Source organism: Arachis hypogaea, chromosome 15 (assembly GCF_003086295.3).
Source record: "Arachis hypogaea cultivar Tifrunner chromosome 15, arahy.Tifrunner.gnm2.J5K5, whole genome shotgun sequence".
Classification (NCBI taxonomy): domain Eukaryota; kingdom Viridiplantae; phylum Streptophyta; class Magnoliopsida; order Fabales; family Fabaceae; genus Arachis; species Arachis hypogaea.
This window is the reverse complement of record NC_092050.1, coordinates 27,263,015-27,323,909: the sequence shown is the minus strand read 5'-3', so window position 1 is coordinate 27,323,909 and position 60,895 is coordinate 27,263,015. Positions and strand designations below refer to the sequence as shown.

The window sequence follows — 60,895 nt, the reverse complement described above, 5'->3', positions numbered from 1 at the left end:
CTTTGTTTTCCAGTATTACCACCGGATACATAAATGCCACAAACACATAACTGGGTGAACCTTTTCAGATTGTGACTCAGCTTTGCTAAAGTTCCCAATTAGAGGTATCCAGGGTTCTTAAGCACACTCTTCTTTTGCTTTGGACCTTGACTTTAACCGCTCAGTCTCAAGTTTTCACTTGACACCTTCACGCCACAAGTACATGGTTAGGGACAGCTTGGTTTAGCCGCTTAGGCCAGGATTTTATTCCTTTAGGCCCTCCTATCCACTGATGCTCAAAGCCTTGGGATCCTTTTTATTACCCTTGCCTTTTGATTTTAAGGGCTATTGGTTTTTTTCTCTTGCCTTTTGGTTTTAAGAGCTTTTGGCTTTTTCTGCTTGCTTTTTCTTTTTCTTTCTATTTTTATTTTATTTTTTTTTGCCATTTTTCTTCTTTTTTTTTTTTCCATTTTTCTTCTTTTTTTTCTGCAAGTTTTTTGTATTCACTGCTTTTTCTTGCTTCAAGAATCATTTTTATGATTTTTCAGATTATCAAATAACATTTCTCCTTATCATAATTCTTTCAAGAGCCAACATATTTAACATTCTTAAACATCAACTTCAAAAGACATATGCACTATTCAAGCATTCATTCAGAAAACAAAAAGTATTGTCACCACATCAAAATAATTAAACTAGTTTCAAGGATGAATTTGAAATCCTGTACTTCTTGTTCTTTTGTTTTTAAAACATTTTTCATTTAAGAGAGGTGATGGATTCATATTCACTACTTTAAGGCATAGACACTTAGACACTAATGATCATGTAATAAAGACACAAACATAGATAAACATTTAACATAAGAAAAATGAAAAATAGAAAATTTAAGAACAAGGAATGAGTCCACCTTAGCTTAGTGATGGTGGCGTTTTCTCCTTGAGGAACCAATGATGTCCTTGAGCTCTTCTATGTCTCTTCCTTGTCTTTGTTGCTCCTCCCTCATTGCTCTTTGATCTTCTCTAATTTCATGAAGGATGATGGAGTGCTCTTGATGTTCCACCCTTAGTTGCTCCCAATAATTGTGTGGAGGAAAATGTATCTCCTGAGGTATCTCAGGGATCTCTTGATTTGCAGTCAAATGTTCTACCACTGAGCTATAGACCCTTGAGATGAATCTCTCCATCTCCTATGACTTGGAGGTGGAAGCTTTTGTTTTCCCTTTCCTCTTTCTAGAGGTTTCTCTGGCCTTAGGTGCCATCAATGGTTATGGAAAAACAAAAAAAGCTATGCTTTTACCACACCAAACTTAGAATGTTGCTCGCCCTCGAGCAAAAGAAGAAAGAATAGTAGAAGAAGAAGAAGATATGGAGGAGATGGAGGGATGTGTGTATTCGGCTATATGGGTGGGCTTGGGTGGGAAAGAGATTTTGAATTTTGAAGGTAGGTGGGGTGTATGGATGTGAGTGGTGAATGGAAAACAGAAGGAATGACTGTGAATGGAGAGAGAGAGGGTGATATAGGATTATGAGGAGGGAAGGTGAGTGGAGGTATGTGGAGATCCTGTGGGGTCCACAGATCCTGAGGTGTCAAGGATTTACATCCCTGTACCAATTAGGCATGTAAAATGTCTTTGCATGCATTTCTGGCGTTTAGACGCCGAAGTGATGCTTGTTCTGGGCGTTCAACGCCCATATGCAGCATATTTCTGGCGTTGAACGCCAGCTTCATGCTTGTTTCTGGCGTTCAGTGCCAGCTCCATGCTCTGTTCTGGCGTTGAACGCCAGCCAGATGCTTCTTACTGGCGTTTAAACGCCAGTAAGTCCTTCCTCCAGGGTGTGATTTTTCTTCTGCTGTTTTTGATTCTGTTTTAAATTTTTGGATTTATTTTGTGACTCCACATGATCATGAACCTAATAAAACATGAAAGAACAATAAAAATAAAAATAAAATTAGATAAATAAAAATTGAGTTGCCTCCCAACAAGCGCTTCTTTAATGTCAATAGCTTGACAGTGGGCTCTCATGGAGCCACACAGGTGATCAGGTCAATTTTATAGATTCCCAACACCAAACTTAGAGTTTGGATATGGGAGTTCAACACCAAACTTAGAGTTTGGCTGAGTCCTCCCAACACCAAACTTAGAGTTTGATTGTGGGGGCTTTGTTTGACTCTGTACTGAGAAAAGCTTTTCATGCTTCCTCTCCATAAGTGCAGAAGGAGATCCTTGAGTTTTAAACAAAAGGTTATCCTCATTCAGTTGAAGGATCAATTCTCCTCTGTCCACATCAATCACAGCTCTTGCTGTGGCTAGGAAGGGTCTTCCAAGGATGATAGATTCATCCTCCTCCTTCCTAGTATCCAGGATTATGAAATCAGCAGGGATGTAAAGGCCTTCAACCTTTACTAACACGTCCTCTACTTGTCCAGAAGCCTGTTTTCTTGAGTTGTCTGCCATCTCTAGTGAGATTCTGACAGCTTACACCTCAAAGATTCCCAGTTTCTCCATTACAGAGAGGGGCATGAGGTTTATCCCTGACCTAAGGTCACATAGAGCCTTCTCAAAGGTCATGGTGCCTATGGTACAAGGTATTAAGAACTTTCCAGGATCTTGTTTCTTCTGAGGCAATGTCAGTTGATCCAGATCACTCAGTTCATTGATGAGCAAGGGAGGTTCATCTTCCCAAGTCTCATTACCAAATAATTTGGCATTCAGCTTCATGATTGCACCAAGGTACTTGGCAACTTGCTCTTTAGTAACATCCTCATTCTCTTCAGAAGAAGAATATTCACCAGAGCTCATGAATGGCATAAGGAGGTTTAATGGAATCTCTATGGTCTCTAGTTGAGCCTCAGGATCCCTTGATTCCTCAGAGAGAAACTCCTTATTGATCACTGGTCGTCCCAGGAGGTCTTCCTCACTGGGATTTACGTCCTCCTCCTCTCTTGTGGGTTCGGCCATGATGGCTAAATCAATGGCCTTGCACTCTCCTTTTGGATTTTCTTCTGTATTGCTTGGGAGAGTACTAGGAGGGGTTTCAATGACTCTTTTACTCAGCTAGCCCACTTGTGCTTCCAAATTTCTAATGGAAGACCTTGTTTCATTCATGAAACTCACAGTGGCCTTAGATAGATCAGAGACTAAATTTGCTAAGCTAGATGGATTCTGCTCAGAATTCTCTGTCTGTTGCTGAGTGGATGATGGAAAAGGTTTACTATTGTTAAACCTGTTTCTTCCACCATTATTAAAGCCTTGTTGAGGCTTTTGTTGATCCTTCCATGAGAGATTTGGGTGATTTCTCCATGAGGGATTATAGGTGTTTCCATATGGTTCACCCATGTAATTCACCTCTGCTATTGCAGGGTTCTCAGGATCATAGGCTTCTTCCTCAAAAGATGCCTCTTGAGTACTGTTGGATGCAGCTTGCATTCCATTCAGACTCTGAAAAATCATATTGACTTGCTGAGTCAATATTTTATTCTGAGCCAATATAGCATTCAGAGTATCAATTTCAAGAACTCCCTTCTTCATAGGCGTCCCATTATTCACAGGATTCCTTTCAGAAGTGTACATGAACTGGTTATTAGCAACCATGTCAATGAGTTCTTGAGTTTCTGCAGGCATTTTCTTTAGGTGAATGGATCCACCTGTAGAATGGTCCAGTGACATCTTTGATAACTCAGACAGACCATCATAGAATATATCCAGAATGGTCCATTATGAAAGCATGTCAGAAGGACACTTTTTGGTCAGTTGCTTGTACCTCTCCCAAGCTTCATAGAGGGATTCTCCTTCTTTCTGTCTGAAGGTTTGAACATCCACTCTAAGCTTACTAAGCTTTTGAGGAGGGAAGAACTTGGCTAAAAAAGCCGTGACCAGTTTATCCCAAGAGTTCAGGCTATCCTTAAGTTGAGAGTCCAACCATACTCTAGCTCCGTCTCTTACAGCAAATGGAAAAAGCATAAGCCTGTAGACCTCGGGATCAACCCCATTGGTCTTAACAGTATCACAGATCTGCAAGAATTCAGTTAAAAACTGAAAAGAATCTTCAGATGGAAGTCCATAAAACTTGCAGTTCTGCTGCATCAGAGAAACTAATTGAGGTTTCAGCTCAAAATTGTTTGCTCCAATGGCAGGAATGGAGATGCTTCTTCCATGTAAATTGGAATTAGGTGCAGTAAAGTCACCAAGCATCCTCCTTGCATTATTATTATTTTCGGCTGCCATCTCCTCTTCCTGTTTGAAAATTCCTGTAAGGTTGTCTCTGGATTATTGTATTTTAACTTCTCTTAGTTTCCTTTTCAGAGTCCTTTCAGGTTCAGGATCAGCTTCAACAAGAATGTTCTTGTCCTTGCTCCTGCTCATAGGAAAAAGAAGGAAACAGAAAATAATAGGGATCCTCTTTGTCTCAGTAGAGAAAGGTTCCTTTGTGTGAGTAGAAGAAGAAAAGAATGTAATGTAAGGAAGAGAAGAGGGAAAACTCGAACACAGAGATGGAGGTGGTGTTCGAATTTTTGGATGGGAGAGAAGTGTTAGTAGATGAATAAATAAATAGAAGGAGATGAGAGAGAGAATTTCGAAATTTAATTAAAATAAAAATGAAAATTAAAAGTTAGATTTTGAAAATTAAAGTTGAAATTAAATTAAAATTAAAACAATTAGTTAATTAAAAAGGAATTTTAAAAAAGAAGAGAGGGAATTTTCGAAATTAAGAGAGAGAGGATTAGTTAGGTAGTTTTGAAAAAGATATGATTGAAACAAAAGATAAGATTGACTGAAAAAGTTTTGGAATTTGTTTTTTGTTTTTTGTTTTTTTTTTTTGAAAAAGATATGATTGAAATTTAAAAAGATATGATTGAAACAAAAAGATAAGATTTGAAAATCAATTTTAAAAAGATAAGAAGTTAGAAAAGATTTTGAAATTGAATTTGAAAAAGATATGATTGAAATTAGTTTTGAAAAAGATTTGAATTTTAAAATCAAAATTAATGACTTGACTCACAAGTAATCACAAGATATGATTCTAGAACTTAAAGTTTGAATCTTTCTTAACAAGAAAGTAACAAAGTTGAAATTTTTGAATCAAAACATTAATTGTTGATAATATTTTCGAAAATTATGAGATAAAATTAAGAAAAAGATTTTTGAAAAATATTTTTAAAATTTTTGAAAATAAATAAGAAAAATGAAAAAGATTTGATTTTTTTGAAAAATATTTTGAAAAGATAAGATTTTTAAATTGAAAATTTGATTTGACTTATAAGAAACAATCTGGATTTTAAAAATTTTTGAAAAAGTCAGCTCAAATTTTCGAAAATTTATGATAGAAAAAGGGAAAGATATTTTTTTGATTTTTGAATTTTTAATGATAAAAGAGAAAAACACAAAATTGACTCACTGCATGAAAATTTTGGATCAAAACATGTGATGCATGCAAGAACACTTTGAATGTCAAGATGAACATCAAGAACACTTTGAATGTCAAGATGAACACCAAGAACTTATTTTTGAAAATTTTTATATGCAAAGAAAACATGCAAGACACCAAACTTAGAAATCTTTCATGTTTAGATACTATGGATGCAAGAATGCATATGAAAAACACCTTACAACATAAAACAATATAATATGAAGATCAAACAAGAAAGTTCATCAAGAACAACTTGAAGATCATGATGAATGCAATGCATGGGTGCAATTTTCGAAAAATGCAAGATGAGTATGCAATTGACACCAAACTTAAAATTTGACTCAAGACTCAAACAAGAAACATAAAATTATTTTTGATTTTTTGATTTTATGAATTTTTTTTGGTATTTTCCGAAAATTATTTGAAAAAGAAAAATAAGGATTCCAAGATTTTTAATATGAATTCCAGGAATCTTGCACTCTTAGTCTAAAGCTTCAGTCCAGGAATTAGACATGGCTCACTAGCCAGCCAAGCTTTCAGTGAAAGCTCCGGTCCAAAATACTAGACATGGCCAATGGCCAGCCAAGCTTTAGAATACAAATCAGTCATACAACAGCAAATTTGATTAGCAACAACTAGCTTGCTCTTGTGATGATGGTTTGGAAGCCTCAGTCCAAATGAATTTAGACATGGCTTTACAGCCAGCCAGGCTTCAACATGCTTCATGAAACTCTAGAATTCATTCTTAAAAATTTTGAAGAACATAAATTAAAATTTTTTTTTCGAAAAAAAGAAATAAAAAAAAACTTAAAATTAAAATAAAATTACCTAATCTGAGCAACAAGATGAACCGTCAGTTGTCCAAACTCGAACAATCCCCGGCAATGGCGCCAAAAACTTGGTGTGTGAAATCGTGATCATTCCATTCCTTGGTAACGGCGCTAAAAACTTAATACGCACGTTCATGATCTTATATCTGTTTCACAACTTCGTACAACTAACCAGCAAGTGCACTGGGTCGTCCAAGTAATAAACCTTACGTGAGTAAGGGTCGATCCCACGGAGATTGTCGGCTTGAAGCAAGCTATGGTCACCTTGTAAATCTCAGTCAGGCGGATTCAGATGTATTAAGAGATTATAGTGGATGAAAATTAAATATAATATAAAATAGGATAGTGGTACTTATGTAATTCATTGGTGAGAATTTCAGATAAGCATATAGAGATGCTTTCGTTCCTCTGAACCTCTGCTTTCCTGCTGTCTTCATCCAATCAATCCTACTCCTTTCCATGGCAAGCTTTATGTAGGGCATCACCGTTGTCAATGGCTACATCCCATCCTCCTGTGAAAATGGTCCAATGCGCTGTCACTGCATGGCTAATCATCTGTCGGTTCTCAATCATACTAGAATAGGATTTACTATCCTTTTGCGTCTGTCACTACGCCCAGCACTCGCGAGTTTGAAGCTCGTCACAGCCATCCCTTCCCAGATCTTACTCGGAATACCACAGACAAGGTTTAGACTTTTTGGATCTCAGGAATGGCCATCCATGGGTTCTAACTTATACCACGAAGACACTAATAACTCAGACTCGGTCCCCTGTATTAGATATCCAAGAGATATCCATTCAATCTAAGGTAGAACGGAAGTGGTTATCAGGCACGCGTTCATAAGTTGAGAATGATGATGACTATCACGATCATCACATCAACCATATTGAAGTACGAATGAATATCTTAAAAGCAGAATAAGTTGAATTGAATAGAAAAACAGTAGTACTTTGCATTAATCTTTGAGGAACAGCAGAGCTCCACACCTTAATCTATGGTGTGTAGAAACTCTACCGTTGAAAAATACATAAGTGAAAGGTTCAGGCATGGCCGAATGGCCAGCCCCCATGATCTAAGAACTAATCGTCCCAAGATGTCTAATACAATAGTAAAATGTCCTATTTATACTAAACTAGTTACTAGGGTTTACAGAATTGAGTAAATGATGTAGAAATCCACTTCCGGGGCCCACTTGGTGTGTGCTTGGGCTGAGCTTGAAGTTTACACATGGAGAGGTCATTTTTGGAGTTGAACGCCAGTTTGTAACGTATTTCTGGCGTTGAACTCCACTTTGCAACTTGTTTCTGGCGCTGAACGCCAGACTGCAACATGGAACTGGCGTTCAATGCCAGTTTGTGTCATCTAAACTCGGGCAAAGTATGGACTATTATATATTGCTGGAAAGCCCTGGATGTCTACTTTCCAAGGCAATTGGAAGCGCTCCATTTGGAGTTCTGTAGCTTCAGAAAATCTACTTTGAGTGCAGGGAGGTCAGAATCCAACAGCATCTGCAGTCCTTCTTCAACCTCTGAATCTGATTTTTGCTCAGGTCCCTCAATTTCAGCCAGAAAATACCTGAAATCACAGAAAAACACACAAACTCATAGTGAAGTCTAGAAATATGATTTTTAATTAAAAAATAATAAAAATATACTAAAAACTAACTAAATCATACTGATAACTATGTAAAAATAATGCCAAAAAGCGTATAAATTATCCGCTCATCAGATACTTGGGACAAGGTTGTTACTGAGTTTCTTACTAAATTTTTCCCACCAAAGAAGCTGACTAAGCTTAGGCTGGAGGTTCAGACCTTTAGGCAGAAGGATGGTGAAACTCTTTATGAACCTTGGAAGAGATACAAGCTACTGACTAGGCAATGCCCTCCGGACATGTTCTCCAAATGGACCTAACTAGATATCTTTTATGAAGGTTTGGGTGAAATGTCCAAGATGTGCTTAGATAATTCCACAGGTGGTTCATTGCACAAGAAGAAGACACCGGAGGAGACTATTGAGCATATTTATACTCATCTAACAGGAATCTTGTAAACTCTGAGGCTCCTCAGAAGAAGGGTGTTATGGAAGTAGAAGCTCTTAATGCTATTCTTGCTCAGAACAAGCTTATGTCTCAGCAAATAAATCTACTTACTCAGCAGATGGGTGGCATGCAAGTCTCAGCTATCAACACCCAAAATCCACCTCAAGAAGTCCCTTATGACATGACAAGTAACTTATACAAAATGAGAATTATGATTATGCTCAATCTTCTTCTGAACAGGTAAATTACATGGGAAATAGTCCTAAAAATCCCAATAATGATCCGTACTCTAAGACATACAATCAGGAATGGAGAAATCATCCAAATTTTGCTTGGAGGGACCAACCTCAAGACCTCAGAATTTCAACAATAATTCTCAGGGCGACTTCCAACAGAACAATCACAATAACCGCCAATTTCAATCTCATCAACAACAACCACCTCCGCAGGCAAATTCTAAATCCCAAGAAAATTCTAATTGGGAGATGATGAGGAGTTTTATGTAGGAAACCAGAGCCTCTATTAGAAATTTAGAGGTGTAAATGGGCCAACTGAGCAAACAAATACCTGAGAAGTCTGCAAGTACTTTTTCAGGTGATACAATGGTGAACCCAAGAGAAGATTGCAAGGTTTATTCAATTGAGAAGTGGTAAAGTAGCTGGCTCTGAGACCAAGATTAATGCAGAGTTAGTTGAAAAAGAAGCTCCAGAGGAGAAGAAGGAAGAAGTAGAATATGCCCCTCCAAAGCGTGCAAACAACCCGTTCCCTGACTCCCTTGACACTTATCCTACATTGCCAAAGGCTCCCGAATACAAGCCAAAAATGTCATATCCTCAGAGACTTCAGAAGACTTCCAAAGAAAAGCAATTTTCTAAATTTTTAGATGTATTCAAGAAGCTACAGATCAACATTCTTTTTGCAGAGGCTCTTGAGCAAATGCCTCTTTATGCAAAATTTATGAAAGAATTGTTGACCCACAATAGGAATTGGAAGGAACAAGAAACAGTGGTGTTAACCAAGGAATGTAGTGCCATTATTCAACACAACCTTCCTGAGAAGATGCCAGATCCAGGGAGCTTCGTAATTCCTTGCACCATTGGAGATGTCACCATTCAGAGAGCTTTATGTGATCTTGGTGCTAGCATCAAGCTCATGCCACTTTCAGTGATGAAAAAGCTTCAAATTGAGGAGGTAAAATCCACTCGTATTTCTCTTCAACTTGCTGATCTTTCTATTAAATTATCTGTGGGTGTTGTTGAGGATTTACTTGTTAAAGTAGGACCATTTATTTTTCCTGTTGATTTTGTTATATTAGACAAGGAAGAGGAGGTAAAATCATCTATTATACTTGGTAGACCCTTTTTAGCTACAGGTAGAGCTCTGATTGATGTGCAAAAGGGTGAATTAACCCTGAGGGTCAATGAAGAACAGGTGGTCCTCAATGTTTTTGAATCTCTCAAGCACCCTAATGATTTTGAAGGGTGTATGAAAATAGATGTTATTGAATCACTTGTTCAAGAGGTACTGAAAGCTGAGGTACTTGATGACATTTTGGATCCTATTTCTGAGTATGAATTAGTGAAAGTTGATGATTCACCACCCCAGAAGACTATGGTTCACATGCCTAAAGCAGAGGAGGAAGCCCCCAAATTTGAGCTCAAACATTTACCTCCTTCTCTGAAATATGTGTTCTTGGGTGAAAATGATTCATATCTGGTGATTATTAGCTCTTCCCTGAAGCCTGAAGAGGAAGAGGCGCTTATTTCAGTGCTCAGGATCCATAAAACAGCTCTTGGGTGGACCATTAGTGACTTGAAGGGGATTAGTCCAACCAAGTGTATGCACAAGATCCTCCTTGAAGATGATGCTAAACCAGTTGTGCAACCACAAAGGAGACTCAATCCAACTATGAAAGAGGTGGTCCAAAAAGAGGTAATAAAATTATGGGAAGCATGTATTATTTACCCTATTTCTGACAGTCCTTGGGTAAGTCCTGTGCAGGTAGTTCCCAAGAAAGGAGGGATGACAGTGATCAAGAATGAAAAGAATGAGCTTATTTCTACAAGAACAGTCACAGGTTGGAGAATGTGTATAGACTACAGGAGGCTCAACATTACTACAAGGAAGGATCACTTCCCCCTGCCTTTCATTGATCAAATACTTGAGAGGTTAGCTGGTCATGCTTTTTATTATTTTCTAGATGGATATTCTGGATATAATCAAATTGCAGTGGACCCTCAAGATCAAGAGAAGACAGCATTCACATGCCCCTTTGGAGTATTTGTTTACAGGAGAATGCTATTTGGACTTTGTAATGCTCCAACAACTTTTCAGAGGTGTATGCTTTCAATTTTTTCTGATATGGTTGAAAAGTTCATTGAGGTATTTATGGATGATTTTTCTGTTTTTAGTAATTCTTTTGAATCCTACCTTAAGCATTTATCTCTTGTCTTGAAACGGTGTCAAGAATCAAACCTTGTTTTAAATTGGGAAAAATGCCATTTTATGGTTACAGAAGGCATTGTTCTTGGACACCAGATTTCAAGTAAGGAGATTGAGGTTGACAAAGCAAAGGTTGAGGTAATTGAAAAATTACCACCACCAGCTAATGTTAAGGCAGTCAGGAGTTTCTTGGGTCATGCAGGATTTTATAAAAGATTTATAAAGGATTTTTCTAAAATTGCTAAACCATTAAGTAACCTGTTGGTTGTTGATGTTCTCTTTGTTTTTAATGCTGAATGTCTGCATGCTTTCGAAACTCTGAAAGCAAACCTTACTTCTGCCCCCATCATAGCTCCCCCTGACTGGGATTTACCATTTGAATTAATGTGTGATGCTAGTGACTTTGCTATAGGAGCTGTTTTAGGACAGAGGCATGGAAATCTTATACATGTCATTTACTATGCTAGCCGTGTGTTAAATGATGCCCAAAAGAATTACACAACTACAAAAAAAGAATTATTAGCTATTGTGTATGCTGTTGATAAGTTTAGGTCCTATTTAATTGGTTCTAAGGTTATTGTTTATACTGATCATGCTATTTTGAAGTACCTTCTAACCAAACAGGATTCTAAACCAAGATTAATCAGATGGGTGTTACTCCTTCAAGAGTTTGATATTGAGATAAAAGACAGGAAAGGGTCAGAAAATCAAGTAGCTGACTATCTCTCCAGAATTGAACCTAAAGCAGGAGTACAACCACCCACAGTTGTGACTGAGACATTCCCGGATGAGCAATTGTTCCTTATTCAGCAGGCTCCATAGTTTGCAGACATTGCGAATTACAAAGCCATGAATTTTATTCCAAAGGAGTACAGTAGGCAACAAGTAAAGAAGCTATTGACGGATGCAAAGTACTACATTTGGGAGGAACCGTACCTTTTTAAAAGGTGTTCAGATGGTCTAATTCGGAGATGTGTCCCAGATGAGAAAAAATAGCAGATTCTTTGGCACTGTCATGGTTCTGATTATGGAGGCCACTTTGGTGGTGAAAGGACAGCTACAAAGGTCCTTCAGAACGGGTTCTACTGGCCGACCCTCTTCAAGGACTCAAGAGAATTTGTGAAGCACTGTGAAAGATATGAAAAGGCCATGAATCTCCCTGCCAACCATGAAATGCCACAACAGGGGATTCTTGAGGTTGAGTTGTTTGATGTATGGGGTATTAATTTCATGGGACCCTTCCCTCTCTCACATTCAAACAACTACATTCTAGTGGCAGTTGATTATGTGTCCAAGTGGGTGGAAGCTGTGGCTCTACCCACCAATGATGCCAAAGTAGTGTTTAGCTTTCTTCAGAGATATATTTTAGCCGGTTTGGCATCCCAAGGACGCTCATTAGTGATGGTGGAAGTCACTTCTGTAATAGACAGATGGACTCACTTCTGCAGAGATATGGAGTTCTTCATAAAGTGGCAACCCCCTATCACCCTCAGACAAGCAGATAGGTTGAAGTTTCCAACAGGGAACTTAAGAGGATTCTAGAGTAGACCGTAAGTGTTTCAAGAAAGGACTGGTCTAGGAAGCTTGATGATGCTCTCTGGGCATACCGGACAGCTTACAAGACTCTTATTGGCATATCCCCTTATCAGTTGGTCTATGGCAAAGCCTGTCACTTGCCAGTTGAGCTGGAGCATAAAGCTTACTGGATAATTAGGTATCTGAATCTTGATTCAGAAGCTATAGGAATTAACGAATGCTTCAGTTGAATGAGCTTGATGAATTCAGATGTTCAGCCTATGAGAATGCCAAGCTCTATAAGGAGAGGACCAAGTTATTGCATGACAAGAAGATTTCCATCAGAGTCTTTGAGCTGGGACAGAGAGTGCTTCTATATAATTCAAGGCTCAAACTCTTTCCCAGGAAGCTGAAATCCTGGTGGTCAGGACCATTTGTGGTTACTAGAATTTCACCATATGGTCATGTGGAATTACAGGAAGAGAATTCTGACAGAAAATTTACAGTAAATGGCCAGAGGTTGAAGCACTATCTTGGAGGCGAGATTGATCGCCAGAGGTCCACTCACCTGCTGAATTAGCAGAACTGACCGTCAAGCTAGTGACGTTAAAGAAGCGCTTGTCGGGAGGCAATCCGATGATTTCGTATCCTTAGTTATTTTTCCATTAAGTTGATTATATTATTTGTTTGATTTTTATTGAGTTTTTACTATTTTTCTTTTTTTTTAAAGTATGTTTGGATCATGCAGAATTTTTGAAACAGAACAGGTTCTGAAACAGAAGTTACGGACGTGTAGAAGACAATTTCATTCGGGAGGGCCTGCGCCTAACTTGAGAATCTTCAAGTTAGGCACCGATGGATACGCCTCAAGAACAATTTCATTCGGGAAGGTCTGCGCCTAACTTGACATTTTCCAAGTTAGGCGCAAGGTTGAAGGCAAAAGATTCTTGGAGCCTCGGGTGGGTCCAAGTAAGGCGCAGCCTTAGTCCAAGTTAGGCGTAGCCATGAGGACAATGCCTTGAGTAAGGCGCAAGGGAGGAAGGCCAGGTCCAAGTGAGGCGCAGCCTCAGTCCAAGTTAGGCGCAGCCATGAGGACAATGCCTTGAGTAAGGCGCAAGGCCTTGTTCCCAGGCCCAAGTAAGGCGCCAATTTAGGCGCAAGGCCTTTTCCTTGATCCAAGTAAGGCGTGGTTCCCAGGTCCAAGTAAGGCGTAGCCTTACTTCCAAGATCCCCTCCCCACCTTATCACTCCTACCCCCAATCATATCTTATTTGGCCCCCCTTATATATATTACTATATATAATCCCCTCATCCCCGTATATTCCCTTGACCTTCCAAACCAAGCCCGTGCCTGACTCCCTGCCCCTGCTGCATTCCCAAGCCCTTGCTCCCTTGACTGCGGCACCCCCCTCCCAACACTAACCCGTGACACCCCTCTCCCCATTCCCACAACATTCCCCTTCCCCATATACTCTTCCCAAGCCCCTGCCACATTGACCAACCCGTGAGCCCCTTCCCCAGCCTCTTCCCCATATATTCCCCTGTCCACCCTCTCCTTCCCATCATATTCTCCCCCTTTCCTAACACTACACACCCTGAACACTAGCCCTTCCCTCCAACCAACCCCTTCTCACCCCCCTATAAAACCCCCACTCCTTCAAGCCTTTCTCACAACAATCAGCCAACACCACCTCCCTCTTTTCATCTCTCGTCCCCCTACCCTAACCTCCTCTGCCTCCCTACTTCAACCCCCCTAAACCCTCACCAAGAAGTCCCTTGACCGTGCATCCTACTCCCTCCCACCACCAGTCCCCCAACCCCAACCCCCTCTATTTAGGCCTCCACTCCTTCACGCCTTCCACACCAAAAACCCTATCATACACCACCTTCCCAGCATTCTCTCTTCATTCCCTCTACCCCCTCGTCCCCTCTTCTTTTTCTGTTTTAGCTTTTTTCTGAAAAAATAAAAATAAAAACTTTTATCATTGGCTCTTTTTATCTTCTGTTCTTTTACTTTTTGGTTCACATTCTATTTTTTCTTTCTTCTTTCCCTTTGTATTTCTTTAGTTTTCTCGGGGACGAGCAAAATTTTTAAGTTTGGTGTTATGTTGCTTTGCTTTCTGTTTTTCTGTTGTAATGGCACCCAAGACTACCACATCTTCAAAGAAAAGAAAAGGAAAAGAGCCGGCCACTAGTTCTCATGACACGCACAGATTCAGGTCCAAGCTTCATGAAGAACATTTTTATGAGTATACTATAAAGAGGCATGTGGTTCTGGAGGTAAAATTTGCACTGAAACCGGATGACTATCCAGAAATCCAGTCTCAAATAGACAGCAGAGGGTGGAATTTCATGTGCAACCCGCACACGGAGGTCGGGCAATTAATGGTACAAGAGTTTTATGGAAATCTCTGGATCACATACAAGGGCGTTGAGGGAGTAAATGAGAAGACTTATGAGAGTTATGTAAGAGGCAAGGTCATTAGATTTAGCCCATCATGCGTCAGAGAAGCTCTCCACCGGCTGTATCCACCTTAGCTAGCCCCCAGTTACAGTAGGCGAATGGATACATGAGCTAAATCTGGTTATTGAAAAATTATGTATTCTGGGTTCTCAGTGGAGGCTAGGTGCTGAGGAAAAGCCGAATCACTTGAAGAGCGCTGATCTAGTCCCTTTAGCTAAAGGATGGTTGGATTTCATCCGAATGTCCATCATGCCTATTAGCAACCGGTCCGAATGCACTGTGGACCGGGCTGTCATGATTTACAGCATCATACAGGGAGAAGTGGTGGAGGTGGAGGATATTATCCCAGAGCAGATATACAAGATTGCCTCCAGTCCCTATAAGAAAGCTAGTCTCGGGTTCCCACATTTGATTTACCGCCTGTGTGAAGCAGCAGGGGTAAGAATGGAGAATGATATCCCCATCTCTGTTGAGAAACCAATTACAAAGAAGAAAATAGAGACTCACAGAGAACAGCACAGAGTCCGCATGGATGAGCAGGTTGAGGAGGAAGCTCAGCAGGATCAGCCACCACCTCAGGGACAGCATGACCTTCCTCAGAAATATTGGCAGCAGCTCACCACCTCCATTGAGCAGATGAGAGTCGCGAACGACAGCCGCTGGCAACAGCACATTGCGTATGTGGAGGAGATGAGAGCGGTACATGACAGCCGTTGGACACACCTCTGCACCACCCTTGATGAGATGCAAGCTGCTCAGGAATTTCAGCGGCAGGAGATTCATCAGCTGCGACAGGACTACAGCCACCTGAGAGGACCTTACGGAGCACATCCTGAGGAGAGAAATCCCCACGAGGGAGATTGAGGTGGTCTAGTTCTTTTCACCTTCTATCATAGTTTGCCATTACTTGAATATATTCCTGTTTTTTGTTATTTTGCTTTGGTTATTGTATGATCCTTTATTATTTAGATTTCTAGGTTCTAGTTTAGTTCTGTTATTTTCAAAATTTATGTTAGTTACTTTAATTCTGAAAGGTGTCTCATGTATTGCCCACTGAGCTTGAAATCAAAAAGAAAGAAGAAAAAGGGGATGTAATTCATGAGAAATTGAGTTTATTTTTTTCTTAAGAGTAGTCTCATTTAATCAAATGGGGTGGTGTTCTCTGTGATTTTGAATGCATGACATAAACCGTGTATGTTTGAATTTGAATCAAGGAATGTTGACGTATAAGGAAAAGGAATTTAGAAAAGTATTATGAATTTTCTGAAATTAGTGACAATTAATCCTTGAAGCAAAAGAAACATAAAAAAAAAGGGATCTAAAAGCAAGGTCCAAGGCTCTGAGCATCAATGACTAGGGAGGTCAGACATGATTAAAAACTCAAAGAGTTGTTTCCTTAGTTATATGCTTGTGGTGTTCTTGTGTCAAGTAATCTTTAAGACAGAATATTTAGAGTTGAGATCAATTGCAATTAGTAGAGTATGCCAAAGTCTTTGACACCATTGTCTGGGAGTAGCTGAAAGAAAAATCAGAACTTCAAAAGAGTTTTCCAGTTAAGTGTTTGTGGTGTTCTTGTGTCAATTAACCCTTGAGACAGAATATTTAAAGTCACGGCTAGGCTCAAGGTGCAAAGCACCAGTTAATTGAGAATTAAGGAATATCTGCTATGTTCAAGGATTTAACTGAGGTATAAAGATCAGAGAACTCATAATATGATCCGAATTCTAATTCCGCATGACATTGACATTCCTCTGATTCAAAGGAGAGTGAGATGCCAAAACTGTTCAGAATTGTAATAGATAAATCCCACTTTAAGAAGAGACACAAGCATAACTAAACTCTTGTTTCTCATGCAAATTCTCATCTTAATATTGTATTAGTTTTGGTTGCTTGAGGACAAGCAACAATTCAAGTTTGGTGTTGTGATGCATGAGCATCTTTCTTATTTTTTCCTGGTGAATTTGCATTTAATTTGTTGAGTTTAATCAAGAATTAATTATCTTTTAGCCACTATGGATGTTACTTTAATTCGTGTGAAATTCTGTTTATTTTAGGTAGCAATTGGCTGGATTTGATGGAGTTTCTGCAAAAAAAAGAGAAGAAGGTGAATGATGTTGTCAACCCTGACCTCTCTGCACTCAAACCTAAATATCTCGAGCTATAGAGGTTGAATGAACGTGATTCTAGTGGCGTTGGAAAGCTAACTTCTAGAGCTTTCTAACGATGTATAATAGTCCATACTTCTTCTCTACCAGCGCAGCCAAGGTTGTGCCTAACTTGAGATTTCTCAAGTTAGGCGCAAGGATGAAAGAAGAACGCCCAAGAAGCTCTGCCTAGGCTGCGCCTAACTTGAGAAATCTCAAGTTAGGCGCAGTGCACATCAACAACATGCAACAATGAGCGTGACTTCAACTAAGGCGCACTAAAGCTTGAGTTAGGCGCAAGACACATCAAAAGCACGCAATATTGGAGAAGGCACTCCAAGTTAGGCGCACCTTTCATTCAAGTGATGCGCAAGCTATGAGCATCAAGTGCCCCTCCTCACTGTGCCACTCAAGTAAAGCGCAACCACGCCAAGTTAGGCATGGATTATTAAGGAAGCAAGTGGTCCCCATTCATCAATTGAACACGCGCGGATTGCTTTAATTAATTCTGATTTAAATTTTATTTTTATTTTAAAATAGGAAAAGATATTATTTTAGTTTTAGAAAATAGATTTTAAATTAATTAGGATTAGATATAAAAGAAAAAAAGAAACTTCTCTTCTGGGGAGGATTCCACCTCATTCGAAATTTACAGTTTACCAGAATCCTAGTTTTCACTCTTTTTCATGAGCAACTAAACCTCCACTATTAAGGTTAGGAGCTCTGTCTATTGTATGGATTGATTCTATTATTTTTGTATTTTAATTCATGTTTTGATTCATTTAATTCAAGAACTGTTTTCGTTCTTTATTTTATGAAATTGGGTGGAACGGAAGTATGACCCTCTTTCTAATTGAGTTCTTGTATAACTTGGAAAAGCTCTTTACTTGAACAACAGCTTGAAAACATATTCTCCTAAATTTCTAATTATCTGGATTTAACGGGATACGTGACATATAATCCTCTTATATTTGGATAATTAGGATTTTTGTGGTATAATAACCAGAATTAAACTTCACCCTCTAATTGGAATAAATTGACCAAGGAATTGGCAGTTGATGAGAGTTAGAGGAGACTAAAAAGGTCTAAGGAATTAGGTTTTAGTCACATATAGTTTGTCAGGAATTAAATCTTACATGATTAAAATAAATTAATAAGAAAAGTCAATTCGGAAAATAGATAACTCTGAAGCCTTAACTGCTTTCTCCATATTTTATTCCCAACTTATTTATTTCCTGTCTTCTGATCTTCTGAGTTTCCTGTTTAATACTTTTTGAACTCTCAACACCATTTTCTGTTTGTTTAACTAAGTAAATCACTTAACCATTGTTGCTTAGTCCATCAATCCTCGTGGGATCGACCCTCATTCACTTGAGGTATTACTTGGTACGACCCGGTGCACTTGCCGGTTAGTTTGTGGTTATAAAATTTGCACCAGCCTCTAGTTCACATCGTATGACTTCTTTCCAGCAAGGGTGAACAACAGCTTGCTCATAGTCACTAGGAACAATATTTGAAAAAATGGCCAAAGAGAACGCTCGATGTTTTGTATTAAGTGCATCATAAGAGATGACCTGTGACATAGGATGCCTGCAAATAGAATTGGTAGCAGTGGTATTTATTTGGCATTGATAGTCATTGAGATAATTTGGCACTTTTCTAATTCTGGCAGATCTTCTAACAATACTGGAGTTAAAATTAGGTGCAGGTGATTCATAATGAATGCTAGATGCAGGTGATGCATGAGGATTGGTGGAATGTGATGTGGCTTGTGAAGCAGTGGCAGGTGTAGAGCTGTATTGTGATGAATTTTGTTGTATTGATATGTGATCTGTAATAGATGCATTATGATGCATATGATGAGATGAATTGGATGTGTTGTGTGATAAATGCATGAAAGAGTTGTCTGTGTGGTATGTGTCATCGGTAAAAGGATCGTCAAAATTATGTCGAAAAAGCTGTGATTTTTGTGATTGTTGGATAAGTTCAGCATTTGATGTTTTTGGGTTATTGGTTGAATCAGATTCTGAAGTTGATTATGGAAAGTAGTTTTCATAGAAAATAATATTTCTAGATGTAAATATATTTTTGGATTGCAAATCTATGAGAATGAATCCCTTTGTCCCTTCCTTGAAGCCCAAAAAAGCACATTTCTTGGCTCTCGGATCCAATTTTGTTCTACCATTAGTAAGGGTTGATGCATATGCTAAACATCCAAATACTTTTAAATTGGTTAAATCTGGTATTTTATTAAAAATGATGTTGAAAGGAGAGTTATTTTTGAGAAATTCACTTAGCTGGATATTGATTAGATGCACAACATGTTTGACAGAAAAACTCCAAAAACATTTTGGCATGGATGAATGAAATAGCATAGCTCTTGCCATCTCTAAAATGTGTTGGTGTTTTCGCTCCACAATACCATTTTGCTGGGGGATTTCAACACAAGATGTGTGATGCAAGATGCCATGAGATGCATAGAATGATTTTAAGAGAAATTCAGGGTCATTATCAGTTCGCACGCATTTTACAGTTTTGTTAAACTGGGTTTTAACCATTGCAATGAAATTCTTAACAAGGTCAGACGCTTCAGACTTGGCTTTCATGCAATGTATCCAAGTGTATCAACTCTTGTCATCCACAATGGTTAAAAAGTACTTGTGTCCATGAATGGAAGGTGTTGATGTGGAACCCCAAATGTCAATATGCAACAAATCAAAACAGCTAAAAGATTCAGAAGTATTGTACGAAAATGGTAATCGTTTTTGCTTTGCTAAATGACAAGATTTACATGGATTTATTTGTTCATTACAATTGATGAAGGGATGAGTTTTATGCATGATTTGCAGTCTATGATGTAGAATGTGACCTAGTCTAGTATGCCATAAGGCATTTATGATATGTGTGTAAGCTGTAGAATTGTCATCAGTAGTGACAGTTGCTGTAAATGTAAGTGATGGGTGCCTGGAAGTGTGTGTGAAATCAATTTTGTGAGCTGCAGAACAAAAAAATTGCTTATCCAATGTATAGAGACCATCAGCACATTTAGCTACTCCAATCCTCTTCAAAGTAACTTGGTCCTGTATCTCACATAAGTTGTCATCTATAAGCATTTTGCACTTTAACTTGCTGGTTAATTTTGACACAGAAATTAATTTGAAATCAAAGTTTGGAATGAAAAGTACATTTGAAAGGTATAATTGATTAGAAAACCTTATGGTGCCAATGATGCTACTAGTCGTATGGCTACCATCAGGCATTCTAACAATCATGGGACTGATTTCTTGATATGATTGAAAATCGTCCAATTAAAAGTGACATGATTAGTTGCCCTTGTGTCTATTACCCAGAGGTGAGATTTAGCAGTAATAAAGGATGAAATGTTGCTACTGTATTTTAAAATGACAATTATATTTTTATATTTTTTTAATTGAATTTTTATACTGATTTTAGTTTTATAATTATATTATTTCTGTGTTAAAAACAAAATTAATAATGCTAAGAAAATAATATTTAAAGTTATTTTATATAACATCCATAATTATATATTTATTACATCTAAAATTACACAATTATTTTAGCGATAATTAATAAATAATAAATAAAATAATTTTTTTATGTGTGAGTTGATTTTTTATTGTCTCTTAAATATTATTGTAAAAGAATATTCTTTTTAAAAAATATGCGATTAAAAATTTAACTAGACTTTTAACTGTAGATACTTTTAATTTGTGAAAAAATATTTCGTTAATTCTAATATTTTTTATATTGGTAAGGATCTAACTACAAAACTAAAAATAGTAGAGGAATCAAATTAAAAAAAAAAGTATATAAAACATAATTATAAATTTAATTAAACTATATTTAATAAAATAATTAAACCTACATTAAATTTTGCGAATCAGCATAATCAATTTATCAATTAGACGGTGAAATAAAAAATAAATTGGATTAATGAGATATTTATTGCTAAAATATATATAATTGAAGGCAATTTAAATTAAGAATTTAGTTAACATGTGTTTTAACTTTTAAAGACACATGATAAATTTATTATTAATGTAAAATTTTAAATATTTTTATTTAAAAACACATAATAGATAAACTCTTAAATTAAAACCTCACAGAAAAAGAAAATATGCTTTGTGTTATATTTTTGTAAGAAAAATTATTATTATTATTATCACCATCAATATTGTTGTTTTAATGTCTGTTATTGGTATTATTATGAATTATGATAATTATAATTATAATTAGGAAAATAATAATGCATGCCACTTCAAAACTGATAACACCATTTCTTTTTAATTATGCTTGTTTATCTTCTTTTAAAACTATTCTCAATCCTTATTTTCTTATCCATCCTTATTTCTTTTTTAATTATGTTTTTTTTTTTTTTTGTTATTAGCAAAATTCATTGATGAAAGATCATTACAAGTTCAATCAGCACCACAATGCAACTTTTATAGTTAATGGCATTGGACATGGCTATGCACCCACTCACCCGGACAACAATTTCCGCTGCCATTAATTGTGCAGCGTTCTTGGTATTAAATCATTCTTTTACTTTAATCCATAATAATAATAAAAAATTTTATACTAATTTATAAATTCAGTCTAATAAAATTAATTTAATTATAATTTTAGTTTATATATTTAGTTTTATTTTTATAATTTTTTTAATAAAAAATATATAACACAACCTTTTTTATTTTTATGTACTTTTTGCATATTCTTTAAGTTGTATTATGGTATCATAACTTAATTTTGAGCTTTGTTTACATCCGATCTATGGATAAACTAACCAATTCATATTCTAAAACTCTTTCAACCCCTCTCCCATCATGAATAATCTTTTTTCCATTAACGTTGTTGTCGTTCCCTTACCTCCCTATTCTGTCATCTTAGGTCAAGAAAAAATGACACACCAACAATTTCAAACAACTTCATCAGCACTCTTTTAAGCTCTTGTCAGCCTAGCACTCTTCTCTCATAACATTTTTAAAAAAGCTGAAGCTCGTTCTCCTGATTGCAAAACCAAAATCAACTACTCTTTCAATAAAAAAATTTGTCCTTCAAACCAACTTAGGCATTTGCCAAATTCAACTACTCATTATCTTTATTCTTTCAATACTTTTTCTATTGTTAATAATTTTCAAATTGAAATTTATTTTTGAACACTTAGATCATTGATTCTGGTACCACAGATCACATTGCATCAAATTTGTCTTGATTCATTTCTTACACAAAATTTTTTTCTATTATTACTCATTTACCTAATGGCTCTCAAATTAGTATTTCTTATAAAGACATTGTTTAATTTCTAGTTCTTCATGATGTTCTTTATTTACCTCATTTTAATTTTAATATTATCTCCATATCAAAAATTACTTCTGCACTCAAATGTGTACTCACTTTTTTATCTTCTTGTTGCACTCTACAAGCCAACAATTTGGAGACGATTGATTTAGGTAGAATGAGAGAGGGATTATATTTTTTCTCAAATAAATATAGTTGGTCATTTTAATATATATTTCAACAATTACAATTTTAAATATATTATTTCTCAAATTACATATTGTGTAAATATATATAGTTAGTCGTATTATAATATATAACTATCTGTTATTTCTAACTCCGAAAAAATTCAAGTTTTAAACCCTATGTCACCTTAGAGAGCTATACCTTATATTAATTTGTTCAACATCAAAAGTCCTGATAATGATTCTTTACATGCTAATAAGTCAAAGAATGATTTTCAATGATTTTTAAAAATCGTTTATTATTCTGTTTTAAATTCATAAGTTTATAAAAATGTAGATTTTCTGGAATTTGAACTAAAACACAAAAATTGGATATCTATTATGAATTCCGCTAGGGAGCCAATGGGGTATCTGTAAAATGTGTACAATTGGCTGTTTATTTGGTCCAATATGAGTTAAAAATGAAAATTACCCACATTTATCCTAATTCCAAAAGTATTGTTCATTTTTGTGTTAACCACCACCACATAATTCCTAATTCAAATTTTCTTCCATTCCCCTTTTTGCACCGACGGTAACCCTACCCCCAAAACCCTCCATGGTCGCCACTAAACCTCCCACCGCTGCACCGCTGCACCGCCGCGTGACCTGGAACCTGCATCAGCGCCGATCAGAACTGCAGTGTCCAGCCTCCTTCGCACGCGTCTTCCCTCGATGGCAGCAACTGCTTCGCACCGTCGCTACTGAACATCCAATCGCTGCGTCGCCGCATGACCTGGAGCCTCCATCAGCGCCGACCTGAACTGCAGTGCGCAACCTCCTTTGCGTGCGTCGTCCCTGGCTGGTAGCAGCTACTTCGCTCGGCCCCGGGTTAGGTGATGACTACAGGTTTAGTTGATAACTAGATGTTTATTCAATGAACTTTGATGCGTTACTTGATTGTTCTGCTTCTATACATCAAAGTTGGATTGTGAAAAATTAGACTCTATTGAACAGATTGTTATTGTTGCCGGTTTACTTGGTTTTTCTATTTGAACATTTAAAATTTTGTCAAATTTTGGCCTAGTTAGTACAATAATGATTCAGTATGGATGATTACTTTACTACGTATCCGGATGGTTGGTTTTCATTCTAGCGATTCCTTTTTTTTTTTTTTTTGCTAAGTAATTGATTTTTTTGCATCATATGCTCTATGAATTGTGAGTTTGTTGAACACTTGAGCACATATTTAGTTGCGCACAGATTACTGATTGTTTTTTAAAATTATTTAGATTGGTGATTGGAAATTTTATACTTGATGACTAAAGGTTTAGCTAATAACTAGATGTTCATGCAATGAATTTGGCTGAGTTACTTGATTGCTATGCTTGTGTGCAGAATCATTGGATTTCTAAATATTATACTTATGTTAAAAGATTGTGGATGTGGTTGGTTTCTTTTCTTTTTGTATTATAGCCTTTAAAATTTTAAATATCGGTTTAGTTATTACCATAATATAGATGATTAGTATCATAATATGAAATTTTGTTGTATATAACCCAGTCACTAATGCTTTTTTGGCCCGGGGATATATAACAAATTCACATGGTGCAGTGAAGTGCAATATGGGTGATATAATTATAGAAAAAACAAAGGGTGATAAAGCACTTGTAGGATTACAATTATCACTACGTTTTATACTAGAGGAAGCAAAAATTAGCAAAGAAGAGATAAGTGTGATTGTTGATAATAAGAATGTTGTTGAATGGCTTAATGGAAAGAAGGAAACATGTTGGGGGTTGAGGTTATTGAGAAATAAGGCTAATAGCATGAATCAGGGGTTCATAAACATCGACATTAGCTTCAAAGGAGAAGGAATTTAAATTAAGAAATTAATGGGAGCAACAGGTGATGATGAGTGAAGAAAACAAATCTGTTCAATGGGTGTGAAAGAGGCTTAATGTGATCAAAGGTGCTGCTTTATGGGGTCTTGATGACAACCAATAACCAAAATTTTGTTGGATTGAATGTAGGGGATGGCTTGCAGAATAGAAGCATTGAAAATAAAGCTGTGATTGTTAGTGAAGGGGAGAAGAATGTTTGGCCAACAATTATAGAAGGAAAGGTAAAGTCTGTCGTGCACAAATACTTCCCTCTCTCTAAGGTAGCGGGGCACACTGCATCATAGAAAGCAGCCAACATATTGAGAAGATATTGCTTTCTTCATGAATTTTTTTTATTCTGTAATACTGAACAATGTAAATGACAACATAATATAGATTTTCTGACTTTGTTAATCTTTATGTTATATATATGAACTCAAGAACCTATAAAGCTGTGATTTACAATAAAGAAAAACGTGTTCTTATTTGTGTACAATGGGTTGGCAAAAAGCACAAAGAATTTAATGTTTGAAAAGATTTAAAAAAGAAGACAAGAAAAAGAGCATTAGATTGGACTACGTCTGTTGTGGCAAAAAATTGAAATAAAACAGTACTAAACTACTAATCATAGTGAGACCGAAGCCAATATCCAACTTAGTATTGCCATCAATTAATATACGTCAAACTGGTTAGAGACACGGAGCTACACTTTCTAATGTAATGTGGTTGCATGCATAAGGATACTGCTATTTTCTTCAATGTGTGGATAGGTGGCTATGGACCAAAAATAAAAATGCTAGAGAAATTAAAGAGCAGAATCAATTTTCTTTAATCACACGCGTTTATGAATACAGTTACAACTTCTTTATTAATTTATTTTTTCCTCTGAAAGAAACATAATAATAAATAGAACATTCAAATTACAATAAAAATAACCATCGTCCTACCTAGTAAAATAAATATCCGGCCTATTTTAGTTTCTCTTTTAAATTTTTGTTTACATCAACACAATAGGGTCATAAATTATACTACAAATGGTATACCCAAAGTAAACATCCACTTTAGAATGAAAAGAACCATCCGCAATCATACTAAAATGAACATCTGCCTTAGTTTAAATGGCTTAAAGTATAGTACATGATTTATCTCAATCATTGATGCGAAAAAAAATTCAATGAATAAGAGCAATATAAACAGCAAGAATTCTTATTGTATTAATCAATTACAATAAGAATTCTTGCTATTAGACACAACGATTAATTTTTTCATTTATTGGACACTTGATCTAATAGTGACATATTTTATAATTTATTAGTTTAAATTTTAAGAAAATAACTAACTTAAACAAAATTAAGCGTGTTAGTAAAATTTCAAATTAAAGGCATGAATCAGAAGGCATGAACCAGCAATAGAAGAAAAACTAGAAGAAGCTTGGGCCCTGATTGATCTAGGCTTAGCAGAAGAGCGAAAAATTCTTGCTGCAAAACCCCTTCTTGCAGTGCTGAGATCAAAGAACATCTGAACCCTAGGTGTCACACAAACATATCTCCCGAAGCTATGGACGACGGGGGCTACTGTGGGTGGCGGCACAGCACGGTGAGAGAGGATGAGACTGGGGGAGAAGCAATTCCGTACACACCAAGGAGAGGAAGGCAGTTATATTGCGCGACGGTGTTGCTCCCCTTTCGCGGTGCGCACAGCGGTGTCTCCCGAGGCTATGCGCGATGGCGGCTGAGGCGGGTTGCGGGGCGGCACCGTTGAGAGAAGATGAGAATGTCCGAGAAGTAAATTCGTGCAAATGGAGAAAAGGGTTGGCAGTTTTCAGTTTTGCATTGTTCACGGTATAGAATCTTTATTTGGGTTGAATTTAAAATTGGAAATAAATAATAATTAACTAATTTAATTATCATTTGATTTTAATTACAAAAATATCCTTATTGTACACATTGTATACTAATTACATTGGCTCTCCATACTTTTCCGTCTATTATTATTTGTTTTGATTTTTTTTATATTTTATTTGAATCCAAATGGAAGGTATTTTTTTATTGACTTTATGTTTTAAAGTTAATATAAAATAAATAAATAATTAACTCAAAAGTAGTAAATGTTAATAATCTGTACCAGTACTAAATCGAATTAAGCTGATTTAATTTACTATATATAGGCTATTCAGTAGCATTTACTCAGTTTCCTTATAAATCAAATTAGGTCAATTCGATTTATTAGTATCCATTATGTTTCATGTAAATCAAATTAGGTCAATTTAGTCACACAAAAAAATTAGGTCAATTGAATTTACTACTAAAAAGACTAATTCGAATGAGATTAATTCAATTTATATAAATATGTGTATAAGATTTTGATGTAATAATTTTTGTTTTGGGGCATTCACAAAATATTGAAGATGGTTTGATTTAACTATGTATTTTATTCATATTTATTAGTTATTTTTATCCTATTTTTAAATAATTAAATAGTTATTTTGTTGATAACATCTTTTAAAAAATTTTTGTCAACGATCAAATTTTTTAGATACCAAATTAATAGCTAACGTAAATTTTAGAACTTGATGATATTTATCTATAGTGGAAAATTGATAACAGATCATTCAGCAAGGAGTTAGAAAATCATCAACAAAAACAATGGGGAAAAAAAAAATACAAATTGATCCTTCGACTTTCTCTTAGTAAAAAAAGTAAAACATAGATCTTAGAAGTTCTCAAGATATTTTCTCCGCCTAAAAAAGCTCCTAAATTTCCTGTAACTTCATGAATTTGACTATAGTTTTTTTCCATAATGTTTTCTGGACAGGGACTATAGATGCTGTAGAACTGAAAATTTGAAATCATTCAGAAAACATTATTATTATTCGTCAGCTATTGAATTCCATTAAGATATTTCTAGCTGAAAAATAATTCAATCCAATCAAGCCCAAACTAACATCAACCCAATTCAAGCAGAAAAAAAAAACACTATACTTGTTTTTATTTACGCATAAACCATGACACTTATAAATTATAAAATTTTTGGAGTAATTGCATGGCATCTATTATCATTTTATGTTTCCGAAGCAAAAATTACTTATATATTGATCATATTGAAATGAAAAATAAAATCACAAATTGCAGTTAATTTGACAATGTAGAAGATATTTATTTTAGCTAATATATCTTTTTTGTTTGTATATGTGTGGAATTCTCTTTTTCATAGAATCAAATGATAATGGTTAATATTGTCTACACTGCCATATTTCTTTCAAAACAACCAACTTATTTATATTTAAAAGATTTAGACAAAATATAATTAGGAGTCTCCAAATTAATTAAGATATTTAATTTCTAATTTCATAAACAAAGTCAAGACTCATTACATTAATATTTGATTTCTTAAGTAAGTTTGACTGAAGTTACAAATTTATAGATCCCAATATAACAAATGTTATATACCAACTTATTATATTTGCTTACATTTAGTTAGCAATGTGCTATTTTTAGCAATATCTTTTTGACAGTAACGTATATGTTATATGTATATTAAAATTAGTAACTAAAATTAGTTATCAATATAAAATTTATATTAAAATATAAATATACATTAAAAATAAATTAAATTTTACATATATTTATACACAAATATATTAATAACTAATTTTAGTATATAAATAATATTTTTAATTAACCATAGTTGTCTTTAGGTCCATTATTATTTTTCTTCTGGACAGTTTGGGTGATCCAATTTCACGTCTAATTTTGTGTGGTCTGGCTTGAATGTTTATGTATCCATATCCATAAATGAATGATATGATGTCACCCTATTAATTATTAATTATTAATGATTATATTGTAAGGTGTTTGTCATGAAAGAGAGGAGCATTTTGGCACGTTGATTGCAACCTCTCTTCATCAATTATCATGCATTTCTCTTCTGTGGCCTTTCCCCACCACATTACACCATAAAAATTAGGGGTGTTTGCGGTGTAATTTGGTTCGGTTTTAACAGAAAAAGTCATCTAATCCGAACATTTAATTTGTGTGTGGTGCAGTTTGGATTGGATGAAATTTTTTTGAAAATCCGATCCGATCCGATCCGATTACAAGCGGTTTGGATTTATGGTTTTTTAAATAAAAAAATTAAATACATATAACAAGTCTCAACATCAAATTTTAAATAATTAATAATGACATAACAAGTCTTAACAATATCTTAAAAAACTAACGATAACATAACAATAGAAATAAAATTATAGGTTAGTTAAAATAAATAAATAAATAACATTTTTAACATAAAATATTTATTAAATAATAATAATACATGAATAATAGAAAAATGTATAATAAATTGAACATGTTATAAGTATAATTGTAAATATAATAATAAAATAATAATATTATAGCACATTATGCGGTTTGGATTGGATTGAATTGGATCGTTATGAAAAGTAGATTCAAAATCCGATCCAACCCAGCGGTTTGTAAAAAATAGAATCCAATCAAATCCGAATTAGTACGGTTTTAATCGATTTTCGATTTGAATCGAATTAAATGAGCGGTTTAATTTAAATCGGTTTGAATTTGAACACCCCTAATAAAAACCTACCACGATTATAACTGGACCAATCAAGCTGAAGCTGCACAACATCATAAAAAATGTCGTTAATCTAATAAACACACTAAAACGTAGTAGAAAATATTTACATTTACCTACATTGGAGAAATACTTTAATATAATTAGATTTTATTTAGATACATTCATTATTTAATATAACTAAAAGAAAGTGCAAATTACTATTCTTAAGAAAGAGTACTATAAAACGACAAACGTTAATGTGTTCTGAAAGAAATAAAAAGTGTAATGTTCCTTGTATCTTCGTGAGATAATGAACTTTTTTCTTTGTTTTTTATTTGATATTCTTGTATCTCGATCATAACATTGTCAAAAATTCGATGCAGAATTTCGGTCAGCTCCTCAGACTCTAATGCAAATTCGCAAATGTTGTGGACCGAAACACTAAATCGTCGAATCTCTTGTTTTTCAGCTTCAGTAGAAGCTTGTCTTGTCTACTCTTGATGTGTTTGTGCTTCCTCAGCGTTCCAGTATGTATTTTGGTACCACTTTAGCTACTCGCTCGAAACTTAAGACGCTCAGGAAATGGCAGCAAAGTATGCCCCTTGACTCGAACAGCAGGCACTGACACTTTACTTCTCGTGATACTGCGTCGTAGGTGACGAAAAACTTGTTGAATGTAGTTAGAAACCTGCTCTACGACTTCGTATGTTGTAAAACCTAGGGTGGAATGCATTGATTTTGTGATGCAGTTCACCTTTTCTCTGAATTGTGCTTGAACTTCCCTGAACTTTTCGTGAGTATACAAGTGTTGAAATTGAGCCTCTATTGCTGATTTTGTTGCGCATGGTATCACGGTGTGAAAATCTTCAGCATCAAATTCTCTCTCTCTCTTTGCTCTCTGCTTGCTAGGCAATTATCATATTGCTTCACAAATTGAATCAAGGAGCTGTTCCGTGACATGAACTTGTTGAAAAATGCGTGCATGCTCTCGCTCCTTTGTGTGCTTATCATCCCGACCCAAAAGTGGTGATCCAGGTAAACTGGAATCCATAAATGGTGATCTTCATATAGCTTTGTAGAACCGAAAACATGAGCTCGGATAAACCAAAAGCTATGCACGTTTTAACAAAAAAAAAGTAACAGCATCAAAATAATTTGAATTAAAAACGTCGGTTAACTGAGAGCCACTTATTGCTTCTGACGCCAAACTTTATGACGAACCAGTTTCTGTCGATTACGTCTTTTGTTAACGAGTTCTAAACAACGTGGATCATCTCTTGTTCGATTTCTTCGTGTCGCTTGTAGTTGTTTAGTTTGTTTGGGATCTTCTTCATGATGTACCAGATGCACCACCGGTGAATTGTTGTTGGCATGCACATCTCGATGGCCCTTTGCATCGATGCGCATTGGTCGGTAAGAATGCCTTTTGGTGTCTTCCCTCCCATGAAACGGAGCCAACACTCAAATAGCCATTTGAATTATTGGATGTCCTCATTTTTCATTAGAGCGCATCCGAGAAGTGTTGACTGATCGTGGTGATTGACACCCACAAAAGAACCAAAAACCATATTGTACTTGTAAAAATGGACACTGGAAAAAGTTATGAATCGAAATGTGTTGCCTGTGTGAACCTAAGACTTAATTTCGTAAACCGAATAGCTGTTTGTGTTGTAAGTAGTGTCGAATGAAACAACGTCTTCAAAATACTCGAATGCAGCCCCTACATCTTACATCGGCCCAAAATACGTTTTTGATGGAGTGATTGCCTTCGAGGTTGAGCTCGAAAGAGAAATTTTAATTCTTTTTTTTTTCATTTTTAATAGGTACTTCCCAAATTCTTTGGCATAATCTTGTTCGGAAATATTTCGTACTTTCCTTGTGATGTAATTCCTCAAGTCTTTTTATATAAAATTTAGTTTCCGATGACTGTCTGTTGCTGCTACAAATGATTGGTATGTTTCGCTTGGTCTGACTCCGGCTTCCTCATTGTTTTCGATGGTGCGACACACAAATATGCTTACCTCCCTATGTTGTCTGAGCATCTCTACTCGGTCTGGACAGCAGAGGTGTGAATGATTCAGAACAACTTTGGAAATTGTCCAAAGACCGACGTTCTTCAATATGGGTACGTAAATCCTAGCTGGACAGTTTATGCTGGGTGAGGGGTTTATCTTCAGAGTTGGAGATATCTTGGATTTTCACCTCCCCTCTCTACTGCATACGATTAGTTCTTAATCTTTTCTCTCTTTCGAGTCGTGTTTCTTATTTTGGTAGAAAAACCAGCAAGTTTGGAATAATTTTGGTAGAACTTTTCAACTTCTTCTAGTGTCTTGAAAGTCATCCCAACATTTCGGATAAATTGTTCATCTACAACACACCTAGACTGCATATTGAACCGAACATATTATTAAAGCGAAACCATTATATAGTACTAAATGAACGGAACATTGTCTATTATATAAATTCAAATTCAAACAACTGTCTACATAATGAACCAAAAATATTATTAAAGCGAAACCATTGTATAGTACTAAATGAACGGAACATTGTCCATTATATAAATTCAAATTCGAATAACTGCTTGCATAATGAACCAAAAATATAAATCAAAGCCAAAATAATGTACATTGCTAAATGAACCGAACATTGTATATATAAAATCAAATTCGAAACACATGTGTCTACAATTTAGGGATTATCAATTCAATTCAATTCAGTTGGGTCCATTCAATTCAATTCAATTTAGCAATTGCATTCCATTCAATTCTATTCAAAATTGAATAATCCAAACCTCGTCCGCTTGATAGGATTCAAAAGAATAATCCAAATTGCTCTCATTCAACTGAGTTGAAGTTGAATCATTCATTGTTTTGATAGCCTATTGAAGTCTGAAAATGAAGAAGATAAATCCGTAGATCGAAGAAGAATAGGAAGAAGAACGACGAGCAGCAGAGAAGAAAAAGAAGAAGAACGACGAATAACAGAGAAGAACAACGAGAACAGATCCAAAAATTTCAATGCAGATCGTTAACGTTGAAGAATGTTTATGCTAAAGAAGAAGTTTTATATAATTCTGTTACGTTAATAGGAAGGGTAAGGGGGAACGCGTGTATTTCACATAACTTGGGGGATGCGCGTTTAAAAAAAAAATATTTTGATGAGTTGGTTAGGTTTTTTTGCATAAATGTAAAGCAATATTGTTATTATATTTGCTTATATTTAGTTAGCAATGCGCTATCTTTAGCAATATCTTGGCAATAACGTATCTTAATTATTGACTATATTATGTGTATATTAAAATCAGCAATAAAAAATTAGCTACTAATATAAAATACATACTAAAATATAAATATACATTAAAAATAAATTAAATTTCATATATATTTATACATAAATATATTAATAACTAATTTTAGTGTACAAATAACCCTTTTTTTTTTTTTAACCGTGTCTTAAGTCCATTATTATTTTTCTTCTAGAGAGATTGGGTGATCCAATTTCACGTCTAATTTTGTGTGGTCTGCCTTGAATGTTTATGCATCCATATCCATAAATGAATGATATGATGTCACCCTATTAATTATTAATTATTAATGATTATATTGTAAGGTGTTTGTCATGTAAGAGAGGAGCATTTTGGCACGTTGATTGCAACCTCTCTTCATCAATTATCATGCATTTCTCTTCTGTGGCCTTTCCCCACATTACACCATAAAAACCTACCACGATTATAACTGCACCAATCAAGCTGCACAACATTCACATAAAAAAATGTCGTTAATCTAATACACACACTAAAAGGTAGTAGAAAATATTTACATTTACCTACATTGGAGAAATACTTTAATATAGTTAGATTTTATTTAGGTACATTCATTATTTAATATAACTAAAAAAAAGTGAAAATTACTATTCTTAAGAAAGAGTACTATAAAACGACAAACGTTAATGTGTTCTGAAAGAAATAAAAAGTGTAATGTTCCTTGTATAGTAGATAAATTTTTTTTTTACATATTTATATGGTAAATTAATATTTAAGTTTTAATATGTGATATTATATAAATTTTTATTATCATAATATTTATATTATAGAATATTTGATCAATTAAAATAAGAAATTGTCCTCATAAATCTAAATAATCTGTATAAAAAGTAATAAATATATGGTCAAAATTTGTCAATATAATAAGAAGTGCAACACACTTGACTATATAATAATAAGTTAATAGAGAATGTTTAAGTAACAGCCTTATAAAATATGTAACTAGACTATCACTATTATAGATTAAAATGATCTATTATTCGTATTTTTAATAAAATGTTACTCCATAATTAAATTCAAAGCATAATTTAAACATATAGGCAAATTTGTCTCTTACTAGCTAGGTAGTTAAATTTGTGTTTAAAGAGGGAATTAGTTTTAAATTTTTGAATTATAGTTACCTTCCAAGGTAAAAGTCATCTCCAAGGAACAGAGCACCCATGATAACAGTGAAGATGATTGAAATAGGTTTGAACATAGAACAAAAAAATGGTCCAGCTTTTTGGACGCTCCAAGTGCATAACAGGTACCGTAATGTTGTTGCAGCTATTGCCTTTTTTATTGTGTAATAAATAATAATAATAAACATTAGAATAAGATATCTAGATAGATGGTAAATAAAAAAATACTACCTGAATGCATAAAAAAAACAGTTATTAAATTAATTATTATATATGTAGGTATAAACACATATTGTTTAATTCATTATCAACGTATATTTTATATTTTAATATATATTTTATATTAATAACTGATTTAATAGTTAATTTTTTTGTGTATATTCAAATGACAAATATTGAAGGTATAGTGAGAGTAGCAAGAGAATATGCAGGTTTAAAGAAAAACAGAGAAGAGAAAGATGGAAATGTAACTTGAATTAGAGAATGATAAAACTCATAACTGTGAGGCATAACAAGCCTTATATACAAGCATAGATACAATGAATTAAGTTCAACACATTTGTTCGGTTCACGCACACACTATATTATCATACGCACGCATAGCAGTTGATAGTGCTCTACTCTAACTACTTTGTGATAAATATCTCCACTAGCTAACTAATTCAGCTATTTAGTAACTACATGGTTAGTTTATTAGTCTCTCAACTCATATGTCAGGTAACACATTCCCTCAAGTTAGGAGTAAAAATGTCTAGTAGTCCTAACTTGCCGTAGAAAGTGGAGAAGGTTTTCGATGCAAGTGGCTTGGTCAATAGGTCTGCTATTTGTTCATGAGTCGAGATAGGAAGTAGGTGGATGAGTTTTTCCGTCACCTTGTCTCTTACCACATGGCAATCAACCTCAATATGTTTCGTTCGTTCGTGAAAAACTGGATTGTGAGCAATGTGGATGGCTACTTGGCTATCACAGTATAGACTTCTAGGTTTCTCCAGCTCAAAACCCAAGTCACTTAGGACTTTCTTTAACCAAATTGCTTCTCTAGTAGCTGAGGCCAACGTTCGATATTCTGCTTCAGCAGAAGATGATGCCACAGTCGTTTGTTTCTTGCTTTTCCATGAAACAATTGAATTCCCAATGTAAAAACAGTAGGCAGATATAGATCTTCGTGAATCAAGGCATGCCGCCCAATCAGAGTCATTAAATCCTGACACTAGCAGGTCAGACTTGGACGGTTAGAACAACCCAGTTGCAGGTGCCATCTTGATGTATCTCAAAATTCTATATGCTGCCTTGAGGTGCAAAGTGGTTGGTTTCTCAAGAAATTGGCTGAGCTTGCCAATTGCGAAACTGATTTCTGGCCTTGTGTTAGCCAGGTAAAGGAGTTTGCCAATTAGCTTCCTATACGCGCTATTGTCAGGTAGTAATTCCCCTTCAGCTTTTGTCAACTGAGTGCCATAATCTATTGAGGTCGAAGCTGGTTTGAACTCCTCCATTCCAGAGTCTCGTAATAAATCCAAGGCATATTTCCGTTGGTATAAAGCAATGCCTTCCCTGCTTCGAGCAACTTCCATTCCTAGGAAGAACTTTAAATCACCAATGTCCTTGATACGAAATTTTTCATGCAATAATGCCTTAACGGAATTGATTTCACTCATGTCATTCCCTGCCAACACCACATCATCTACGTAAACCAGTAGTGCAGTGAAGCCACTGCTTTGGTCTTTGGTAAACAAGCTGTGATCAGACTTCGATTGGCTGTACCCACTCTCTAATAGAACAGATTTCAACATATTGTTCCACTGTCGGCTTGCCTGTTTCAGGCCGTAAAGGGACTTCCGCAGCTTGCAAACATGATTGGGCGGGGCATTCAACCCGGGGGATGCGCATATAGACCTCTTCCTCCAACTCACCATGAAGGAAAGCCATGTTGACGTCAATCTGCTTAAGAAACCAACCTTTGACAGCAGCCAATGCAAGTACGACGTGAAGTGTACTGAGCTTTAAAATAGGACTAAAAGTATTGAGGTAGTCAATGTCAGGTACTTGGGTAAAGCCTTTCGTGACTAGTCGCGCCTTATGTCTTTCAATGCTCCCATCGGGGTTGTGTTTGAGCTTAAACACCCATTTGCAGCCGATGGCTTTCTTGCCAGGAGGGAGAGCTTGAATTTTCCAAGTCTGTAGTTACTGTAGTGCATCGAGTTTATCTTTGATGGCATTCCTCCAACAAGCATGAGCTACGACATCCTCATAAGACCTTGGTTCTTCTCAGTGGAGATGGCTAGGGAGAAGACTCTATGTGATGCTGAAAGTGCATTATAACATAAGAAGTGTGTGAGGGGATATTTGCTTGGGGGGGGAGGCTGTGGAGACATTCATACATTGGAAGTCTTTGAGATATGCAGTTTTGTTATGCTCTCTTGTGGACCTTCTTAAAGGAATAAGATGTTGAGAGTCAAAGGTATGAAGAGGATCTATAGATGTATGTTCAGTTGTGTCTCTGTTTAAATCACTACTGATGCATGGATCAATGATGTGTGTGGTGCTCTATGTTAGTGGAGTGGGTGCAGAAATCTGCTATTTAGGCAGATATTCGTGTGTGTGTGGATGCTGGACTTGAGGTAAAGTGTATGAATATGTATCATATGTGAAAGGGTCAGGCATGGAATGAATCCGTGATGATATAGGATGTGAATGTGTATCAACCATTTTGGTGAAAGGAAAAATAGTTTCATAAAACTTTACATCTCTGGACACAAAAATTTCATTTGAGTGAAGATCTAACAGAACAAAACCTTTAATGCCTTCCCTAAATCCCAAAAAGGTGCACTTCCTTGCCCTTGGGTCAAGTTTTTTTCTTCCTGCCGTAATGGTGTTAGCATATGCTAAAGACCCAAAGACTCTCAACTGTGATATAGGGGGCAAGGAATAGTGCAAAATCTGATAGAGTGACTGATTTTTTAAGAAATAGATGGCAGCCTATTTATCAAGTGAATTGCATGTGCAGTGGCATAATTTCAGTAGCACTTAGGAATGTTTGAGTGAAATAAGAGGGCCCTAGTTACAGCAAGAACATGTTGGTGTTTCCTCTCAACAATATCATTTTGTTGAGGGGTCTCAACACATGTTCTTTGATGAATTATGCCACTGGATGCATAGTAATTTGGAATTAAAAATTCAGGTCCATGGTCAATTCTCACATTTTTTACAGTTTGATTGAATTGTGTTTTAGCGAAGTTGACAAAAGATTTTAACAAATTTGTGGCTTTTGATTTAGCTTTCATGAAATACAACCAAGTGTACCTAGACTTGTCATCTGCTATTATTAAAAAAATACCTGTGACCCCCTGTGGACAAAATAGACAAAGGTCCCCATATATCTACATGAATGAGTTCTAGGCAATATGATGCAATCTTATTACTTGCTGCAAATGGTAGCTTTCTTTGCTTTGCCAAGTGGCAAGCATTGCAGGGTAACATCTCAGTGTTATTACAAGTAGTGAAATGATAAATTTTTTATATTGATTTCAAGCTATTTAATGATGGATGTCCTAACCTACAATGCCAAAGACTTATATCCTGAGTGCCTTGAATGCTCATGATGTATGGTGTAGAATTTGTATGCAATGAATGTTCCTTATTGAGTGTGTAGAGGCCTCCAACAACCTCAGCTTTGCCAATCATCCTCAAAGAGCTGCAGTCCTGTATCTCACACAATTTTTCAGAAAAGTTCATAGTGCAATGTAGTGTGGCTGTAAGCCTGGATACTGAAATTAGCTTGAAATTTAATAAAGGAATGTATAATGCATTTTTCAAATACAATTTTTCAGAAAATACAATAGTTCCAATTATACTGCTTGTAGTGTAAGAACCATTTGGTAGTTTCACAATAATTGGATCTATTTGTTGATAGCTTTGAAAATCATCTAAGGCATATGATACGTGATCTGTAGTACCTGTATCAATTACTCAGGATTTGCACTTTTGTTTTGAAATGTTTAGGGCTTTAACACCTGTTTTGAAATGCAAAACATGCACCAAATTACCTTGATGAGGTGGTGACTGCTGTGAAGTCACAATTTGACTGGTACTATGAATGTTCCTTAGTTCATGCATGTGAAGCAATGCCAATAAAGTTTCTTTCTGTTCTGCAGTAAATCCAGAATTGGAAGTCTCAGAATCTCGCAACTGCATGCTTAGTTTTTCATTTGCAACCTCAGTATTTGTTGTGGCCATTATGTTTATAGCAGCTTCTCCACCATTCCTTTGCCTCAAGTGTGGTGGAAGGCCATGCTTTTTATAGCATGTCTCTATGGTGTGTCCCAATTTTCCACAGTGTAAATACTGCATTCTTTCTTGTTGTCTTCCTCGACCACCTCTCCCTCCAGCTTGTTGCCTACCTCCTCTACCTCTTCCTCTCCCTTTATTCTGACTGAAGTCCATAGTGTTTGAGGAAGTTGCAGAGTATACCACGAGTCTATTAGTTGAGATAGGTTCCAAGCTATGTTGTTGTCTTTCCTGCTGAGAGAGCATTGAAAGATCTGTGTGGATATCGAGGAGGGGATCCATGAGCATAATTTGGGACCTTACAGCCGAGTACTGGTCGTTCAAACCCCTCAAGAAACGGGTAACTTGATCCTCAGATTTGTATCTTCTCACAATACCTAAACCACACCTGCAATCCTTTCCACATTCACATGAAGGAATCATCCTGAAATTCTCTATGTCTTCCCAAATTGATTTCTCAATTTAGTGAAATAGGTTGTGACATCCATGTCTCCTTATCTAACTGCATAAAACTCCTCGTGTAATTCTGCCACCCGAAATCTATCACCATGATAATACTTGTGTTTTAGGTCATTCCATAGATCGCTAGCAATGTTAATCCATATTACTGATTGCGAAATGCTAGGGCTTAACGAGAGGTTTATCCAGGCTACGATGTAAGTATTGCATCTTTTCCAAGATTCGAACACACTATCATTTTCATCAGGCTTTGGTAAACTACCATCTATGAATTTCAATTTATTTTTAGATTTCAATGCTAATAACATCGATTTACTCCAAGAGCCATAGTTCTTGCCATCCAAAATAACAAGGATAAGAGGAGTATCAGCGCTCTCAGAAGGATGAAGAAAGTAAGGGTTGGTTGAATCTTGACTCGAATTGGCGTTGTTCCGAGTTAGTTAGGCTTGAATTGACGCGATTTGATTCAGAACTTCAATAATTCTTTGTAACTCTACCGCAGAATGTGACGAACCCGAGTTCGCAGCGAATGGTTCCACCATCTCTCCCATAATTTCACTGATTTGTGAAATTGGAGTTCTGTGCTCTTCGAATTGATGATTGAGGCACAAAGATCAAGTTTTTTCTTCCTCAATTCTTTGCTTCTTGCACATGCTACCCTCTTTGGGTCCACGCTCACCACACCATATTGAAGGTGTAGTGAGAGTAGCAAGAGAATGTGCAGGTTCAGAGAAAAACAGAGAAGAGAAAGATGGAAATGTGACTTGAATCAGAGAATGGAAAAACTCAACTAACTATGAGGCATAACAAGCCTTATATACAAGTATAGATACAATGAGTTAAGTTCAACTCATTTGTTAGGTTCATGCACACACTATATTATCATACACACGCATAGTAGCTGATAGTGCTCTATTCTAACCACTTTGTGATAAATATCTCCACTAGCTAACTAATTCGGCTATATAGTAACTAAATGGTTAGTTTGTTAGTCTCTCAACTCATATGTCAGGTAACAACAAATATACCAAAGTATTGATGTACTGCAAAGTGTAAAGACAAGATTGAAATTCTAAATAAAATATGATGAAAACCTGGTAAAAGATTGCAATCAACCCGGTGTCTAGGTTCAGCTGCCATGCACTTTGATCTCTTACTGCAATTAATGCAAATATTGAGCACTGAATGGTTGAAAATAAGAGTTGGAAGAACACTGTCACCATTACTGCAGGGTAATTCCTTATTACTGATGCCTGAAAATATGTATCAGCCAATTGTAAAATCAAGTATTAGACCCGATCTTTGAAGATTTTAAGAAAAATTAATAAATAAGGATAAATTACTTTCACTTTATGAATAAGAGGTTAAATAATATTAAGACTAAGCCTTAATTTCAGTCTTAATATCATCTAAATTTTTTAAAAAGACAATGTTACATGGTAAAATATTTAAAATAGAGTGATAATAAAGTTCACAAGAATTTTGACTTTATACTAATTAGTTTTAGAAAAACAATCAATTAGATCTTTTATGATCGAACATGTTATGTTCTTTCATTTATAGATAGTGTGAAACAAAAAGGAATTACTACTCTACTCCGTTATCTACAATAATGTATCCTGTCAGTGCCACATAAGCATGAGAATGATATCATTTTAAACCGCAAAATATTGTTATCTTTTGAGTTTTTATATATACCATTATCAACTGTTTTTTATTTACTAGAAAAAAATTTAAAAAAATAAATAAATTTTTGCTCTAAAAATTATTATTTTCAAGACGATCTTCTATAAATAAATATTTCATTATAATTAACAGTACACATAAATATTACCGTTAAATTTTACATGATAAATTAATAGAAGGATATAAATGTCCATAACTTTTTATTGTGAAAAATCTAATTGACACATTGTTTTTCATAAGATAATTAGTTAATACTTAAATGTTTAAAAATGTATGAGAATCAATTGAAATATTATATAATTTTAAAAGAAATTAGTATCACAATTTGCAAATTATAAAATTTCCTACAAAATATTGTTTTACTTCTAGAGAAATTAGTATAATTTAACGGATAAAATATTAAAAAAGAGTAATATTATATAATTAATAAAATTTATTATTTTTATTAATATTTGATTAAAATTTTAAATATTAACTTTTAAATTCTAATAGTGTAAAAACAAGATATTAGTCAAATATTAACTAATGTTAATTAAAAAAAAATATTTCTCCTCCTAAATAAATAAGGGGCAGATAGATCGAAAGGAGTGGCTAACCTGATATATATACCAGACTGAAGCTACCAAAGAATCAGCAACACAGAAAAAGCCTCCCAAGATCCAGTTAAAATGAGGTGAAAATGATAACGGGATTGAAGAGACCGAGGAGATGGGTGCCTTGAAGATTGGTGGGCCCTTATATAATATCACAACAAATGCTCCACCAGTTGATACCACTGTTCCCAAGACTTTAGCTTGGGTGCTGAAATGTCCCCATTCAACTTTTTCCATCCTAGTAAGTCGAAATTCAATTGAGACAATGCTAGCTTATCTACTACATTCACAAGATTTCACAAAGTTATCAAATCACAAAAATACTATATACGTTATTTATATAATTTTTTTAATATATTTTCTATTTTTAGTATTAGGATTAGTGATTAATAAAAAGGCTTAGTTAATATGTAACATGTTAAAATTACTATTAGTAAAAATTTTAATTTTTTTTTAATAAATGCATTTGAAAAGGGCAGAGTGGGAGACTTTCATTATTCAATACTCTTTAAACGAACCAACAATAACATGCAAATAAATGTTTAGCTAACTTTCTGGGTTGTATGTCATTGAGATCACTTTTAAACAAAAGAAGTGGATGCAAATGGTTGGTCTATGACTTTATTATGGGGAACATGCAATTAATTAACCCCATAAACTTGGAGGTTTATGTGTACTTTACATTCTAATATTTTAATTTTAGTGCAGTACAATTTTACATCTAAAATTTTCGAATAATGAAAAAGAAAAGTTTATTTTTGTTTTTTGTATTTTCTTAAAATAAACCAACTCATAAGATTTGTTATATCGACAAAATTACCTTGTAATATAATTTTGAAAGAAATGTTATAAGAAGTTGTCTTGAACCATTTGATCATTTTAATTTAAAATATCAAATATGATTTTGAAAGTTTAGATTACAAAACGTACCCCAAATTAAAGTTGATGTAGTGAATTGAATTGACATTTTCCCTTTATTACTGAAAATCTGAAATGATACATACTTAGCTTCATTCAATGTTGTATGATTAAAATGATATTATGGATAAATTACGTATATAAAATGTTTGAAAATTAAATTTATCAGATTAACCTTTTAATACTGCAGATGTTTTTGTAACTTTTTCATATTTATAAAAATCACTACAGGATATAGTGATTTTAAAATTGAAGGTAAACCGCTACAGGATATTTATAGGTTTGCGTGCTAGATACAAACTACTACAGGGTGTAACAGTTTTTAAAGAAACTGCGATTGGCTATAGCAGTTTTTGAAAACTTGTGACGCTCAGGGTGATGGTGAATTGCATTTGAAATTCTAGCTAAATGAAGATTTTTTTTCTACGCAGATTCGTCGTCCCATGCCAAAAGCTAATGTAATTGGAGCATGGAAGTTATAGATAGTGCCTCCTTAGTTTTTATACGAAGTTTTTCAAAATCTAACTCTCTAATTTGCTGAATACAGGGTTAAACTGGAATGAAATATCCAATTTATCTGTTTCTTCGATCAATCTATGAGCTATTTGGCTTAGAATCTCTTTCTTTTGATAAATACCAGCAAATCTCAAATGAGGTAGACCTTTAGAACGTGCACTCATAGCTTGGAGGAGTGCAATCCACTGAGCAAGTTCAATAGCATTAAGATCAATTATATGAATCATTTTTCACCTTCCATCATCTCAATGATAGCTTGATTTATCAGAACAAATGCTATTTTTATGAATGGAAAAATCGCATAGAAGAGCTTTCAACTAAGAATTCCTTCAAAAACCATGACCATTCTAGTTGAGTTGAAGTAATCCGGTTTCTGCGCAGAGAAAAAATCCTCATTTAACTAGAACCTCAAATAAAATTCACCATCACGCTGCAAGAGTGCAATACCACAAGTTTTCAGAAATTGCTATAGCTAATCGCGGTTTCCTCATTTGTAGTTGAGCACACAAATTCATGTAAATCGCTACATCCTATAGCGGTTTACCTTTAATTTTGAAACTACTCAGTTTCTATAAATATGAAAAAGTTACAAAAACGTATACAATATTAAAAAGTTGTAATCTAATAAATTTAATTTTCAAACATTTTATATACGTAACTTGTCCTGATATTATTGTTATTTATAGCATAGATTAGAGAAAAAGAACTATAAATTCAGGGAGAGAAATGTTATTATTTCCTTAATTGATGTGTTACCTTTTATTATTTATAACAAAAAAATTTCTATTATCATAAAAAATATAAAATAATTTTAAAAAATTCACAAAAAAAAAAAAAACTATCAATTTTAAAAGTGAGAATATCACATTCTTCTATGAAATAAAGAAGAACCTGAATAAAAGTGCAAGTACAAAAGTTAAAGCTGGAATGAGGTTCAGCATGGCAGAGGCAAGAGTTGGTGAGCTGAGATCTATGCCCACATATGCAAATATTTGTCCTGAACTTCTGCAATATATGTTCAATATTTATGAATTTCAGTACAGGCCTTGGCATATATGATTATGATTTCACAAAATATGCATACATTATACTTGAATATGGTACTTTTATTAGTTGCAAGCTTAGATTAATTAAGCAAAATTGTTAATGTAGTAATAGTATACCAACCCACACAAAGAAAGCAAAAATAGGCTGCAAAGTGTAGAGAAACTCAGAGGAGGACGCTCTGACCTGGTAAAGAAAAAAAAATGACAAATTAAATATAAGAAGCCCAAAAAAGAAAAGGCTAAAAATTGTGTTAGTTGTTATGCTTTCTTCACTGAATTGTAGCAGCAACAATATCAGCAGAACTTACTTGTTTTGTGTAAATTCAGCGACATAGATCTAACGACATAATAAAATATAAAGTACTATTGTAGAGCATTATATTTTTGAAAAATATTCTTAAAATTCTTACTCTTGTGAACAGAAAATATAATCATAATCTTTTTCTTTAATTTGTTATTATATACTTTTGTTTGAAAAGCAAAATCGAAAGAAAAGCATGATAAAAAGAAGAGAAACTTACCTGGGTAGAAGGAAGAGAAAGGGGAGAAGAAGTAGTGTTGAGAGTGCCAAAGAATAGACAATCAAGACATATTTGTTGAAGTCATCATTCATGGCTGCTTTGATAACAACCATGCTACCACTTTGCAACACCATAGCCATTACCATTCCCACAAATGGCGCTATCTTCTTATTCCCCATACCTTACTTTCTGCTTCTATCCCACTCTCACAAGTCTCAAACTATGTTGCTTTTTTTGGTTTCTTTTTTCTGTTTCTAGAGTCACATAATAATAACAACATGGCAAGGTTTTTAGATTCTGTGTAGCTATGAAGCACGTGCCCATATAGGCAACAACAAAGTCTTCTCTATATTAGTATGATTAATTAGCCGTTTTATTAAATCAAGAGTCACATATCTCAGAAAATTTCAATTTATTTAGTATTCATTTGTTATACTACCTTTTTCTCGTGATACAATTATAAAGACTATGGCAAAATTTTTACTTTTTACTTTTTTTTTCTACCATAATTTTTTTTTAAACACAAATATTAGGGAGGGGACTAATATTTTTTTCACTTAAAATTGAAACACTAAAAAAGAGTGGTTATTATTAATATAATTCATCATCTACAAGATGAGTGATAATTATTAAAATTTTGGTGTTTATACTTATAGAGTTTAAGAATCATTGTCGTCCCTAATGACTAGTTGTATTAATAATAATAAATTTATCTTATTAGTCATACATATATATACTAATAAAATAAGACAGAATTTGTATTTTTTAATAATAAAATTGAAGTTTAGTTAATTATGTAAGTTATAACATTGAAGTCAATAATCATTTTAATCCCTGGAAAATTATGATTGACAAAATAATCCTGAAAATATAAATTACAAAATGACCTTTTAAGATATATTCTATTTGAAAATTTGAATCAAATATTTAACTAATTTACTTGTATACTTATGTATGTTTGATTTATTTTATCAAACACAATTTAGTGTTAGTTTAGATTAATTTTTTTGGCTTTAAAATAAAATATTTTTATTCAATTTAAAACTTATTTGGATAAATCTTTAAAAAAAGTACTTTTATTAAGAAAATAAATTATTTATTTTTTTAAAAGCTAACAATATCTTGTTTTTTTAAAAAAGTAAAAATAAAAGACGTTTTTAATACTTGAAAATTTTTTTTTAAAAATTTATTCAAATATAAAATAATTTTTGTCTATTAAAAAATATTTTTTTAAAAAATAAAAAAAATAAATATTTTTTTCAAAAGTCAATCCAAACTGATGCTTAGCTTATTTTGTCATTTATATCTTTTAAAATTCATTAGCCAAAATTGTAATAATTTGTAATACAAAATGATTATGTAATTAGTCTAAATGTTATTCTTCGTTAAAATGCAGAATCTAGTTTAAATTGGAATAACATATTATATAAAACAAATCTTCATTTGCATAAGCTTCTGGAGATTGTTGCGGTTTGTGTGGGAATGGCAGCAATAGCTATAGACATAGTGGAGGGGTGATGCATGATGATGACGAGAAGGCGCAATTGCGTGATTTTTTTTTATTTATCTTATATTAATTTTTTTTCTTTTAAAATCAACAAAAATTAAAATTTAGATTTTTAAATTATAAAAAGTTAAACTAATATAACAATATATAAATAATTATATTTGTATTAAAAAAATGTAAGAGCAAAAAGAAAAATAAAAAATAATAAAATAAAAAATTTAATTAACATTGACTAATTAAAATAAATAATTGAAATAAAATAAAATTTAAGTATCAACATTGATATAAAATATTTTTTTTAATTTATTAATAATAAAAACTTTTATGATATCTAAAAAATGCTATTTAATTTATTAAAAATTAAAAATTAATATTCAATTTAAAAAACATAAAAATAAATAATTTTTAAATATTTAAAATTTATTATAAAAAATAAATTAAACAAAAAATAAATAGCAAATTATAGACGTATAGAATTCACCGTAATAATGCCGAAAAGTGGCAGATTTTAATGAGCAGGGGAGATATTTCATTGAATAGAAATATTAACCACATTCCTATTTGTGTGGTCCCCTGACCGCTAGAACCAATACGGGGAGTGCATCATGGTGGTTCATGAATTGAAAGGAACAAGGCAATACGATGATTAAAGAAGATATTTTACAAAACATTATTTCTAAGAATATTTTACACAAATAAAATAAACTAAATACAATATTACGAGATTACTATAAAATAAAAATGAATATATGCGTGTTTGTTTTCCTGTATGAATTTGTGGTTTAAAATTATCATTTATGCATAAATAATAAAATTGAGAGAATAAGTAATAAAATTGATAAAGTACATAAAAAGAACTTGTGTATTTTTCATTCAATTGAAAACAGAAAAGAATAATTAATTATGTATATACATAAATACAAAATAAACTAACAGAAATTTAAATTTTAAACTATACTAATAAACTAATAGAGTTTTGAATTTTAAACTTTTTCGTAGACTTCTGAAGGCGGTTGATTCAATATGCCTACAAAGAAGGATGGTATATTCAGCTTAAAAAAATTAGCATGAAATGATTGAGTAGTCAAAGGTTTGATAAAAATATCTGCCGCCGTGAGGAAAGAATGGGAAGTAATTTCATGATCCCAACTCGAAAGTGCAATCAACTTCCATATGTTTAGTCTTCTCATAAAAAATCGGGTTGGCAGCGATATGTAATGTACTTTGGTTATCGCAAAACAGAACTGGAGGTCTTTCACAAATAATGTGAAAGAATTGCAATAGGTTTAATATCCATAAAAGCTCACAAGTTGTATTAGACAAAGCACGATACTCAGCTTTCGTAGAGGAACGAGCAACAGTGGTCTGCTTCTTACTTTTTTCAGACACTAAACAATCCCCAAAAAGAAGTAGTAGCTAGTTGAGAAACGGCAGGTATCGGGGCATCCGGCCCAATCGGAATCACTAAATTCACAAATCTGAAAAGTAGAGTCTCTAGAAAAATAAACCTTTTGCCTAGACTATTCTTGAGATAGCGAAGAACCCGCCTTGCAGCTTTATAATGGGCCTGAGAAGGAGAGGCCGTGAACTGGCTAAGCTGCTGGGTGGCATACATAATATCCGGTCGAGTAGTGATCAAATAAATTAATCGACCAACAAGACGGCGATAAACAGAGGGATCTAAAAGAAGAGGACCATCATCTTAGTAAAGTTTAACAGTACTATCCATAGGGACAGCAGCAGGTTTAGCACCAAGTAATCCAAAATCATCTAATAAATCAAGGCAGTATTTATGCTGAGAAAGAGAAATACCCTTTGAAGAGTGAGCAACTTTAATGCCTAGAAAATACTTTAGTGTACCAAGATCCTTAATCTTAAAATTGCACTATAAAATCTTCTTAGAAGCAATTTCAGCAGCAGAATTTCCAGCAATGATGATGTCATCGACATAAACTAACAGAATGCATATGTCATTGTCCAGAATTTTGACAAACAAACTATAATCAAAAGTTGTCTGTTGACAACGACAAGAAAAGAGAAGAGAAGAAAGTTTCTCATATCACATTTTGCTTGACTGTCGTAACCCATAAAGAGACTTAAGGAGCTTGCAACACTGATTGGGACCGGATGGAGTAATGCCAGGAGGAAGTGCCATATAAACCGTTTCTTTCAAATCACCGTGTAAACCTCAATCAATGTTTAAATTATTTGTCACTTAAGCAAATCCAATAAAATTAACCGAAGTATTTAAACCTCGGGTCATCTCTCAAGGAATTGCAGGGAAGTGTAGTTTATTATGGTTATAGAAAAGTATTTTTGGGGTTTTGGAATAAGAGACAAGAAATGTAAACAACAAGGAAGTAAACTAACAATTAAGAAAAGTCTTAGCAAGGATTGATAATTGGAATTCCTATTCCCATTATCATAGTCACTTGTGATAGTAATTGCCTTTTGCTCTCACTTAGTTAACCTCTAACAATTGAAGGTAAGTCAACTGAGCAATTCAACTTGAGTTTACAAGTCCTAATCAAAGACTAGAGTTAGTGAAGCTCAAGCCAACTAGCAACTTTCAATCACCAACCAACAAGAGACTTTGACAATTCAAGAGTCTCCAATTTACTCAATCTAAGCTAATAACATAAAAATTTAACGTGAAATCCAACCAAGCATTTTATCAAACACTTGGAAGGTATAAAATAAAAATATGGAAAACTAACAAGACATAGCAAAATCTAAGACTAACAATTACAAGAGGAAACAATAACAACAAAGTAAAGAAAACAATCATAAACATGAAAACATAAATTGCATTAATATGAAAATTGAATCTAACATGAAGAGTTCATAAACTAAATTGGAAAAATAGAGAAATCAACAAGAGAAGATAAAATAAGATGCCAAAGTAATAGAATGTAGAAGAGAAACTGAATTAAAGTAAGATAAAATTCTGAATTGGAGAAGAAATAAAACTAAGACCCTAAAACCTAGAGAGAGGAGCTAGAAAACTACATCTAAAACCTAATAATTGTGTATATGAGAAGTGAATGATTGATTTTCCCATCCAGCTCCACTCTGCAGCCGCTAATCAGTATTTTCGGGTCTGAAACTGGGTCCAAAGCAGCCCAGGAATCGCCCCCAGCGAATTCTGATATCTGCAGCACGTGACGCTTTGTCACGCATACGCGTCGGCCACGCGTATGCGTCACTGAAAGAATTTCTAGTCATGCGTACGCGTCATCCACGCGTGCGCGTCATCCACGCGTGCGCGTCATTTGTCTACTGCACAAGTCACGCGTACGCATCGTCCATACGTGCACGTCGCTACCAGCTTCTGAAATTCTCAATTTCTTGTATTCCTTCCATTTTTGCATGGTTCCTTTCCATCTTCTAAGCCATTCCTACCCTATAAACCCTGAAAACACTTAACACACGTATCACGACATCGAACAGGAATAAGAGAGGATTAAAAATTAGCAAATTTAAGGCCAAAGAAGCATGTTTTCAATCATAGCACAAAATTAGGAAGAAAAATGTAAAACATGTGAATTATATGAATAAGTGTGAGAATAATGGATAAAATCCATTCAATTCAATACAAAATAAACCGTAAAATAGCAGTTTATCAATCTCCCCACACTTAAACATTAGCATGTCATCATGCTAAGCTCAACAGAAGCTATAAAGGAGGTGAGGTGGAATGGTAGAATTTATGAAATGCAACCTATCTATATGAATGCAACTAAATGAAAAATGCTTTTTCCTACTTGGTTAAAAGTAAATCAAATTCTCCAAAAACAAATATGAACTGGATTCCACTAATTCAAATCATAAAATGAAGTACACATAGACTTGCAAGAAGAAAGCTCGTGAAAGTTGGGAACAAAGAATCGAGCATCGAACCCTCACCGGAAGTGTATACACTCTAATCGCTCAAGTGTTTAAGGTTCGATTCTCTTAATTCTCTACTAACCTTGCTTTCTAAGGCTTGCTCTTCTTCTACCAGTCAACAAAAATTTAATGCACAAATACACATATTAAGAGGTCTTTTAAGGGTTGTAATGGGGTTAGGGTCAAGGTAGGATTGTATTTGGTCAAGTTGACTAAAATCTGAATCCTTGATTAACTCAAACTTCCAACCTAACTTAAGACAATCCATGTAATTAGAACACAAAATCTAACTACCCATTAACTGTATTTACCATATATTCATGCATCCCAATTTTGAGTACAGCTCACATGCATTGCTACCACCACTTACTTTGGGGTATTTTATCCCCTTTTTATTGCTTGTTTTTTTTTTCTTTTTCTCTCTTTTTTTTATTTTTTTTTCTTTTGTTTTTCTCAATGCATATGATTAAGGTATTGAATGTAGGAATATGTGCTCAACTATTTTTTTCACCTTTTCACAAGAATATACAACACCCAAATTCTAAACCAAATGTTCCAAACCCAATTTTCCCACACTTAAATCATGAGCACTCTCACTAGTCTAAGCTAACCAAGGATTCAAATTAAGGACATTATTGTTTTCCGCTTAGAGTTAATAATGTGCTAAAGTAAAGAACAATTGGGGTTAAAAAGGCTCAACATTGGTTTGCAAAGGATAATGAAAGGGTAAGGCCATATGGGTATGTGAGCTCAGTGAAACAAAGGCCTCAATCACGCAAGTGCATGCATACATAAAAAAATAGAAATATAGAATCAAGCAAAACAAAGATCACAATTTTAGAGAGAACAACACACACCAAAATAAAACATTAGTTGATAAAATACAACTAATCAAATAGGTTCAAAATCTCACTGGTTTTGTGTGTTCGAGCTCTAAACCATGTTCCAAAATAAATTTTTTCAAGCAAGTTCAACAAAAAATTTTAATTCAAATTAGTGAAATGCTCTAAACAGTTTTTTTGGAAAAGAATTCATCACTTCAACTAAGTAGTGGTAGAATATGCACAAAATCTAACAAACATGCAATCAATCATGCAAATACAACAATGAACTAACAAAAAAATTAAACATTAGTGTTGAGAAGAAAATAACTAACTCATGAAAGTTAGTATCGACCTCCCCACACTTAAAGATTGCATCGTCCTCGGTGCATACAAAGATTTGCAACTGTACAGGTGGCTACAGCTGATGCTTTTCTTCAAAAGATGGGGCAGAGAGACTTCTTGTGCCCCAGTTAGAAACTTTTCCTTTTCCTCTTGGTGGCCAGCCTGAAAGAAGAGAAGAAGAAAGAAGAAGAACTTACAAACAAAGATATGTAAACAAATAAAATATGGGTCGGCTAATGCCAAATAATAATGAGGTTCTCAACTACATGGTAGCTATAATATGTGAGTGAGAAAATAATAGAAGCAAATGGAATATGGAATAAATACCAAACAAGTCAAGAAGCACCGAAAACAATGCAAGAAATATGCAACAGTTGAGTAAGAAAAGTTAACACCAATGGAAAATTAGTAAACTTAGAAAATAAAATAAAAACATGCACAAAGCAAGAATGCAATGAATGATAGTATGCAAATGCAATAAGCAAAAGAGAATAAAAGAGAATAAGGATGAGAAGTAAAAGAAATGAAGAAGAAGAAAGTAAGAAGGGAAGAAGAAAAGGAAGAAGAAAGGGAAGAGGAAAGAATAAGAAAGTAGGGAAGAAAGTAATAGAATGAAAAACAGGACGCGACGCGTAAGCATCTCCCACGCATACGCGTGGGTGTGAATTGTTCGCCTCGCATAGTACGCGCACAGTGGCAGCGCAACTCTCTGTTCGCTGTACCAAAAGACGACATAAAGGAATGACGCGTACACGTCGTCCACACCTACGCGTGGATGGAAAAAAAATGCAAGTGACGCGTACGCGTCAGTGACGCGCACGCGTGGATTGGGTTGTGCGGTTGGCACCCCACCAGCGCGGTCCTGGCACAACTCTCTGTCCAGACCGCGCGCTCGCATTGTCTCAGAACTATTTTTGCATGGTCCATTTTTGGGCATCGACGCGTACGCGTCGGTCACGCGCACGCGTGGCAGTCTCTTTTTTTTTTAAATTTAACAGGCTACCAAAGTAATGTCAAACATTAATAAACAAGAGAAATCACAATGTAAACTAAATAAACCTAACTAAAAATGAAAATTTGACTTATGACCAATATAAATAAAAGAGAAAATAGAAAGAATTTACCATAGTGGGGTGTCTCCCACCTAGCACTTTTAGTTAGAGTCCTTAAGTTGGACATTTGGTGAGCTCCTTGTCATGGTGACTTGTACTTGAACTCATCTTGAAACTTCCACCAATGCTTGGACTTCCAATAAGATCCAACATTTTCCAGTGAATTCACCAAGCCTTGATGAAGTTCTCCACAAGATTTGAGCTTCCAAAGTTGATCCTCTTGTATGCCGGGATTCCAAATCTTATTTCTACACCCGTCTTTAAGTGGATCATCATTGTTGCAACCGGGTGGCAAGCAATCCGAATTCTCAATGAAGTACTAAACTCTTCTCTTAGATCTAACCAAATTATCACTAGTCCAGCCCTTGTATCTAGCTCTTGAAATCTCAACCTTGATGAGGCTTGATTTGTAACTCCAACCACTAAACATCCTTCTCTTACGCTTAATTCTGCAAAGCCTCCTAAGTTGGCCATCTATTTCAAGAATACCATACTCAAGTGGGACAGTAAATCTAATAGAGATAAGTTTTACCCACTTAAATGAAGGAGTAGATGACAACCTAGGTAGAAAAGTCTCCAACGATCTTGACAAAGCATATTCAATTCCCGTCCAACCTTTCCGAGGGACTTCCACCTTTTGAAAAGATTCTTCACTTTCAAGCTCTTCTTTACCGAATTCATCCAACTCTTCTCCATCACTCAAATCAAAAGTATGAGGTTGAGAGAAATCTACGTCAATATTGCTTTCAATTTCATCGGGAGAAGGCTCTTCTAACTCAAGGGGTTCACTTGTTGATGCAAATTTATTACTAGGATGGCTTGATTGATGATCATCATCACCAAGGGAGCTTGTCTTGATCTATTCCGTCCAATTCTTCATAGGAAATATGCCTTAGAGGTTGTGTACTAGCCTCCTCAACATCGATTTCAAGCTTCTTGGAGGAATACTCTACAACTCTAGATTCCCATGGAGGTTCAGCATCTCCTAAGTCTTCAACCACTTCTTCCTCTGCAACAATTACAACTTTTTCTAATTCCAATACAAAGCCACATTCCTCACTTTTCACCGGAGTTTCTAGTCTCTCCGTCATGCTATGTTCCTCATTAGATTCTCCACATGTAGCCATAGGTGTACTTTGAGTGTTGAAGTACAGTGAAGCTAAATTATCTACTACCTCGGTCAAGGTAGCTATGAACTCTAGTGTCGTCCTTTGCATCTCTCTTTGCTCCTGAAGAACAACACCAAGAGTGTCATCCATTGGAGATTGGGGTGGATATGAGGATTCATTAGTTGGGAGGAAAGGTTCATGATAAGAGGGTGGTTCATCATGATAAGGATGTGGCGGTTCAACACTCTCTATCTGTTCTACTTGTTGTACAACACACTTCAATCCCTTGTTCTCAAGTTGAGATTTGTTAGCCATGAGAGCTTCGTGTGCTTTTCGTCTTTTCTCTCGCTCCATTTGATGGATGGTTGCTTGAAGTCTATCCATTGCTTCCTTAAAATGATCTTGTGGCTCTTGTTCCGCTTGGCTAACATAATTAGGATCATATTGTGGTTGAAAGCTTGCATACATTGGAGGTGGTGTATATTGAGGTAGTGGTTCTTAGGAGTAATTGGGTTAGAATTGGGGTTGCTCTATGTATGGTTTATTTGGCTCATATGGTGGTTGGTATGGTGGATAAGGGTTAGGGTCATATGGAGGTGAATGGTAGAAAGGGGCTTGTGAGTATGGTGGTTCAAAGCTATGTTGAGGAGGGGGTTCATAGGCATATGAGGAGGCTTGTTGGTAACTACAAGGGGGTCCACCATGGCTATTGGGTTGATATGCATCCTGGAATGGCTCTTGCTTATAGTACATTGGTGGAGGTTGTTGCCGAAAAGGTTGATCATATGCTCGAGGCTCCTCCCACCTTTGATGGTTTCATCCTTGATGCATATCCTCATTGTAGCTTTCATTCCCTACAACATAGTTGTAACCACTCTCATAGCCAAAGGGATGAGAATTCATAGTAGCAAATAAAAATAAAAACTAATAAAAATAAGCAACAAAGTCTAAAACTAACAAAAACTAACAAACAAGCAAAAGATAAATATATACAATAACCAATAATAAGGTACACATTTGCAATTTTCCGGGAATGGCGCCAAAAACTTGACGGAGGAAAAATGTCGGTAAAGATTTTCACAAAAATGATCACGTTGCAAGTATAGTTCTAAACCGACAAGTAAACCTCAATCAATGTTTAAATTGTTTGTCACTGAAGCAAACCCAATAAAATTAACCGAAGTATTTAAATCTCGGGTCGTTTCTCAAGGAATTGCAGGGAAGTGTAGTTTATTATGGTTATAGAAAAGTATTTTTGGGGTTTTGGAATAAGAGATAAGAAATGTAAACAACAAGGAAGTAAACTAACAATTAAGAAAAGTCTTAGCAAGGATTGATAATTGGAATTCCTATCCCCATTATCATAGTCACTTGTGATGGTAATTGCCTTTTGCTCTCACTTAGTTAACCTCTAACAATTGAAGGTAAGTCAAGTGAGCAATTCAACTTGAGTTCACAAGTCCTAATCAAAGACTAGAGATAGTGAAGCTCAAGCCAACTAGCAACTTTCAATCACCAACCAACAAGAGACTTTGACAATTCAAGAGTCTACAATTTACTCAATCTAAGCTAAGAACATAAAAATCTAACGTAAAATCCAATCAAGCATTTTATCTAACACTTGGAAGGTATAAAATAAAGACATGGAAAACTAACAAAACATAGCAAAATCTAAGACTAACAATTGCAAGAGGAAACAATAATAAAAAAGTAAAGAAAACAATCATAAACATAAAAACATAAATTGCATTAATATGGAAATTGAATCTAACATGAAGAGTTCATAAAATAAATTGGGAAAATAGAGAAATCAATAAGAGAAGATAAACTAAGATGCTAGAATAATAGAATGTAGAAGAGAAACTGAATTAAAGCAAGATAAAATTCTGAATTGGAGAAGAAATCAAACTAAGACCCTAAAACCTAGAGAGATGAGAGAGCCTCTCTCTCGAGAAAACTATATCTAAAACCTAATAATTGTGTGTATGAGAAGTGAATGATTGATTTCCCCATCCAGCTCCACTCTGCAGCCTCTAATCAGTATTCTCGGGCCTGAAACTGGGTCTAAAGTAGCCTAGAAATCGCCCCCACGAATTCTGATATCTGCAGCACGTGATGCTTTGTCACACGTACGCGTCGGCCACGCGTACGTGTCGCTGAAAGAATTCCTAGTCATGCATACGCGTCATCCAGACGTGCGTGTCATTTGTCTGCTGCACAAGTCACGCGTACGCATCGTCCATGCGTGCTCATCCTACTAGCTTCTGAAATTCTCAATGTCTTGTATTTTTTCTATTTTTGCATGCTTCGTTTCCATTCTCTAAGCCATTCCTGCTCTATAAACCCTTAAAACACTTAACACACGTATCACGGCATCAAATGGGAATAAGAGAGGATTAAAAATTAGCAAATTTAAGACCAAAGAAGCATGTTTTCAATCATAGCACAAAATTAGGAAGGAAAATGTAAAACATGTGAATTATATGAATAAGTGTGAGAATAATGGATAAAATCCATTCAATTCAATATAAAATAAATCGTAAAATAGCGGTTTATCAAGCACCAAAAAGTAAGAGGTAAATTTGATTGAAACATAAGAGCACGTGCAACATTTAAAATGTGTTGATGTTTACATTCGACCATTCTATTTTATTAGAGAGTTTCAACGCAACTTCGTTAATGAATGATGCCTTGAGATGAATAAAAATCATGTAAAAGAAATTCAGGCCCATTGTCAAAACTAATAATTTTAACCATTGAATTAAATTGGGTGTTTACTAAAGCTATAAAATTCTTAATGTGTTGTGACACCTCACTCTTTGATTTTAGTAAAATGGCCCAAGTAAATCGGCTAAAATTATCCACAATAGTTAAAAAATATTTATGATTATGAATAGAGTTTTGGCGAAAGGGCTCCCAAATATCTAAATGCAATAATTTAAAATTAGCAGTCATTTTATTTATACTAATATGAAAAGAAAGTTTTCTTTGTTTGGAAAAATGACATACATCACAAACTTCATCATAGTGTGTTGGAATAAAGGAAAATTGTCTATGTAATATGTCAAGTCTGTGTCCAGAAATATATCCTAAGCCGAAATACCATAATTTGAAAGACATGAGATAAGTGGTATGAGTGGAGACAATGGAATGTGATTACAATGAATTATTGACAGAAGACGTTTGTGTAAGAACATACAATCCTTCTCGTAAGCTACCCAAATTAATCATCCTCAAGATGTTCAATTCTTGAAAGTGACAAGAAAATCTTGAAAAAGTGTTTTGTTAGGGAAGTATAAAAGTAATTTTAGATACAAGAATTAGATTGAAATGAAATTGAGGCAAATAAAGAACGTTGGAGAGAGTTAAAGAATTTAAAAATTTAACTACACCAACATAAGAAGCAATAGCGGTGGATCCATTTGGCATATGTACGATGTTGGATTTGATTTTAGAATAAGATAAAAAAAATTGGACAAATTTAAAGTAATATGGTCAGTAGCACCTGAATCAATTATCCAAGCATCGTTAAATATTGATTGAGATGAAGAATTATTTAAAAAAAAGAAAGTTGAGGAAGAGCATAAATGATGGATACCCAAAGTTGGGCTTGGGAGAAGCCTAATTTGAGAGGAAGAAAGAGTTGTCTCATCTGTGGTTGCTGATGCATGAGCCTCAGTTTTCTTCAGAAAAGTCATAAGAGTGTTATGCTAGGCTAGTGACAAGCCAGAAACTGTTTCTGGTAGATTATCCTTAGCATCTTTCTCACGTTGATTCTGAGTACTGAAGGATTAGGGAGGTGTGGTAGCTGCGCTAGTGACAGAGATAGTGGTGTGATCTGGGATGCGTGGTCGACCAGGAAAATGCGGATGACCTGGAAGATAGCCGTGATTCGTGTAACAGATGTCAATGGTGTGGCCGGTTCATCCACAATGAGCGCATATTTTCGACCGAGCACTTCCGCGTCCTACGCCGGCAAGGGAAGAACCATGTCCGCGGCTTGAGGAAGGGCGTCGACTATCGATGGCAGCGATCAGAATTTTCTATTCATCAAGAATGTGCGAGCAGCTCTCGTTTGTGTTAGATAACCATGGCGAAAACCTTAGTTGTTGGCAGAAGAAGATGGAGCAAAGGTAATTGGAATCGAACAATTGAAAATTGTTTGTCAAGCCCTTTCAAAAATCAAATAACAAAATCCTGGAGACAGTGAGTTTTGGCAGGATACGAACAAATAGAAAGGGATCCGAAGTTTTCCATCTCATCCCATAAAGTTTTGAGCGCTATGTAAAAGCTCAGTAATAGACAGGGAACTTTGCTTCAATTCATATATTTTCTTTTGGAGTTTGGCAATGCGAAGAAGGTCAGTTTGTGAAAGGTACCTTTTACGAAGGTCCTGCCAAATAGAAGAGGCAGTGGAGAGGTAAATTACACTATGGGTTATGGATGGTGATAAAGAATGAAAGAGCCAGGAGAGAATAAGATTGTTGCATCTCTCCCAGATCGAGAACAGAGAGTCATCAGAAGAGGGAAAAAAATTGTGCCGGTGAAAAATTCATATTTATTTTTAGAGATAACTGCCATGGAAAAAGAACGGCTCCAAGAGTGGTAATGATTTCTGGTGAGCACAGGAGAAACAAGAACAGAGGTAGGGTTCTCACTTGGATATATGTAAAAAGGGCTAGTTGGATTTTGAGAAGGGTTGGCATCATCCATGGTGGGTGAAGGTGAACCACCGGAAGAGACTAATGGTGAAGATGAATTGTTTGGATTCGTTGTTTTGACCATGTATGGTCATCAGTAGAGCTACTAGGAGCTCTGATACCATAATAAAATTGAGAGAGTACGTAATAATCAAGGTTCTGAAAATCGAACCGGTTATCAAACAACTCTAGTTACTGGTTTACTGGTTTACAGGTTTAACCGGTTCGATCGTGGTTGAAGCGAAAAACCGTTTTATAATAAAATAATAGATAAAATATAAATAAACACACAAAAACTATATGATCTTATCAATTTACAATCTCAAAATTTTTTTTAAAACACTCTTAATCATATGTTTCAAGTACTTTTGTCATCATCATCTTCAGCTTTACACTCATCACTCAATTAAAAAATCCACAACCCTAATCCTCTATGATTTCTTTTGGAAAAATAAAATCTCATTCAAGAAGGAAACCATAGCTGTAAGTAATTCGAGAATATTTGTGAGACTCAGCACTAAGACATAGAACAAGTATACATATAGAGCAATACCAAACAATCCAATTCTCAATTTCATGAATCATAAACAAAAGGCTGTCTAAATATCCATAGAATCAATCAAATTCAGCATTTAAAAACATCAAAAACCAAATTTTGTAGTTAAAGAATGAAGTAAAAAATATTAGAAATGAGAGTGGCTTGAACCTGTCTTCTGCATCAGAAAAATACACTACCATCATCATCATCACTCCTAAGTCCTCCTCCAATAACAACATCTTCATGATTTCCTTGCTCTAAATTAATAACATGGGACATCTACTGTTTGTTAATTTTTGAAAGCATCAATTTAGTTTAAAATTAAAAAACAGCAACAAATAATCACCCTAAACTCTGAAATCAATAAATCTATCAACAAAAATTTAAAAAACAGCATACTCATAAATTAAAAAACAGTAGCAAGGTTTAGAACAAACAATTAATCACTAGCAATACAGAACCTTGTATATTGTTAGTTGATATGATGCAGGGTGCTTTTCTGGATTTTTATTCTCCCCTCAGAAAATGACAGTTTCCCATACAAAATTGCCCCTAACAATACATAACCTTGTGTAGAATTCTGCACAAATATTACAAACAGGATTATATATTATCAGTGGTAATATCCAAAAGGTTAACAAAGGAGAATATACCTTGGGAAGCTTATCTTTCAGTGGTGGACCCAGATAAAATCCTTCTTTTATACTATCAATAAACAAAAGTCAACATGACAACAAAAGAAAACATACAAATGTAGGCAGTTATGAAAGAATAGAAATCTATTTATACCCTGGAAATAAGAATGACGATTTAAATGAGCCATTTCCAATCACTGGGCCATCAAGTTGAGAGAAAAAAGGATAGCTGAATGATTTCCTGGAAATAGAGACAAGAAAAAAATAAATCTATCAACAATTAATCATGCTTCAGCCTTCAAGCAATCAGCTTCAACAATTAATCATGCTTCAAGCAATCAAAAGCAAGGTTTAGAACAAACAATTAATCACTCTTGATGTGAAGAACATTCCAAACAGTGTCTGGAAAATATTCTAATAACCAGCAATCAGCTTCAACAATTATTCATGCTTCAAGCAATCAACAGCAAAATTTAGAATCAACAAGTAAGCACTTTTGATGTGAAGAACATTATAAACAATTTCTGAAAAATATTCTAATAACTAGATATCAGCTTCAACAATTAAATGAATTAATCATGCTTTAACAATTATTATTACAATCAATAGAGTTTAATCCTAGGTTTAGAAGCTATAAAACTAGAAAAATACAAAGCTAGCAGGGACAGCGGCGCGGCAGAAAGTGTCAAACAGAGCTGGCGCTGGCGGGAGGACACTGCGCGACGGAAACTGGCGCTGGTGGTGGCTGCAATTTTCAAAGGATGATTTTGTGACGGTTCCTCTGACGTTGGCTCAACGGATGTTGCGATGGCAGCGGTGGCTAGACGGAAGTGGTGGTGGCTCAACAGAGAGTGAGAGTGGAGACTGGAAACGTGAGAGGTGAGAGTGAAGGCTCGAGAGAGGAGAGGGGTGAGTGAGTGGGCTGTGTGCCTCTGTGACTAGGGTTCCCTTTGGCCATTCCACCATGCAAAACACGGTGTTTTGGGAAAAATTTCAAAAACCGGCCGTATCACGGTTCGGTTCGACCGACCGGTTCTCGACTGGTTCGGCGGGCCAACTTCAGTTTTCAAATCCTGCGATTTTGTCTTCTGTTCGAATTGTGTTTGCCAACGGTTTACAGTTTGACCGGTCCGACCGACCGATTCGAACTGGTTTTCAGAATATTGATAATAATACCTGTGAAACTAAATTAATAATTTTGTTGGACAAAATATCTTATCTTATTTTTTTTATTATAAAAGTGGAATGTATTCTATTTTTTTCTGGTGTTTTATAAAAATTCGAACAGAGAGTTGAAAACCAATATATTCAACATAACAAAGTAATTGCGAAAAAGACTAATACCATGATGGTTCTTGAAGTTACACTCGAGCTTTAAAGTGATATTTGAAATTGTATTCGAACCTCAAAGTGGTCCTTGAAATTAATAGTTACTTAAATTTGCCTTTGAAGTTACATTTAAGGACTTATAGTAGTCCCTAAGGCATTTTTCGTCCATCGTTTACTATCGAAAAATTGAGTTGGACTGATTCCTACTACGCGCTAACACTGTAACAACTAGTTGATATGGCGAAAAAGGCTTTATTTTTACAATTTAGTCTCTTATCCACTTTTTACACTCTAATTCCCAAATTTTCTCACCGGATTCTCTTTTTCTTCTTCTCCATTCTCTATTCTCACTCTTCCAAATCCAATAATCACTACAACAACATCATCATCAGGAATTTTTTTATATAAATAAATTAAATATTTTATTTACCAATATATGTAATTTAAGAAGTATTTACTAATTTACGTAACATTATTTATCTCGTTTACAGTGTAAACGAGATGATTATGAAGGTATCTCATTTACACAGTAAATAAGATAAGTGATGTTAAACGAGATAAGTGACGTTTTTAGTTGGCTTTATCTTGTTTAAAAACGAGATATATGGAGTTTTAGAAAATACACATATCAATAAACGAAGTTCATAATTATCTCTTTTACACTGCAAACAAGATATGTGTATCATTAAAAAAATAATAATAATTTAAATGATATTAATTTAATTTTTATTTTTAAATTAATTTAATTTTTTAGCAATTACTAGTATCTTGATACGGTTATCTAATATATTGAAACGGTTACACTACATATTTAATACAATTAAATTTTATACTAAAAAAAGTACATAATCTAAAACTACGTATTTTTTGAATTAATATCTCAATTAATTTTCAAGAGATTACATAAAAAAATTTAAAATTTAAAAATTTTGTTATATATCTTCAAATTTTCTTTGTTATATGACCATTTATTACATTGGAACGTCAGAAAAAACAAAAAAAATTTGAAAAAAATAATCTTTTATTTAATTTTGTTAAAAAAAAATTAACTATTTAAATATAAAAAATATAGTATAACTTAAGAAGGATAGAAACCACTTGTGAATGGTATATAGAAGTAGTTATTGATGACTTCTTGATAAGATAAAAACTACACTTGTAGTTATTTTTTCAGGAACTACGTGACTTTTATCGTGAACTATGAACTACAACAATATTATTATGTTGATTAATTTTTTTAATTTAAATGATATATTTATTTTTAAATTTTAAATTTGATATAAAAAATAAATATATTTATTTTAAAATTTTATTTTTAATTTAAATATATTGATATCAAATTTAAAATTTAAAAATAAATATATAATTTAATTTAAAAAAATTAATGGGTAATGATATTATTGTAGTTGTTTTGATAAAATTCACGTAGTTCATAAAAAAATAACTGCAAATGTAGTTTCTATCTTACCAATAAGTCATCAATAACTACTCTTTCTATATACCATTCACAAGTAGTTTCTATCCCTCCCAATTTAAATTTTATATTTTTCTATATAAAATTAATTGAGATATTAATTCAAAGAGTAGTACTCCTTTGAGTATAAAATTAAATTTCATTAAATACATAGTGTAACCATTTCAAGCTATTAGTAATTGCTAAAAAATTAAATTAATTTAAAAATAAAAATTAAATTAATATCATTTATAT

At 34.5% G+C, this 60,895-nt stretch overlaps 1 protein-coding gene, 1 long non-coding RNA gene and 1 other non-coding gene across 4 annotated transcripts; 1 reads left to right on the top strand and 2 right to left on the bottom strand.

Annotated features, from left to right (window-relative positions):
* Positions 1 to 3,700: 3,700 nt before the first annotated feature.
* On the top strand, positions 3,701 to 3,808 carry LOC112753008 (small nucleolar RNA R71). The gene has a single exon (XR_003177411.1). It is a non-coding gene; the product is annotated as a small nucleolar RNA R71 (small nucleolar RNA).
* A 28,265-nt stretch (positions 3,809 to 32,073) lies between these two features.
* Positions 32,074 to 43,525, bottom strand: LOC112750050 (WAT1-related protein At3g28100). 2 transcript variants are annotated; one of them, XM_025798565.3, is made up of 7 exons: positions 43,204 to 43,517; positions 42,804 to 42,866; positions 42,528 to 42,641; positions 40,206 to 40,440; positions 39,018 to 39,176; positions 33,181 to 33,332; positions 32,074 to 32,485 (listed from the first exon to the last, which is right to left on the bottom strand). In XM_025798565.3, exons 1-7 carry the CDS (start codon positions 43,380 to 43,382, stop codon positions 32,335 to 32,337), a joined length of 1,053 nt encoding a protein of 350 aa, XP_025654350.1. In that variant the 5' UTR covers positions 43,383 to 43,517; the 3' UTR covers positions 32,074 to 32,334. The 2 variants fall into 2 exon arrangements, with proteins under 2 accessions (XP_025654350.1, XP_072075019.1); XM_072218918.1 differs by lacking the exon at positions 42,804 to 42,866 and having other exon boundaries at positions 43,204 to 43,525.
* A 14,171-nt stretch (positions 43,526 to 57,696) lies between these two features.
* LOC112746967 (uncharacterized) lies at positions 57,697 to 58,065 on the bottom strand. The gene is made up of 3 exons (XR_003174686.2): positions 58,013 to 58,065; positions 57,877 to 57,928; positions 57,697 to 57,803 (listed from the first exon to the last, which is right to left on the bottom strand). It is a non-coding gene; the product is annotated as an uncharacterized lncRNA (long non-coding RNA).
* Positions 58,066 to 60,895: the final 2,830 nt, after the last annotated feature.

What these genes read in the sequence shown, in the direction of transcription:
- LOC112750050 (XM_025798565.3), bottom strand. Translation starts at nt 43,382, where the DNA reads ATGGGGAATAAGAAGATAGCGCCATTTGTGGGAATGGTAATGGCTATG. An exon ending in TTTTTGCTTTCTTTGTGTGG is followed by an intron (nt 42,642 to 42,803) that starts GTTGGTATACTA and finishes CATATATTGCAG; the next exon opens with AAGTTCAGGACAAATATTTG. An exon ending in GATGACTTTTACCTTGGAAG is followed by an intron (nt 32,486 to 33,180) that starts GTAACTATAATT and finishes AATGTTGTGCAG; the next exon opens with CTTGATTGGTGCAGTTATAA.